General features: G+C 51.0%; 1 protein-coding gene and 1 pseudogene across 2 annotated transcripts; both read right to left on the bottom strand.

Annotated features, from left to right (window-relative positions):
• Positions 1-13,277: 13,277 nt before the first annotated feature.
• LOC144674812 (cathepsin L-like) lies at positions 13,278-51,076 on the bottom strand. 2 transcript variants are annotated; one of them, XM_078536009.1, is made up of 12 exons: positions 51,052-51,076; positions 47,347-47,496; positions 43,793-43,853; positions 43,143-43,253; positions 40,146-40,312; positions 38,019-38,118; positions 37,803-37,883; positions 36,759-36,878; positions 35,707-35,771; positions 24,923-25,013; positions 18,705-18,763; positions 13,278-13,979 (listed from the first exon to the last, which is right to left on the bottom strand). In XM_078536009.1, the coding sequence occupies exons 2-12, from the start codon at positions 47,446-47,448 to the stop codon at positions 13,908-13,910; spliced, it is 1,029 nt and encodes a 342-aa protein (XP_078392135.1). In that variant the 5' UTR covers positions 47,449-47,496; positions 51,052-51,076; the 3' UTR covers positions 13,278-13,907. The 2 variants fall into 2 exon arrangements, with proteins under 2 accessions (XP_078392135.1, XP_078392136.1); XM_078536010.1 differs by lacking the exons at positions 37,803-37,883; positions 51,052-51,076 and having other exon boundaries at positions 47,347-47,491.
• A 14,765-nt stretch (positions 51,077-65,841) lies between these two features.
• Positions 65,842-70,794, bottom strand: LOC144674811 (maestro heat-like repeat-containing protein family member 1 pseudogene; annotated as a pseudogene).
• Positions 70,795-71,729: the final 935 nt, after the last annotated feature.

The following is a 71,729-nucleotide window of genomic DNA, read 5'->3' as shown; positions in this document are numbered from 1 at the left end:
CCAGTATCTACCTTCTCCCCATTCTTACCCTGTAACCCCATTCTTACCCAGTAACCCCATTCTCCCCATTCTAACCCAGTAACCCCATTCTCCCCAATCTTACCGAGTATCCCCATACTCTGCATTCTTACCCAGTAACCCCATTCTCCCCATTCGTGCCCAGTAACCCCATTCTCCCCATTCCTACTCAGTAACCCATTATCCCCCTTTCTACCCAATTACCCCATACTCCGCATTCTTACCCAGTAACCCCATACTCCAAATTCGTAGCCAGTAACCACATTCTCCCCATTCTGACCTAGTAATCCCATTCTGCCCATTCTTACCCAGTAACCCCTTACTCTCCATTCTTACCATGTATCCCCATACTCCCCATTCTTACCCAATAACCCCATTCTCCCCATTCTTACCCAGTAACCCCATTCTCCCTATTCTTACCCAGTAAACCTATTCTCCCCATTCTTACCATGTAACCCCATACTCCCCCTTCTTACTCAGTAAACCCATACTCCCCTTTCTTACCCAGTAACCGCATGCTCCCCATTCTTACCCATTAACCCCATTCTCCACATTCTTATCCAGTAAACCCTTACTCCCCATTCTTACCCAGTAACCCCATTCTCCCCAATCTTTACCAGTAATCCCATTGTCCTCATTCTTACATCATAACCCCAGTCTCCCCATTCTTACCCAGTAACCCCATTCTCCCCATTCTTACCCTGTAACACCGTTCTTACCAAGTAACCCCATTCTCCCCATTCTTACCCAGTAACACCATTTTCCCCATTCTTACCCCGTTTCTCTATTCTCCCCATTCTTACCAAGTAACCCCATTCTCCCATTTCGTATCCAGTAACCCCATTCTCCCCTTTCTTACCCAGTTACCACATACTCTCCATTCTTACCCAGTAACCCCATTCTCCCTATTCGTACCCAGTGTCCCCATTCTCCCCATTCTAACCAATTAACCTCATTCTCCCCATTCTTACCAAGTAACCCCATTCTCCCCATTCTTACCCAGTAACCCCATTCTCTCCATTCTTACCAAGTAAACCCATTCTCCCCATTCTTACTCAGTAACCCCATACACCCCATTCTATTCCAGTAAACCCATTCTCCCCATTCTTACCCAGTAATCCCATTCTCCCCATTCTTACCCAGTAATCCCATTCTCCCCATTCTTACCCAGTTACCCCATTCTCCCCATTCTTAACCAGTAACCCCATTGACAAATTCTTACCTAGTAACCCCATTCTTCCCATTCTTACCCAGTATCTCCCTTCTCCCCATTCTTACCCTGTAACCCCATTTTTACCCAGTAACCCCATTCTCCCAATTCTAACCCAGTAACCTCATTCTCCCCATTCTTACCCAGTAACCCCATACTCCCCATTCTTACCCAGTATCCCCATTCTCCCCATTCTTACCCAGTAACCCCATTCTCCTCATTCTTCGCCAGAAACCCCATTCTCCCCATTATTCACCAGTAACCCCATTCTCCCCATTCTTACCCAGTAACCCCATTCTGCCCATTCTTACCCAGTAAAACCTTACTCCCCATTCTATCCCAGTAACCCCATTCTCCCCATTCTAACCCAGTAACCCCATTCTCCCCATTGTTATCCAATAACCCCATTCTCCCCATTCTTACCCAGTAACCCCATTTTCCCACTTCATACCCATTAACCCCATTCTTACCCAGTAATCATATTCTCCCCATTCTTACCCAGTAACCCCATAATTCCCATTCTTACCCATTAAACCCATACTCCCGATTCGTACCCAGTAAACCCATTCTCCCCATACTTACCCAGTAACCCCTTTCTCCCCATTCTTACCCAGTAACCCCATTCTCCCCATTCTTACCCAGTAACCCCATTCTCCCCATTCGTGCCCAGTAACCCCATTCTCCCCATTCCTACTCAGTAACCCATTATCCCCCTTTCTACCCAATTACCCCATACTCCGCATTCTTACCCAGTAACCCCATACTCCAAATTCGTAGCCAGTAACCACATTCTCCCCATTCTGACCTAGTAACCCCATTCTGCCCATTCTTACCCAGTAACCCCTTACTCTCCATTCTTACCATGTATCCCCATACTCCCCATTCTTACCCAATAACCCCATTCTCCCCATTCTTACCCAGTAACCCCATTCTCCCTATTCTTACCCAGTAAACCTATTCTCCCAATTCTTACCATGTAACCCCATACTCCCCCTTCTTACTCAGTAAACCCATACTCCCCTTTCTTACCCAGTAACCGCATGCTCCCCATTCTTACCCATTAACCCCATTCTCCCCATTCTTACCCAGTAAACCCTTACTCCCCATTCTTACCCAGTAACCCCATTCTCCCCAATCTTTACCAGTAATCCCATTGTCCTCATTCTTACATCGTAACCCCAGTCTCCCCATTCTTACCCAGTAACCCCATTCTCCCCATTCTTACCCTGTAACACCATTCTTACCAAGTAACCCCATTCTCCCCATTCTTACCCAGTAACACCATTTTCCCCATTCTTACCCCGTTTCTCTATTCTCCCCATTCTTACCAAGTAACCCCATTCTCCCATTTCGTATCCAGTAACCCCATTCTCCCCTTTCTTACCCAGTTACCACATACTCTCCATTCTTACCCAGTAACCCCATTCTCCCTATTCGTACCCAGTGTCCCCATTCTCCCCATTCTAACCAATTAACCTCATTCTCCCCATTCTTACCAAGTAACCCCATTCTCCCCATTCTTACCCAGTAACCCCATTCTCTCCATTCTTACCAAGTAAACCCATTCTCCCCATTCTTACCCAGTAATCCCATTCTCCCCATTCTTACCCAGTAATCCCATTCTCCCCATTCTTACCCAGTTACCCCATTCTCCCCATTCTTAACCAGTAACCCCATTGACAAATTCTTACCTAGTAACCCCATTCTTCCCATTCTTACCCAGTATCTCCCTTCTCCCCATTCTTACCCTGTAACCCCATTTTTACCCAGTAACCCCATTCTCCCAATTCTAACCCAGTAACCTCATTCTCCCCATTCTTACCCAGTAACCCCATTCTCCCCATTCTTACCCAGTAACCCCATTCTCCTCATTCTTCGCCAGAAACCCCATTCTCCCCATTATTCGCCAGTAACCCCATTCTCCGCATTCTTACCCAGTAACCCCATTCTGCCCATTCTTACCCAGTAAAACCTTACTCCCCATTCTATCCCAGTAACCCCATTCTCCCCATTCTAACCCAGTAACCCCATTCTCCCCATTGTTATCCAATAACCCCATTCTCCCCATTCTTACCCAGTAACCCCATTTTCCCACTTCATACCCATTAACCCCATTCTTACCCAGTAATCATATTCTCCCCATTCTTACCCAGTAACCCCATAATTCCCATTCTTACCCATTAAACCCATACTCCCGATTCGTACCCAGTAAACCCATTCTCCCCATACTTACCCAGTAACCCCATTCTCCCCATTCTTACCCAGTAACCCCATTCTCCCCATTCTTACCCAGTAACCACATTCTCCCCATTCTTGCCCAGTAATCCCATTCTCCCCATTCGTACCCAGTAACCCCATTCTCCCCATTCTTACCCATTAACCCCATTCTCCCCATTCTTACCAAGTAATCCAATTCTCTCCATTCTTACCCAGTAACCCCATAGTCCCCATTCTTACCCAGTAACCCCATTCAGTCCATTCTTACCCAGTAACCCCGTTCTCCCCAAAAGTACCCAGTTACCCCATTCTCCCCATTCTTACCCATTAACCCCACACTCCCCATTCTTACCCAGTACCCCCATTCAGTCCATTCTTACCCAGTAACCCCGTTCTCCCCAAAAGTACCCAGTTACCCCATTCTCCCCATTCTTACCCATTAACCCGATACTCCCCATTCTTACCCAGTAAACCCATTCTCCCCATTCTTACACAGTAACCCCATTCTCCCCATTCTTACCCAATAACCACATTCTCCCCATTCTTGCCCAGTAACCCCATTCTCCCCATTCGTACCCAGTAACCCCATTCTCCCCATTCTTACCCATTAACCCCATTCTCCCCATTCTAACCGAGTAACGCGATTCTCCCCATTCTTACCCAGTACCACATTCTGCCCATTCTTACCTTGTAACCCCATTCTCCCCATTCTTACCCAGTAACCCCATTCTCCACATTCTTACCCAGTAACCCCATTCTCCCCATTCTTACCCAGTATCCCCATTCTCCCCATTCTTACCCCATAACCCCATTCTCCCCATTGTTACACAGTAACCCTATGCTCCCCATTCTTACGCAGTATCCCCATTCTCCCCATTCTTACCCAGTAACCCAATTCTCACCATTCATACCCAGTAACCCCATTCTCCCCATTCTTACCCAGTGTCCCCATTCTTACCCAGTAACACCATTCTCCCTATTCCTACCCAGTAACCCTATTCTCCTCATTACTACCCAGTAACCCCATTCTCCACATTCTTACCCATTAACCCCATTCTCCCCATTCTTACCAAATATCCCTGTTCTCCTCATTCGTATCAAGTAACCCCATTTTATCCATTCTTACCCATTAACCCCATTCTCCCCATTCTAACCAAGTAACCCAATTCTCTCCATTCTTATCAAGTAACCGCATTCTCCCCATTCATACCCAGTTACCTCATTCTCCCCATTCTGACCCAGTAACCCCATTCTCCCCATTTGTGCCCAGTTGCCCCATTCTCCCCATTCTTACCCATTAACCCTATTCTCCCCATTCTTACCAAGTAACCCCAGTCTCCCCTTTTGTATCCAGTAACCCCATTCTCCCCATTCTTACCAAGTAACCCCATTCTCCCCTTTCTTACCCAGTTACCACATACTCACCATTCTTACCCAGTAACCCCATTCTCCCGATTCGTACCCAGTGACCCCATTCTCCCCATTCTAACCAATTACCATCATTCTCCCCATTCTTACCCTGTAACCCCATTCCCCCCATTCTTTCCCAGTAACCCCATTCTCTCCATTCTTAACCAGTAACCCCATTGTCCTCATTCTTACATAGTAACCCCATTCTCCCCATTCTTACCCAGTAACCCCATTCTCCCCATTCTTACCCTGTAACCCCATTCTTACCCAGTAACCCCATTCTCCCCATTCTTAACCAGTAACCCCATTCTCCCCATTCATACCCAGTACCCCCATTCTCCCCATTGCTACCCAGTAACCCCATTCTCCCCTTTCTTACCCAGTAACCCCATTCGCCCCATTCATCACCAGTAACCCCATACTCCCCATCCTTAGCCAGTAACCTCATTCTCCCCATTCTTACCCACTAACCCCATACTCCCCATTCTTACCCAGTAATACCATTCTCCCCATTCTTACCCAGTAACCCCATTCTCCCCATTCTAACCCAGTAACCCCATTCTCCCCATTCTTACCCAGTAGCCCCATTCTCCCCATTCTTACCCAATAACCCCATTCTCCCCATTTTTATCCAGTAACCCCATTCTACCTGTTCTTACCCAGTAACCCTACTCTACCCATTCTTACACAGTTTCCCCATTCTCCCCATTCTTACCCAGTAACCCCATTCTCCCGAATCATACCCATTAACCCCATTCTTACCCAGTAAACCCATTCTCCCCATTCTTACCCAGTAACCCCATTCTCCCCATTCTTTCGCAGTAAACCCATTCCCCCCATTCTTACCCAGTAACCCCATTCTCCCCATTCTTACCCAGTAACCCCATTCTCCCCATTCTTACCCAGTAACCCCTTTCTCCCCATTCGTACGCAGTAACCCCATACTCCCCATTCTTACCCAGTAAGCACATTCTCCCCATTCTTACCCATTAACCCTATTCTCCCCATTCTTACCCAGTAACCCCACTCTCCCCATTCTTACCCAGTAACCCCATACTCCCCATTTTTACCCAGTTACCCCATTCTCCCCATTCTTACCCAGTAACCCCAAACTCCCCATTCTTACCCAGTTACCCCATTCTCCCCATTCTTACCCAATAACCCCATTTTCCCCATTCTTACCCAGTAACCCCAAACTCCCCATTCTTACCCAGTAACCACATACTCCCCATTCATACCCAGTAACCCCATACTCCCCATTCTTACCCAGTAACCACATACTCCCCATTCTTACCCAGTAACCCCATTCTCCCCATTCTTACCCTTTTAACCCTATTCTCCCCATTCTTACCCAGTAACCCCACTCTCCCCATTCTTACCCAGTAACCCCATACTCCCCATTTTTACCCAGTTACCCCATTCTCCCCATTCTTACCCAGTAACCCCAAACTCCCCATTCTTACCCAGTTACCCCATTCTCCCCATTCTTACCCAATAACCCCATTTTCCCCATTCTTACCCAGTAACCCCAAACTCCCCATTCTTACCCAGTAACCACATACTCCCCATTCATACCCAGTAACCCCATACTCCCCATTCTTACCCAGTAACCACATACTCCCCATTCTTACCCAGTAACCCCATTCTCCCCATTCTTACCCTGTAACCCCATTCTTCCCATTTGTACCCAGTAACCCTATTCCCCCCATTCATAGCCAATAACCCCATTCTGCCCATTCTTATCCAGTAACCCCATACTCCCAATTCTTGCCCAGTAACCCCATACTTCCCATTCTTACCCAGTATCCCCATTATCCCCATTCTTACCCAGTAACCCCATACTCCCCATTCTTACCCAGTAACCCCATTCTCCCTATTCTTACCCAGTAACCCCATTCTCCCCATTCTTACCCAGTAACCCCTTTCTCCCCATTCTTACCCAGCTACCCCATAATCCCCAATCTTACCCAGTAACCCCATTCTCCCCATTCTTACCCAGTAACCCCATTCTCCCCATTCTTACCCAGTAACCCCATTCTTATCCAGTAATCCCATTCTCCCCATTCTTACCCAGTAACCCCATACTCCCCATTCTTACCCAGTAACCAATACTCCCCATTCTTACCCAGTTACCCCAATCTCCCCATTCTTACCCAGTAACCCCATTCTCCCCATTCTTACCCAGTAACCCCATTCTCCCCATTCATACCCAGTAACCCCATTCTGCCCATTCTTACCCAGTAACCCCATTCTCCCCATTCTTACCCAGTAACCCCATTCTGCCCATTCTTACCCAGTTACCCCATTCTCCCCATTCTTACCCAGTAACCCCATTCTCCCCATTCTTACCCAGTAACCCCATTCTCCCCATTCTTACCCCGTAACCCCATTCTCCCCATTGTTACCCAGTAACCCTATACTCCCCATTCTTACCCAGTATCCCCATTCTCCCCATTCTTACCCAGTAACCCCATTCTCCCCATTCTTACCCAGTAACCCCATTCTCCCCATTCTTACCCTGTAACCCATATTCTCCTCATTATTACCCAGTAACCCCATTGTCCCCATTCTTTCCCCATAACCCCATTGTTACCCAGTAACCCCATACTCCCCATGCTCTTATGACCTGTGATTCAGGGTGTTTAGGCATAGAATAACAGATACCCGGGATTGAGTTACAGACTGGAATCTAATCAAGGGTTTCGGGTGGTTTAAATATAGAATAACAGGTACCTGGTAGTGAGTTATAGACTGGAATCTAATCGAGGAGTTCAGGGTTTTTATATATAGTGTAACAGATACCCGGGAGTGAGTTACATGCTGGAATCTAATCGAGGGGTTCAGGGGGGTTTAATTATAGAATAACAGATACCCAGGAGTGAGTTACAGACTGGAATTTAATCGAGGGGTTCGGGGTGGTTTATATACAGAATAACAGATACCCCGGAGTGAGTTACAGACTGGAATCTAATCGAGGGATTCGGGGTAATTTATATATAGAACAACAGATACGTGGGAGTGAGTTACAGACTGGAATCCAATCGAGGCGTTTGGGGTGGTTGATATATAGAATAACAGATACCCTGCAATGAGTTACAGGCTGGAATCTAATCGAGGGGTTCGGGGTGGTTTGTATATAGAATAACAGATACCCAGGAGTGAGTTACAGACTGGAATCTAATCGAGGGGTTCGGGGTGTTTTATTTTTAGAAAAGCAGATACCCGGGAGTGATTTCCATACTGGAATCTAATCGAGGGGTTCGGGTTGGTTTATATATAGAATAACAAATACCCGGGAATGAATTACAGACTGGAACCTGATCGAGGTGTTTGGGTGGTTTATATATAGAATAACAGATACCCAGGAGCGAGTTACAGACTGGAATCTAATCGAGGGGTTCGGGGTCATTTATATATAGAATAACAGATACCCGGGAGTGAGTTACAGACTGGAATCTAATCGAGGTATTCGAGGGGTTTATATATAGAATAACAGATACCCGGGAGTCAATTACAGACTGGAATCTAATCAAGCTGTTCGAGGGGTTTATATATAGAGTAACAGATACCCGGGAGTGAATTACAGACTGGAGCCTGATCGAGGGGTTTGGGTGGTTTATATATAGTCTAACAGATACCCGGGAGTGAGTTACAGACTGGAATCAAATCGAGGGGCTCGGGTGGTTTATATATAGAATAACAGATACACGGGTGTGAGTTACAGTCTGGAATCTGATCACAGAATCACAGAATCACACAGCGCAGAAGAGGCCCTTTGGCCCATCAAGTCTGCATCGATGCATGAGGAACACCTGACCTACCTACCTAATCCCATTTACCAGCACTTGGCCCATAGCCTTGAATGTTTTGACCTGCCAAGTGCTCATCCAGGTACTTTTTAAAGGATGTGAGGCAACCCGCCTCCACCACCCTCCCAGTCAGCGCATTCCAGACCGTCACCACCCTCTGGGTAAAAAGGTTTTTCCTCACATCCCCCCTAAACCTCCTGCCCCTCACTTTGAACTTATGTCCCCTCGTGACTGACCCTTCAACTAAGGGGAACAGCTGCTTCCTATCCACACTGTCCATGCCCCTCATAATCTTGTACACCTCGATCAGGTCGCCCCTCAGCCTTCTCTGCTCCAACGAAAGCAACCCAAGTCTATCCAACCTCTCTTCATAACTCATCCCATGCAACATCCTGGTGAATCTCCTCTGCACCCCCTCCAGTGCAATCACATCCTTCCTATAATGTGGCGACCAGAACTGCACACAGTACTCCAGCTGTGGCCTCACAAAGGTTCTATACAACTCCAACATGACCTCCTTACTTTTGTAATCTATGCCTCGATTGATAAAGGCAAGTGTCCCATATGCCTTTTTCATCAGCCCACTAACATGCACCTCTGCCTTCAGAGATCTATGGACACACACGCCAAGGTCCCTTTGTTCCTCAGAACTTCCTAGTGTTATGCCGTTCATTGAATACTTTCTTGTCAAATTACTCCTTCCAAAGTGTATCACCTCACACTTTTCAGGGTTAAATTCCATCTGCCACTTATCTGCCCATTTGTCCATCCCGTCTATATCTTCCTGTAGCCCAAGACACTCAACCTCACTATTAACCACCCGGCTAATCTTCGTGTCATCCGCAAACTTACTAATCCTACCCCCCACATAGTCATCTATGTCGTTTATATAAATGACAAATAATAGGGGACCCAGCACAGATCCCTGTGGTACGCCACTGGACACTGGCTTCCAGTCACTGAAGCAGCCTTCTGCCATCACCCTCTGTCTTCGACAACTAAGCCAATTTTGAATCCACCTTATCAAATTACCCTGTATCCCATGTGCATTTGCCTTCTTTATAAGTCTCCCATGTGGGACCTTGCCAAAGGCTTTGCTGAAATCCATATAGACTACATCAACTACACTACCCTCATCTACACACCTGGTCACCTCCTCAAAAAATTCAATCAAATTTGTTAGGCATGACCTCGCTCTGACAAAGCCATGCTGACTATCCCTGATCAAACCTTGCCTCTCCAAGTGGAGATAGATACTCTCCTTCAGAATTTTCTCCAATAGTTTCTCTACCATTGACGTGAGACTCACTGGTCTGTAGTTCCCTGGCTTATCTCTACAAACCTTCTTAAATAGCGGAACCACATTAGCTGTTCTCCAGTCCTCTGGCACCTCCCCCATGGCCAGAGAGGAATTAAAAATTTGGGTCAGAGCCCCTGCGATCTCCTCCCTTGCCTCCCTCAGCAGCCTGGGACACAAATCATCCGAACCTGGAGATTTGTCCACTTTTAAACCTGCCAACACCTCCAATACCTTGTCACTCCCTATATCAATTTGCTTAAGAACCTCGCAGTCTCTCACCCCGAGTTCAATACCTTCATCCTCATTCTCTTGGGTGAAGACGGACGTGAAGTATTCATTCAACACTCTAGCAATGTCCTCTGGCTCCACCCATAGATTGCCCCCTTGGTCCCTAATGGGCCCTACTCTTTCCCTGGTTATCCTCTTCCCATCGATATACTTATAGAATATCTTGGGATTTTCCCTACTTTTACCAGCCAGAGCTTTCTCATATCCCCTCTTTGCACTCCTAATTGCTTTCTTAAGCTCCACCCTACACTGTCTGATCTCCACTAATGCCTCTGCTGATTTGCTTCCCTTGTACTTGCTAAAAGCCTCTTTTTTCCTTCTCATCGTATCCTGAATATCTCTGGTCATCCATGGTTCTCTGGGATTGTTACTCCTTCCTATCACTCTAGAGGGAACATGTTGAGACTGTACCCTCCCCATTTCCTTTTTGAATGCCCCCCACTGCTCCTCTGTAGATTTCCCCACAAGCAGCTGTTCCCAGTCTACCTTGGCCAGATCCTGCCTTACTTTACTAAAATCCACTCTCCCCCAATCCAAAACACTTTTTTGCAACTTGTCTACTTCTTTGTCCATAACAAACTTAAACTGTACCATGTTGTGGTCGCTATCGCTATAATGCTCGTCCACCACCACCTCAGCCACTACTTGTCCGGCTTCATTCCCCAGAATTAGGTCCAGCACTGCGCCGTCCCTTGTTGGACCCTCTACATATTGACCTAAAAAGCTCTCCTGTACACATTTCAAGAAATCCACTCCATCCAAGCCCTTAACACTATGTCTATCCCAATTAATGTTGGGAAAGTTGAAATCACCTAATATAATTACCCTGTTGTTATTGTTTTTACACACCTCCACTAATTGTGCACATATTTGCTCCTCAATTTACCTGGGGGTCTATAATAAACACCTAACAATGTGGCTGCCCCTTTTTTATTCCTAAACTCTACCCACAAAGCTTCATTCGATGTCCCCTCCAAGATATCATCTCTCCTTACTGCAGTAACTGACTCTTTAACTAACAATGCAATGCCTCCTCCTCTTTTATCCCCTCCCCTGTCTCGTCTGAAGATTGTATATCCCGGAATGTTGAGCTGTTAATCCTGCCCATCCCTCAACCATGTCTCAGTGATGGCTACTATATCACAATTCCACATGTCAATCCTCACCCTTAACTCATCCGTTTTACCTGTAATACTCCTGGCATTAAAGTAGAGGCCATTCCAGCCTTGCCTTGCTCCATTGAAGCTTATTGCAGCTGTACTCCCTCTGACTTGATTGTTTTACTGGATTATGACATGTCCCTATTCTGCTAACATTCTGTGTCCCCTCCCCCTGCCGAATTAGTTTAAACTGCTCTCAACAGTACTAGCAAACCCGCCCACAAGGATATTAGACCCGCTCTGGTTCAGATGTAGACTGTCCTGCTTGTACAGGTCTCACCTTCCCCAGAAACGGTCCCAGTGATCCAGGAATCTAAAACCCTCCCTCCTGCACCAACTCTTAAACCACGTATTCATCTGCGCTATTCTCCTATTTCTGAGCTCACTAGCACGGGTCACTGGGAGTAATCCAGAGATTACAACCCGAGAGGTCTTGCTCTTCAGTCTACTGCCTAACTCCCTGAATTCTTGATGCAAGACCTCATCCCTCTTTCCACCTATGTCATTGGTACCAACATGTACCATGACCTCTGCCTGATCACCCTCCCCCTTCAGGGTGCCCTGCAGCCGTTCAGTGACATCCCGGACCCTGGCACCAGGGAGGCAACACACCATCCTGGAGTCACGTTGATGGCCACAGTAGCGCCTGACTATAGAATCCCCTATTACTATTGCTCTTCCTCCCTTCCTCCCCTCCTGTACAGACAGGCTGCTTGTGGTGCCTGTAGCTTGGCTCTGTCGGCACTCCCTGGAGGAACCAGAGCCCTCATCAGCCTCCAAAAACGGAATGCCGATTTGCGAGCGAGACCCCCGGGGGACTCCTGAACTACCTGCCTGTTTCTCTTGGACTGCCTGGTGGTCGCCCATTCCCTTCCTTCCTCAAGTCCCTTCAGCTGCGGTGTGACCCCCCTCTCTAAACGCGCTATCCACCCATTTAGAGTGAATGGGAAACGATCCAATGGCAACAGGAGGGAAAACTTCTACACGCAGTAAGTGGAGAACAAAATAACCCAGCACTGAAACTTGGGCCAAACGTGCCAAACGTGCTCGGAGAAGCCACGAATAACGGGCGATGCGGAGAAAGGGGAGACGGAGCGTCCTTCTGAGCTCAGGGTTCAGGGACATTGTCTGAACGGACCAGAAGCAGCTTACACCCCAGTCGCCGCTACTCTGCCAGATGTTGGAACCTGGTGCTGACACAGGCAGAAATCATTCATGCCTGTCCCTCACAACAACGTTATACAGCGCCTTGAAAATAGTAAAACATCCCAAGGTGCTTCACAGGAGATTTGTCAGACAAAATTTGACCCCGAGTCACATAAGGAGTGTCATGAAGTTATTAATGTATATAGTATTTTGGAAAATACTTTTCTGTTACAATAGAGGTTTAGTCTGCGGGTATGTCTTAAGTGGATTAAAGCCAGCTGGTCTGGGTGCGTCGATATGTACTAGTTATGATCAAGGGATTCGGGTGGTTTATATATAGAATAACAGATACCAGGGAGTGAGTTACAGACTGGAATCTAATCGAGGGGTTCGGGTGGTTTATATATAGAATAACAGATACCTGGGAGTGAGTTACAGACTGGAATCTAATCGAGGGGTTCGGGTGGTTTATATATAGAATAACAGATACCCGAGAATGAGTTACAGACTGGAATCTAAGCGATGAGTTTGACACAGAAACAGGCCATTCGGCCCACCTGCTCCGTGCTGGTGTTAATGCTCCACTCGAGCCTCCTCTCACCCTCTCTTCATCTCACCCCATCATTCCCCCTTTCTAAGACTTAGCAGGGCAATAGGCTGGGCCAGAGGCTGATTGGGTTCCCCAGAGATAGTGATAACAAAATAACTCAAGTCACTGGGATGTTCATGTTGCTTTATTAAAGTATCGCAAAAGCTGAAAACCACATCTGTTTGAGATACAGTCGAGTTAAATTGGACAACAGCAATACAATGGACCAATCCCTTCCAATCAGGTAGAATTCCAATCAAACAATCACTTCCCATTGGCCAGAATTCCAATCAACCAATCCCTTCCTATTGGCCAGAATTCCAATTGACTACTCTCTTCCCATTGGCCAGAATTACAAGTGACCCCTGATTGGTTGGTTATCATTAAAAGTCAACTCCCAAAATCACACGATCGTTTCTCCTCAACATTTCTGCTTTGTTTTTACCCGGAACCAGTTGCCGATTGGATCCGAAATGGGGCCTTGCGACTTGTACATGAATCGGGCGTTTAGAGAGTGCCTGATACCGGTGTAACATCTGGTACTGAGCGGGTCAGGGAATGGCACTGGAATTGGGAAGTGCGATTGGCATCGCCAAGGGGCGGGGGGTGTTGGGGGTTGGGGGGTGGGGGTGGGGGTCTAGGACGATCCCCTTTTGAGCACCGAAGCTGCGTTAAGCTGCGAATCTGAGCTCCCTCCTCCTGAAGGGCTGCGTGCGGTGGAACTGCCCGTGTCTCTCCGTGCGATTTGCCAGCTCTTCTATTAGATGACAACGGTGATGGGTAACTTGTTGATTCCACAAGCTCCTTCTCCGCGGTAGATACGGAAGTATCCCTGTGAGATAAAGGAGGGTGGGAGAAAGTGACTTCCTCATGAACATGCTTTACATACAAGAGAGTGGAGTTTTCCCCTATTGTGAATGGACAATGATGTATTCATATACATTGTATATATCAAGAGAGAGAGAGAGAGAGAGAGAAACAGAGCGGTTGGGAAAGAAAGACACACAGGGAGAAAGAGAGAAAGAGGGGATGTGGAGAGAGAGTGAGAACACTAATCTTACTCTCATTGGTCAGGATTTCAATGATGTGTTCATATATATTGTATATATACTGAGAAAGAGAGATGTGGGGGGAGAGAGAAGGAAAGAGAGAGAGAGAGAGAACACTGTAATCTTACTCTCATTGGCCAGGATTTCAATGGACCCGTCCATCCCATTGGCCAGAATTCCAACGATCCAATTCCTTCCCAACTACTCTTATTGGATAGATTCTAATGGAACAATCCCTTTTCCCTTTTTCCCCCTGTGTTTTGGGATCCAGTCAGCGGGATTCCCAAAGATCTATGGGGTTGTTCATAGTGGCACCGTGACCAACTGTGCTCCCATCATCGGAGCCACACACAAATCAACGGGAACGATCCCAATCTCTCACTCGGAACCACATCGCCATCCAAGTCAGTGCTGGTGGCCCTGCGAGTAGTCACTGCTTTGCCCCCCCACTCCACCCCACCACAGCGTGGGCTGTCTCCTTGGAAACCAGAACGCTCCTCGATAACCCGGCAAAATTTCCCCAGATTGCAGGGAAGTAAATTTGCAGGGGGAAAGCGGATAAATCAGTGGGGCCAATTGGATAGCTCCCTCAGAGCTGACACAGGTACAATGGGCTGAATGGCCTCCTGCTGTTTGAAAGCAAGCTCTTTCTTCCTGTCATGTAACCACTGTCAAGCTGAGGTACAGACTGAGGCCTCAGATTCAGCTTCTTATCTGTGGGCTGGGTTAGCCACAATTGTCCTCTACGTGCCCACCCCCAGCATTAGGAGAAAGTCTGCTGTGGGGGTAATTCTCACTCTCAAACACTATCCAGTGATGCTCCCTCTCTCACCTCCCCCACCACATCATGCACTACATTCATTGATTTATTCGCATTCTCGGAGGATCTAACAAAGAGGGTGGATAAAGGAGAACCAGTAGATGTGCGGTATTTGGATTTCCAAAAGGCATTTGATGAGATGCCACATAAAAGGTTACTACACAAGGTAAGAGCTCATGGCATTGATGGTGATATATATTTTTGTAGACAGAGGTTTGGCTAACTAACAGGAAGCAGATAGTCAGGATAAATGGGGCATTTTCAGGTTGGCAAACTGTAACTAATGGAGTGCCACAGGGGTCAGTGCTCAGGCCTCAACTATTTACAATCTATATTGATGATTTGCATGACAGGACTGAATGTATTGCAGCCAAATTTGCTGATGATACAAAGATAGGTGGGAAAGTAAGTTGCGGGGAGGATACAAAGGGTCTTCAAAGGGAAATGTATATAAGTGAGCAGGAAAAAAATTGGTAGATGGAGTATAATGTGGGAAAATGTGAGGTTGTTCACTTTGGCAGGAAGAATAATAAAAGCAGAATATCAGTTAAACGAGGACAGAATACAGAATGCTGCAGTGCAGAGCGATCTGGGTGTCCTCGTACATGAATCACAAAAAGTCAGCATTCACGTACAGCAAGTGATGAGGAAGGCAAAGTGGAACTTAAAAAAGCAATTAGGAGAACAAAGAGGGGATATGAGAAAGCTCTGGCTGGTAAAAGTAGGGAAAATCCCAAGATATTCTATAAGTATATCAATGGGAAGAGGATAACCAGGGAAAGAGAAGGGCCCATAAGGGACCAAGGGGGCAATCTATGGGTGGAGCCAGAGGACATCGCCAGAGTGTTGAATGAATACTTCACGTCCGTCTTCACCCAAGAGAATGAGGATGAAGGTATGGAACTTGGGGAGAGAGACTGCGAGGTTCTTAAGCAAATTGATATAGGGAGTGATAAGGTATTGGAGGAGTTGGCAGGCTTAAAAGTGGACAAATCTCCAGGTCCGGATGAGTTGCATCCCAGACTGCTGAGGGAGGCAAGGGAGGAGATCGCAGGGGCTCTGACCCAAATTTTTAATACCTCTCTGGCCACGGGGGAGGTGGCAGAGGACTGGAGAACAGCTAATGTGGTTCTGCTGTTTAAGAAGGGTTGTAGAGATAAGCCAGGGAACTACAGACCAGTGAGTCTCACGTCAGTGGTAGAGAAACTATTGGAGAAAATTCTGAAGGAGAGAATCTATCTCCACTTGGAGAGGCAAGGTTTGATCAGGGATAGTCACCATGGCTTTGTCAGAGGGAGGTCATGCCTAACAAATTTGATTGAATTTTTTGAGGAGGTGACCAGGTGTGTAGATGAGGGTAGTGCAGTTGTTGTAGTTTATATGGATTTCAGCAAAGCCTTTGACAAGGTCCCACATGGGAGACTTATAAAGAAGGCAAATGCACATGGGATACAGGGTAATTTGATCAGGTGGATTCAAAATTGGCTTCGTTGTAGGGGACAGAGGGTGATGACAGAAGGATGCTTCAGTGACTGGAAGCCAGTGTCCAGTGGCGTACCACAGGGATCTGTGCTCGGTCCCCTATTATTTGTCATTTATATAAACGACATAGATGACAACATGGGGGGTAGGATTAGTAAGTTTGCAGATGACACAAAAATGTGGTTAACAGTGAGGTTGAGTGTCTTGGGCTACAGGAAGATATAGACGGGATGGTCAAATGGGCAGATAAGTGGCAGATGGAATTTAACCCTGAAAAGTGTGAGGTGATACACTTTGGAAGGAGTAATTTGACAAGAAAGTATTCAATGAACGGCATAACACTAGGAAGTTCTGAGGAACAAAGGGACCTTGGCGTGTGTGTCCATAGATCTCTGAAGGCAGAGGGGCATGTTAGTGGGGTGGTGATAAAGGACACTTGCCTTTATCAATCGAGGCATAGATTACAAAAGTAGGGAGGTCATGTTGGAGTTGTATAGAACCTTGGTGAGGCCACAGCTGGAGTACTGTGTGCAGTTCTGGTCGCCACATTATAGGAAGGATGTGATTGCACTGGAGGGGGTGCAGAGGAGATTCACCAGGATGTTGCCTGGGATGAAACATTTAAGTTATGAAGAGAGGTTGGATAGACTAGGGTTGCTTTCGTTGGAGCAGAGAAGGCTGAGGGGCGACCTGATCGAGGTGTACAAGATTATGAGGGGCATGGACAGGGTGGATAGGGAGCAGCTGTTCCCCTTAGTTGAAGGGTCAGTCACAAGGGGGCACAGTTCAAGGTGAGGGGCAGGAAGTTTAGGGGAGATGTGAGGAAAAGCTTTTTTACCCAGAGGGTGGTGAGGGTCTGGAACGCGCTGCCTGGGAGGGTGGTGGAGGCGGGTTAGCCTCACATCCTTTAAAAAGTACCTGGATGAGCACTTGGCACGTCATAACATTCAAGGCTATGGGCCAAGCGCTGGTAAATGGGATTAGGTAGGTAGGTCAGGTGTTTCTCACGTGTCGGTGCAGACTCGATGGGCTGAAGGGCCTCTTCTTCACCGTGTGATTCTGTGATTCTGAGAGGCGACCTTATTGAAACATATAAGATTCTGAGGGGGTTTGACAGGGTGGAGGCTGAGAGGATATTTCCCCCTTGTGGGGGAGTCTAGAACGAGGGGGCCACAGTTTCAAAATAAAGGGTCTCCCATGTGAGATGGAGATGAGGAGAAATTTCCTCTCTCAGAGGGTCGCTAGTCTGTGGAAATCTCTTCCCCAGAGAGCAGTGGAGGCTGGGTCATTGAATACATTCAAGGCTGAGGTAGACAGATCTTTGATCGATAGGGGAGTCAAGGGTTGAGGGGGACAGGCAGGAAAGTGAAGCTAAGGCCATAAATCAGATCAGCCATGATCTTATTGAATGGTAGAGCAGGCTCGAGGGGCCGAATGGCCTACTCCTGTTTCTTATGATCCTATAATCTTATCGCAGAGAAGGTTAAGGGGTTGATTTAATCGGGGCGTTCAAAATCATGAGGGGGTTTGGATAGAGTAAATAAGGGGAAAGTGTTTCCCAGTGGCAGGAGGGTCGGTAACCAGAGGGGACACAGATTGAAGAGAATCGGCAAAAGAACCAGAGAGAGGGGGAGATAAGGAGAATTTTTTTTTACACAGCGAGTTGTTGTGATCTGGAAGGCGCTGCCTGAAAGGGCGGCGGGAGCAGATTCAATAGGGACTTTCCAGAAGGGAAATGGATAAATACTTGAGGGGAAAGATTCTGTCCAATTGAGGTTTTTAAGATGATTAAAGGATTTGACGGGATAAAAATGATTTCCTTTGGGGGAGGGGCGTCCAGAACAAGGACTGGGGGCTGGGTTGGGGTGGGGGCTGGGTGGGGTTAACCTTAAAATGAGAGTCAGGCCGTTCAGGGGCGATGTCAGGAGGCACTTCCTCACACAGAGGGGAGTGGGAATCTGGGAACTCTCTCCCCCCCCACCCACCCCAGCAAAAATGTCGAGTCTTTGGAGGAGGGGGTGGGTGGGGGGAGTCAATTAGAAATTTGTAAACTGAGACAGATCCATTTTTGCTGGGGAAGGGGGATTAAGGCTTACGGAACCAAGGCTGGGTTACAGATCAGCCGAGGGGAAAGTGGATACTGGAACAGGTTCGAGGGGCAGAATGGCCTCCTCCTCGGTCTTATGCACGAATGGGAAGTACTTACCTTCTCGCCCCAGTCTGCACCCCAGCTGTTCTTGATGATCCAGTAAGGATAACCTCGGGCTGTCAGAACGAAAGGGCCACACACAGAATGAGTGAAGGTGACCTCGCTCCTGTTAATGAAGATATTTCTCCTCATCTCAGTCTGAAAACCCGTATCCTCAGACTGTGACCCCTGGTTCTGGACTCCCCCCACCATCGGGAACATCCTTCCTGCATCTACCCTGTCTAGTCCTGTTAGAATTTTATAGGTTTCTATGAGATCCCCCCTCATTCTTCTGAACTCCAGCGAATATAATCCTAACCGACTCAATCTCTCCTCATATGTCAGTCCCGCCATCCCAGGAATCAGTCAGGTAAACCTTCGCTGCACTCCCTCTATAGCAAGAACATCCTTCCTCAGATAAGGAGACCAAAACTGCACACAATATTCCAGGTGTGGTCTCACCAAGGCCCTGTACAATTGCAGCAAGACATCCCTGTTCCTGTACTCGAATCCTCTGGCTATGAAGGCCAACATACCATTTGCCTTCTTTACCGCCTGCTGCACCTGCATGCTTACCTTCAGTAATACTCCCTGGACAGCCTCCTGTCCATTGTCCATGTTTCAACCCCATGCAGTAAGGTAGGGATCACAGGAACAAGATAGACCATGAGTTGGGTTTCGGTCTCAATGTCTCAATCTTCAGACACTCGCTTCCTCAGGTTACCAAAGATAGCTGCAGTAGATCTCAGACAACGCTGGATTTCTCCCTCAATGTCAGCTCTCTGGGGAAGATGGCTTCTGAGGTACCGGGAGTGTTCCACATTTTCCAGGCGCTCCTCTCGCATCCTATTCAATGCGGCTGGGACTTGTGGGTCAAAATCCTGGAACTCCCTCCCTAACAGCGCTGTGGGTGTACCTACACCACAGGGACTGCAGCGGTTCAAGAAGGCAGCTCACCCCCCACCTTTTCAAGGGGGCAATGAGGGATGGGGAATAAAATGGTTTACCGTCCACTCGATAGAGAAGCCGCAATACCTAAAGAGGTTGATGTCATTCCCGGCATTTTCCTTGTGGTTGGCAAGCTGGGAACGTCATGTTGGCCTTGCCTCTTGGCGGCCTAAACCCACATTGAGCTGATTCGGCGAGTAGCTCTTCAGCAAGTGGGGTAAGTCCATTCAGAAGGGTCCTGGTGATGGTCTTCCCAGCAGTGGAAAGCAGGGAGAGGCCTCTGTTATTTCTACAGTGGGAATCCCCCCCCCCCAACCTTTCTTGAAGGTTGCCACAATCACGGCATCCTCAAGATCACCATAAGACCATAAGACATAGGAGCAGAAATTAGGCCATTCGGCCCATCGAGTCTGCTCCACCATTCAATCATGGCTGATAAGTTTCTCAATCCCATTCTCCCGCCTTCTCCCCATAACCTTTGATCCCCTTACCAATCACGACCCTAAATACACTCAATGACCTGGCCTCCACAGCCTTCTGTGGCAATGAATTCCATAGATTCACCAATCTCTGGCTAAAGAAGTTTCTCCTCATCTCTGTTCTAAAAGGTCTTCCCTTTACTCTGAGGCTGTGCCCTCGGGTCCTAGTCTCTCCTACTAATGGAAACATCTTCCCCACGTCCACTCTATCCAGGCCTTTCAGTATTCTGTAAGTTTCAATCAGATCCCCCCTCATCCTTCTAAACTCCATCGAGTATAGACCCAGAGTCCTCAAACGTTCCTCATATGTTAAGCCTTTCATTCCTGTGATCGTTCTCATGAACCTCCTCTGGACCCTCTCCAGGGCCAGAACATCCTTCCTGAGATACGGAGCCCAAAATTGCTCACAACATTCTAAATGTGGTCTGACCAGAGCCTTATAAAGCCTCAGCAGCACATCCCTGTTTTTATATTCTAATCCTCTTGAAATAAATGCCAACATTGCATTTGCCTTCCTAACTACCGACTCAACCTGCAAGTTAACCTTAAGAGAATCCTGGACTAGGACTCCTAAGTCCCTTTGCACTCCAGATTTCTGAATTCTCTCCCCATATAGAAAATAGTCTATGCCTCTATTCTTCCTACCAAAGTGCATGACCTCACACTTCCCCATGTTGTATTCCATCTGCCACTTCTTTGCCCATTCTCCTAACCTGTCCAGATCCTTCTGCAGCCTCCCCGCCTCCTCAATACTACATGTCCCTCCACCTGTCTTTGTATCATCTGCAAACTTAGCCAGGATGCCCTCAGTTCCTTCATCTAGATCATTAATGCATAAAGTGAAAAGTTGTGGTCCCAACACTGACCCCTGCGGAACTCCACTAGTCACCGGCTGCCATCCTGAGAAGGACCCCCTTATCCCCACTCTCTGCCTCCTGCCAGACAGCCAATCTTCTATCCATGCTAGTACCTTGCCTCTAACACCATGAGCTCTTATCTTACTGAGCAGCCTCCTGTGCGGCACCTTGTCAAAGGCCTTCTGGAAGTCCAAGTAGATAACATCCATTGGCTCTCCTTTGCCTAACCTACTCGTTACCTCCTCAAAGAATTCTAACAGATTTGTCAGGCATGACCTCCATCACTCAGAGCTTCCCCTTCACTCCGGATCGGCGGGGGGGGGTGTGGGGACGAGGGCATGGGGCTGGAGCGTTAGCTCCTCTCCTCCGTGCTTAAAGTTTTCATTGGGTGGGGGTTTCCACCACCTCCTGCCGCTTTGTTGCTCTTCATTTGCCTGATGGCTTTCGTCACCTCCATGGGCATCGGCGGCATTCCCAGTTGTGGGGCGGAGTTGAAGATGTGCGCGTCAACAATTGATTCTTGACTGAAGAGGCCTTCAAAATGCTCCTTGCAATGCGGCATTGACAGCTTCCCTTTCCCTCATCAGATCGCACACCTACCCCAACCCGTCTCCCCTGCCAACCACCGCTGCCTGTCCTTAGGCCCCAGAGGAGCTGGTCCTTGAGTACTTGGTCCTTGTGACAGCGAAGAAGCCAGGGGTGTCGTTCGTGTCGGCGAGACGGCGAATTCCCTTTAGCCCTGTCCGTCCGCCAGCCACACATTCTTCATCGAGTGGGTGTACCCTTGCACCTCGACTTCAGCTTGTCGGTAAGCCGGTTCCTCGCGCTCTGGGTTCGAGTCGTCCCACCAGGCACAGAGAGCCTTGCGCTTGTGGTCAATCAGCCCGTTGCTACCGCCATCATTTTCACCAAACCAATCCTGATCTTTCCTGACAAGAGGGTCCAAGTGTTTCTTTGCAGGCATTGGTGATATTGGCCTTAAGGACATCCCAAGCTCTGTGGGATAAGACCATAAGACGGAGGAGCAGAAGTAGGCCATTCGGCCCATCGAATCTGCTCCGCCATTCAATGAGATCATGGCCGATCTGATAATCCTCAACTCCACTTTCCTGCCTTTTCCCCATAACCCTTGATTCTCTTACTGATTAAAAATCTGTCTATCTCAGCTTTGAATATACTTAAGGACCCAGCCTCTACAGCCCTCTGCGGTAAAGAATTCCACAGATTCACTACCCACTGAGAGAAGAAATTCCTCCTCATCTCTGTTTTAAATGGGCGACCCCTTACTCTGAGATTATACTCTCTGGTCCTTGACTCTCCCACAAGGGGAAACAACCTCTCAGCATCTACCCTGTCAAGCCCCCTAAGAATCTTATATGTTTCAATAAGGTCACCTCTCATTCTCCTAAACTCCAATGAGTACAGGCCAACCTACTCAACCTTTCCTCATAAGAAAATCCCTCCATCCCCGGGATCAACCTAGTGAACCTTCTTGTCAATATCTTATTAATTACATTGTTAAGGTTTAACGCCAATTACATTATTGACCAGGTGAGGCCAGTAGATTTAGAGTTTCTACAATCATGACATTATTGTATCCCCTTAACAAGACCGAGCATTTTGAATCATTATGTGGAGGTGTCAGCTGTGGCTCAGTTCATAGCACCCTCGCCTTTGCATCAGAGGGTTGTGGGTTCATGTCCCACTCCTGGAAGCCAAGAACTGTGATTGTACTCAAAAGAGTTGCAATCTGTGACTGTTGATAACTCGAAAGAGTTGAATCATTATGTTGAAGAATTGTGGATGACATTAAGGGGTAGGAGTTTGAAGGAAAAAAGGCAAATTGTATTTGTACACCTATCAATGGGGATAGCTGGGACACTGGTTGGGGTGGGGTTGGAATCGTGTTGACTGTGAACTAAGTCAATAAGTTCCCTCCAGCAAAGAAAGCGGCTGTGTCTTAATTTTAACCTCACCTACCAGCGTGGATCCATTTAATGATGATCGCAGAAGACGTTTAGCCTATAGCTGAAGATTGGAAACTAAGATACCTTTTCAGCCAGAAGATTGCTATTGGAGTTACTTTTGAGAAGAACGGCTGAAACTAAGTGTAAAGCGTCAGGGTATGATTTTTCCACCATTGTGCTGTGAAGCCAAACCCTATGACCAATGCAAGAATGAAGTGGACAGGGATCACAAGCTTACCAAAGGAAAAGTGAGATACGGACTTGGCACTTTCACCTCCCACCAGAAGCAGGAGCAGAGGCGCAAAGTATTTTCAGAGCTCGTGGTTCATCATTCGGGCACTGAGGAAGGTTGGGATAAACTCCTAACATCGATTGATGAGAAAGGTGATCTGTCGAATGCCTACGAGGCTTGGTCGGGCTTTAATAAGTTTGGAAGGGTGGAGAGTTATTCCACAGAAGAATGTGTCATGGAATTGAACAGGTGAAATGCAATATGGCAGAAATTCTGTGCGGAGGTCCATATTTGAGTGCTTGCCTTCCAATGGTTGGATTGTACTAAAGTATTAAACATGGGCAGGCTCCTGGTCTCGACTGGAGTTGGATTCTGAGAAAGGCACTCTCTGTCCGAATAGATGCTTGAAGCTAGGGGAGGGGTTGGAGTAGTGTTGACAGTGAACTGAGTCAATAAACTCTCTCCAGCAACGAAAGTCTTCGTTTAACTTCACCGACTGGGCATGGATCCAGTTAACAGTGGACACTTTTCCCTACGGCATTGGCAGGAATTGCTCTCTTCTGATTGGATCCTTCAGACCTTTGGTGCTGGTCTTTTGAGGGCCTCGATTTTGCCGTGCCCATTCTTTAGGAGGCAGTTTGATGGACATAACTGAATGAGTAAGTCAGCGATCGGTCCGGTTATCGGCCCCTGTCACTGGTGGTGCAGACATCTTTGCGACTCAGGGCGCGATTGGTGATGTCATTGATCAGGCGCCAATGCTTGGACTGTAGGTGTTGCTGTAACGTTTTGTACAGTTCTCGTGGTGGAACGGGGTTTGGTTGGTGGGGGTGGGGGGTGCGGGCGTCGGCAGGTGGTGGCTGGCGATGGTAACCCCATGTTCTGTGCAATTGGTGAGGAGAGGAATGGGGGCTTGGAATTGACATTCCAATTCCTCTCCGGCCAATAGTTCCATTCCGGAGATTGGAACGTCTGCCGACCTCTGGCGCTCGAAGCCTCTGAGAAGAGTTAAGCCGGCATCCCACAGGGAGCCTGGTCACGCTTGGCATAGGAACCTCCCTTGGCTCCACTATCTGGCACTGACCACGGTGGCGAACCGGCACCTTGCCAGTTTGAGATGAGGCATCATGAGGCGCTCATTTCTTCCAAGAGGGGAACTCATGAAGCCAGTCGACGGCAAGTCCAACTCTGTGAACTCCGAGTTCCCCTCATTCCTTTCTGTGGAAAAAATGATAGCTACCTCGGAGTTAGAGTTGGTCAGTGAAGTCACCTTTAACACAAACTCCAGTTGAGATGTGTAGACTTAGACAATCTTTTCAGCTGTCCATTCTCGTGTTAAATAAAATAGCTTCTAATAGCACATCCCGAATAATTCGTCATCTCGGCTATATTAATGTTGGCGGCAATAAGCCCGATCCTCATACCAAACCCACTATCTCACACCACGGTGTAGCTAGGCCGCCCCCGAACGGGTTTATTTAAGCGCGGTGAGGGTTTTCCTTTAAGATCATAGTTTGAAAACTTGTAAAGGATTCGCCATTTATCCCTGGAACAAAAATACGGCTCTCAATCCTCTTGCCCTCTCGCTTGAGACTTTTCTCCCAGTAATACGATCCAACTGGGAAAGGCCAGGAGCCGCTAAAAGCCATCTGTCTGTAAAAAGAGCGGCGGGTTGTAGCTCCTCCCCCACCCCACTCCACCCCTCCCCCCGCCCACCCACCGCCGGTTAAGGAGGTTACTAGTCATCACTTACATGTGCCGTAGCCCACAACCAGCATCACGTGGTTCAATCTGAAATTGTCACATGCGTAAGCTCCAGGCCGGATTATCCCTCTTCGGTATCCCTGAAGAAAAACAATCGGATGAACTTCTGCTGGGTTCATCAAGATTACTGATTCCTTTTTAAAATCCTCTCAGGGGATGCGGGCAATGCCAGAAACATCCAGCATCTGAGGCCCATCCCCAATTACCCCTGGGACACGTTGGCCTTCTTCTTCCACTGAAGCCTGCCTGGGTTCAACTTTTCCGTAGCAGTTTTGGCACAACCGAGTGGCCTTCAGCTTGGCCATTTCTAGAGGGGCAGGTAAGAGTCGACCACATCGCTGTGGGGTCTGGAGTCACATGTAGGCCCAGACCAAGTAAGGACAGCAGATTTCCCTTCCCCTAAAGGGGGCATTAATGAACCAGATGGGGTTTTTACACCCATCGATGATGGTCGCCATGGTCACCATCATTGAGACTAGCTCTATAATTCCTGATTTATTCATCGAATTTAAATTCCGTGGTGGGATTCAATCCCATGTCCCTCAGAGCATTAGCCTGTGCCCCAGGATTACTAGTCCCGTGACGTTACCACTACACCAACATCACCCTGTCATGTGTTCGTCCCCCTGGTGTGGGGGTGTGGTAGGACATTGTTATTTATCCTTCATCTCTGTCCTAATTCCAGGGACCGGAAAGGCTGAAACCACTGCTTATTGACCGCTGTTCGAACACCACCCCCTGCCACTCCCTGCCACCCCCTGCCAACTCCCTCCACCTGCCCCCTCCCCCACCCCCCTGCCATGCAGTTCACCTGCATTCGGTTCACTTGCATGGGACTCATCGTACGGAGGTTGCCAACGTGCCACCCTGACTGCCTACCTGGGTCTCACCACGGTGAGGTCGAAATCCCCGTGGAGGGCATTTTATAGGGTCAATTGGCGCCATGCCGACATGCCAACCCCCCAACCCCCTCCCAACCCCCCACCCCACCCTTCAACTATTCCGCGTGTTGCCGCCGTGCCCCTTCATCTCACCAATGGACAACCTGCGGCCCTCGGTTCTGGACCACCACCCTCCAGGGAGGATAAATGCAAAATAGTGCAGGCGCCGGAAACCTGAAGTCGAAAAGGAAAAGCGGCGGGAAAATTCGGCAGATCAGGCAGCATCAGCGGAGAGAGAGAGAGAGAGAGAGAGAGAGAGAGGGACAGAGTTAACGTTTCACCAGAACTGAAGAAAGCTAGGAATGGAAGAGTTTTTAAGTCAGTTGGAAAGGGCGGGTTGGAGGGGGTGAGGGGTGGTTGCGGCGAGAGCAGTAAGAACAAAGGAGATGAAAGGGTGGAGGGTAGACAAGGTTAAATAACAAAAGAGTTCATGGCACCACAGCCAGAGAGAGTGGTAATGGGCATAGTAAAGAAACAAAGGCTGTGTCCAAGTGAGGCATGAATGGCTGCATGAAAACCATCTGGATGCGAGAGGAAGGGGCAAAAAAAGAAACCAGACAAAGACCAACCCAGCAAAACAAAAAATAAAGGAAATAAAAAACACAGAACAAGATGGAGGCTGAGGTTCTGAGCTAAAGTTGTTGAACTCAGTGTTGAGACCAGAAGGCTGTAGGCTGCCAGTTGAAAGATAAGGGGCTGTTCCTCAGGCTTGTGTTGAGCTTCACTGTAGCAGACCAAGGACAGAGAGATCAGAGTGGGTGCAATGTGGGGAATTAAACTGACCAAGGACAGAGAGATCAGATTGGGAGCAAGATGGAGAGTTAAACTGACCAAGGCAGAATGGTCAGAGTGGGAGCACAATAGAGGATTAAATTGACCAAGGACAGAGAGGTCAGAGTGGGGGAAAGGTAGAGAATTAAAAAGACCAAGGGCAGAGAGGTCAGAGTGGGAGAAGGTGGGCTATTGAATTCACAAACAACCCAAAGATCAGGGTCATTCTTGAGAAGTAAATGGAGATGTCTCGCAAAGCCATCGCCCAGTCTGTGTTTGATCTCCCCAGTGTAGAGGAACAAATGCAGTGGACTAAACTGAAAGAAATGCAAGTAAATTGCTCCTTCACTTAAAAGCAGTTTTTGGTTCCTTGGATGGTAAGGAGGGGGGTAGTGAAAGGGCATCTCTTGTACTTGGACAGAAAGGTGGCATAGGGATGGGAGGGGGTGTTAGGGGTGACTGAGGAGTGCACTAGGGTGTTGCTTAGGGAACAGTCTCTATGGAATGCTGAAAGGGCAGGGAGGGGATGGTAGATCATGGCATCACACTAGAGGTGGCAGAAATGGCAGAGGATGATCTATTGAACACAGAAGGGGTGGAAGGTGAGGATAAGGGGAGACCTATCATGGTTCTGGGAGGGAGGGGAAGAGATGAGTGCAGAATGGTGGAAAATAGACTGGGCACAGTGGTGAATACTTAGGAAGGATACACTGATTTTGGAGGGAGTGCAGCATGGATTTACCAGAATTATACCTGGACTCCAAGGGTTAAATTACGAGGAGAGATTACACAAACTGGGGTCGTATTCCCTGGAATTTGGAAAGTTAAGGGGGGAGATTTGTTTTCAAGATGTGAAGGGGGAACAGATAGGACAAATAGAGAGAAACCAATCCCGCTGGTCGGGGGAGTCTCGGACTAGGGGGCAGAGTCTAAAAATGAGAGCCAGACCTTTCGGGAGTGAGATTAGGAAACTCTTTCACACACACAGGGCGGGAGAAGTTTGGAAACTCTCTCCCACAAACGGCAATTGATGGTGGATCGATTAATTTTAAACCTGAGGTTGATAGATTTTGCTAACCAAAGGGCTATGGGTCAGGACTTGTCTGAAGGCCAAAGGTGTAGTTTTTGAAAATTCATTCTTTCATGGGATGTGGGCATCGCTGGCTAGACCAGCATTTATTGCCCATCCCTAATTGTCCCTTGAGAAGGTGGTAGTGAGCTGCCTCAACCCCCCCTCCCCTCCCCTCCCCTCCCCCCCACCATTACTGTGGGTCTGGAGCCACCTGTAGGCCCAGACTGGGGTAAGAACAGCGGATTTCCCTTCCCTAAAGGGGCATCAATGAACCAGATGGGGTTTTTTTTGACAACAATCAACACTGGGTTTATTTTTAATGGTCGTCATTAGATTTTTAATTCCAGATTTCTTTTAATTGAATTCAAATTCAAACTTCCCCATCTGCTGTGTGGAGGGACTTGAACCCAGGTACCCCCAGAATGTTAACTGGGTGTTTCCTGGATTACCAGGCCAATGCATGAAATATGAGATGGACATCTTCCTTCTGTTTAAACTTTATTTAGGTGGCTATTGGGTTTTTATTGGGCATTTTCTACAGTTGGCTTCTATTTTCTTTATTTTCAAGACTGGGTTTTTATCCCCTGGAGTTTAGAATGATCTCATTCAAACATACAAAATGATTACAGCCCTCGACAGGGGAGATGTGGATAGGATGTTTCCTCTTGGCTGGGGGTGGGGGTCTACAACCAAGGGGACACAGTCTCAGAATTAAGGGGCCAGGCCGTTTAGGGACTGAGATGAGGAGGAATTTCTTCACTCAGAGGGTTGGTGAATCTTTGGAATTCTCTACCCCCAGAGGGCTCAGCCACTGAATGTGTTCGAGACTGAGATCGATAGATTTCTGCAGATTAAAAACATCAAGGGATAAGGGGGATGGTGCAGGGAAACGGGTGTTGAAGGAGAAGATCGTCCGTGATCTCGTTGAATGACGGAACGAGCCCGAAGGGCCGAATGGCCTCCTCCCGCTCCTATTTCTTATGTTCTTCCGCGCACGCTCATGCCATGTCTCAAAGCAGCAGATAGAGAGAAAGGGAGGAGGAGGGTGAGCATTGCGCAAATCAAATAAGAAACTGTTATCGACGCCATAGAGTGCAGAATTTACCTGAACTCTAACCAAGTGAATTGGTCTGGATTAGTGACCAGAACCGCAAAGGCCAAATTTTGAAAAAAACAAACAAACACTGGAGTAGTAGGATCTGGCACATACAGGGTTAATGCGGGACTGGGTACAGTACCACCCACGCAGTGATATAAGAAGGCACTATGACCCAGACGCAGGGTCAGTTCAGAGGTGGACGGAGTTGGGTTATGTCAGGAAGATATAATAATTTCCATAATGTTAAATTAATTTATTGTAAAATAGAGTAATAGTGGAATATGTGTGTGTGTGTGTGTGTGTGTGTGTGTCTTAATTGAATTAGAGGCAGCTGGTCTGGGCGCTTTGATGTAAGAAGAGGAGTTAGGTTTGAAATGTTAATTCGGTACACATGGGGAAGTTTAGAAACATTGGCGTCAAGGTGTCATTTTTAAATAAACCAGACTAGATTGTTTTCAAAAGAGGGAGTGAAATGTGTCACCTAGCCAGGTGAAGTTTAGAAAGAATTTATTTTTCCCAGAGATTACTGGTAAAGCCTAGTGCTATGAGAGATTTTTATTATCAGAAAGATGAAGTCCAAAGACAGAGTGAAATAATGGGAATTTGCATTCAAAGGGGAAAATATGTATAAAGGAGTGAAGGCTGTGTGTAAAGGTAGGAATTTTAAGGTCTTACAAGTGTGAAAAGCCTTCCGCATCTATGCCTCAAGCTGCTGTCTACAAAGGGCTGGAGTTACGAAGGCTCACTTTGAACTCGACATGTTCAGGGTATCATGTTTCTTTGCCTGGGTCTTTTAAAATCTATGTGTCTTACTGTTGCCTAAACAAAGGTATAACTGGGGCTCAGATCAAGTAGGGATTTAGAAGTTATCATAGTAGAAATTTGTATATCTATGAATGTATTTAAAATCATTTCTCTTATTAAAAAATGTTTCATCTAGTTTTGTAAAAAACCTTGGGATCTTATTACTACTGAACTTAAGGCACGCATCTCGAAGTTTATACAAATTGCAAATAAGTTGTGGCAGTTGTTTGAAGTTTCCCTCTGGGATTTGAACAACTCAGCATTTACCATCTGCTGGGTCATAACAGGCTAAGACCTAGACAGGAGTCAGCTCCATACCTGTGCCCTCTACTATATATATATATATATATATATATATGTACATGGTTATGAGTTGGTTATAAAGTTAATATGCTTCAGACCACGAAGCCTATTTAATGGTGTCCGAAGCAGGATTCTACCTGGTGGCAGCATCCAGATAGAAAATAAAACCTTTATCCTTGCAAGGATGCAGAGAAACTGGGGAAAAGGACACCTTCAATGGACTCAGAACGGAAGCGACCTCCCAACTGAAGCTACAGATGTGAAGGGAAACTCAGCTCCAGCAAGCAGAGCTCGCACCAAAGCCTGCAAAAGGTGAGGTACATTTTTTTTCCCCCAGCCAGCCCTAGGGAAGCCCCTCCTCAAATCGTCCAGCCAGGAGAGCCTTCGCTCACCCCCCATCCCCCACCCCGGTCGCCGACTCTGAGTCTCAACCCGTGGCTCTCGAGTTTGGCAAAGAAAAGAGGAAAGAAAACGAACTTTGTCTCCCTTGGGTGCCTTGAGACCGTCCGATTTCCTAAACAGTGAGCCTGTGGTTCTTATCTACGCGTCCGACTCGTAACGCCATACCGCTGTTTAAGTTAAGCTGGCCGACGCTTGCAGCCATTGCGGACCCTCCTTCCTCAGCCAAGTGCGCGCCGCTGCCGTTTTGGAAAGGCCGTGAGAAACCGGCAAGCGTGGGAGGAGCTTAGCGGCTTCTTAGTGAACGGTGACGCCATCTTGGAAGCCTCTAATCTCTTAAAACTCTTTAAAGATCTTCAAAACGGATCAGAATTCCACACTTCCAAGCTCCACACTAGGATTCACCAGTGGCCCGGGCCAGTGACGAAACTGGAATCGTTGGAGGAAATGATTTTTAAGATATAACATGGCCTAAATTTAAAAAAAAAAAATCAGGTGCAGAACAAGTCAGCACGCTTCTTTACTCAATTGGGCCAACTGCAGATGACATCTTGGCACAACAAGCGATCGATAAGGCATCGGCCAAATTTGATGGCGTTTTGAAATCCTTCAATGCTTGTTTCAACCTGAGATCCAATAGAATATTGGAGCAAGCCAAATTTAATAAGAGTCCAACGACCCGGGATCCCTGCTGATTCCTTCACAGATCGATCTATCTCTACAGGATGGCAGAAGGGGCGTGATTATGGCAATTTAAAACCTGAGCGCATCTGAGATGGATTCGGCGTGGGGTGTTGCAGACGATTCACTCTCTGGCCTCCTGCAGGCTAAAGATGATCTTACCTTAGACAAGGCTGTGCAGTGAGCTGGACTGCCTGAGCTACGTGAGGAACACAGGGCCGTCCTAAGGGGAGAGAGCACTGCACAGGACCAGGAAACAACCCTCCCTCCACCATATCAGGTCACAGGAACGCAGGGGCCTTCCAAGCCAGGGAAAGCAGCCCCTGACCCGCCCCGCCGAGCAACCTTGCCACCAGCGCTGCGGTGCAAAGCGTCCTCATGGGATGGGGGGAGATCAGGGTCTTGTGAGCACTGCCCCGATACTTCCATTGCAACCGACAGGGGCACTTTGGTAAACCGTGTGAGTCAAAACCCCAGCGCACCCAGCACCCAGGTCAAGACCGAAAATCCTGACACACAGCCATGCCACCCACCCACTCACCCACTCACCCACTCACTCACCCACTCACTCACCCACTCACTCACCCACTCACTCACCCACTCACTCACCCACTCACACCCACTCACTCACCCACTCACTCACCCACTCACTCACTCACCCACTCACTCATTCATTCACGGGACGTGGGCGTCGCTGGCTAGGCCAGCATTTATTCCCTATCCCTAAGTTGCCCCCTTGCTCAGGGGGGCATTTAAGAGTCAACCACATTTGCCGTGGGGTCTGGAGTCACGTGTAGGCCCAGACCGGGTAAGGACGGCAGATTTCCTTCCCCTAAAGGGGACATTAGGGAACCCGGGCGGGGTTTTTACAACAATCGGTGATGGTCGTCATGGTCACCATCAAGACTTTTAAAAAAAATAAATTCCAGGTTTTTATTTTATTGAATTCAGATTCCACCACCTGCCGGGGTGGGTGGGGGTCAAAGCCCAGAGGCGTTACCCTGGATCACTAGCCCAGCGACAATAAAACCACCATCAGCGCCTCCCCATGGGCAACCTCAGGGAATGCGGCTCCTCCTGTTGGAACGCCGACACCCCTGGTAACTGGGCGGCTAACCAATTTTAGATTAAACTCAGGGGCCAGCGTGACGGACAGCCCTGCCAGATGAGGAGCCGTGGCTGGAGGCCTTTGGGTTTCAACGATGGACACTCCGATTTATGGGGTGGTGGAGGGCGGGGGGAGTCTCACACGTGGCCCTTGTCACGATCCTTGAGCCGCTGATGTATTGCGGCAAACAGATCTTCGAGCTGCCCGGGGGGGTCAGCCTTTCTCCTCCTCTGAGCAGGGTTGCCCGCGTTGCCCTTGATGGCCTCCAGGTGGCAGGAGACGTCAAGCCAGCCGAAACAGCACAGCCCTGAGTCCTCAAACACTAAAAGGGGTACATTCGAGGCCTGATTTCACCTGCTCTTTTTTTGCGGAGCAAGTTTGCCTGTCAGCATTCCCTAGGTCCTGGACAGCCCCCCTACCCCGTAACGGTCAGATTCAGCCCCGCCGCGCAAGAGATGACCAGAGCACCTCCTGGTGGAAGAAGGGTCAACAGCCTGGACAGCCTCTACCGCCAACTACTGCGCTGGTGCAGTCGGTAGACACCCCAACCCACTGAGCACGCATGGCGGCTCCCAGTCAGCGTGGCAGAGCCGCAAAGGGGGTGCTGGAACCTCGTAGGAGCCTCGCACCATCGACAACGGCAAAACGGAGGTGAGGGCGCTAACTCCAAACTCCTTGCCGCGGGAATGCCCTTCCTCAGCCCCAGAGAGCTTCCCAACAGCCTAAACAGGAGAAGGGGAAAAGACCCCACCAAGCAGACGGATACCATTTTCGTCCGCCCAGCAAGAAACGGTCAAGAGCGTTATGGCCAGTGCAGGTGGTAAAGCGGAGCTATTTTTAAAAAAATCCCAGAGGGAAACTGTAAAACAACTGTCACAACCTATAATTTTTAAGTGCTACGTTTGAGATGCGACTCTAAATTCAGGAATCAGACCACCAGTCCTCGAGGTTTTACATTAAACTAAATGAAACATTTTATTAATTTACACAGGTTAAATATATATATATATATAAATTACTACTATCATAACTTATAACAAATTCCCAAACTAATCTCCATTAAGGCAACAGCAACCCATAGACCTAACCAGACACCAGGCAAAGCATTTTCACCTTGGCGGATTCAAAATGAGGCTCTTTTCACTTTGGTTCCTGTGGAGCCAGTTGGAGGCGCGCAATTGCCTTTTGACCTCACATTGCCTCTGCCCTGCACACCCGAAAACTGCTAAAGTTATACCTACCGCCACTGATGGAATGTAAATTATCAATGTGTCACTAGCCTCTCTGAACTTCACCTTTTAACCAATGAAACCCCTTTCATAGCATCAATTTTATTAGTAATATAAACACATTGCTTGGTCTCTGCTAGATAGGCTTCAGATTTCACCCCACTTCTTGAATACTCTATTCAAAAAATTCAAATACGCTCTACCTCTCTGTTTACTTTTCAAAACAAGTATATATCGAGGCACCCAGACCAGCTGGCTTTAATCCAATTCAGACACACCCACAGACTAAACCTCTATTTTAAAAGAAAAATATTTTCCAATAATATTATATACATTAATAGCTTCATGACAAAGAGTGACACCAACCATGCACCGCCCGACCAACCAGGAGCGGCTTAACATCAAGCAATTGAATGAAACCATACCCAAATGTTGGTCCAACCTCTAAACCGATAACAAGAACAGGAAACACCGGAGCCTACCACTCCCCTGACCGAACGGCAAACAAGATGTGGGGAGGGTTATAAGGGCCTCCCGGCCGCCTGAACCTCTAACTTCAAGGGCTTGAAGTGGGGGGAGATAGGGTATGGAGAATGTTGTCAGTGTTTATCCCGTAATAAGAATAATGTTGGAATAGCATTAATGTTGTAACAATAAGGTTAATGCGCAATTTAAGACTTGAAGTAAAACTAAAGTGACTCCATATCCATAGGATAAAGACTTGGGGGGAGGTGTAGTATTAGGGTCTGATACATACAGGGTTAATGTGGGACTGGGTATAGTACCGCCCAAACAGCAATGGATGAAGGCACATGGCCCAGAGCCACGGTCAGTCTAGAGATGGGCAGAGATGTGTAAAGACCCTGGATGGAGTCAGCTCTGTTACCTGTACCCTCTGCTTTGCCCAGCTATGAGTTGTGAATAAAGGCTTGCTGTTAATATACTCAAGATTACGAAGCCTACTTCATGGGCGTCCGAAACAGGGTTCCTCAAACTCTACGTTCCCAGTCTTATCTTGTAAAGGTTGGAAGTGGAATAGTGAGAAGAAACGGAAGTGCACTCATATCTACAAGAAGGAGTGGAATCAATGGAATGGATTAACCGCCCAGATGTTCAGGAGGACAACCTGAACAGAGGACTGGGAGTCTCTGATGATGCACATACTACTCCACCGAGTTCGAGAACATGGAGAACTTGGATCTTATATATAACCTCTGAGAGCACTAAGAACAAGGTCGGGGAGATTGGTGAAACCACCTCAGTGGTTATATCTGTGAACCAGGGATGAATGCGGAGACTTCGGGGTGTGGTGGGGGGGGGGGGAGAGGGAGGGGAGGGGTAGGTGGTGTGATGTAGGATAACATAAATAATAAATTTATAGAGTCAGAGACTTGGGGGAGATGTAGGGTAATGTAAACAATATATTTAATAGAATCAGAGACTTGGGAGGGAGATGTAGTATAATGTAAATAATATATTTAATAGAGTCAGAGACTTGGGGGGAGATGTAGAATAATGTAAGTAATATATTTAATAGAGTCAGAAACTTGGGGGAGATGTAGTCTGATGTAAATAATGTATTCAATAGAGTCAGAAACTTGGGGGAGATGTAGTCTGATGTAAGTAATGTATTCAATAGAGTCAGAGACTTGGGGGAGATGTAGTATAATGTAAATAACGTATTTAATAGAGTCAGAGACTTGGGGGGAGATGTAATATAATGTAAGTAGTATATTTAACAGAGTCAGAGGCTGGGGGAGATGTAGTCTGATGTAAGTAATGTATTCAATAGAGTCAGAGACTTGGAGTGAGATGTAGGATAAAGGGTTAATGTTAAATATGTAAATAAATAATCTACATCATCAGTGAAGCAAGATCACATGACAACAGAGTATGCCGAGAGACAGTTCTATGTAGAGCCTCGTGCTAAGCCTTATCCAGTGCATTATTAGTAGAATGTTCGATAAAAGGTAAAGTTTACCAACAGCCTTGCCTCCAGCAGTATCTATCAATTCAGACCATGGACAACCTCAGCTAAGACCCACAACAATGACAACAGAAACGGCAGTGAGTCAGTTCAAAATGGAACTCCCCCCCTTGTCCAGCCAGCTACCCGGGGAAGCCCAGCAGGAGTCTGCAGCTCATCAGCCTAATGGTAATAAAGCCTGAGGCCCAGTTGTGAGCCTCGGGCCTACCGATGAGGGATCGCTCCCAGCTGGAGGGCAGCAGGCCAGAGAGAGGGAACCAGCCCACCGGCTGGCATGCTTAACCGCCGTTGTGCCCAGTTAGTGGTGACATGGCACTGGTGGAGCCAGGGAAATACGCCCATAAAGGGAGGATGGGCAGGAGTGGACAGAGAGACTTACCTGCAATCCGGTTGCATTCATGGAAATTACGATTGGGCCTGAATGAGCCACCCAAATTTTCATTTCTGAAACAGAATTTGAGAATGTGAGGGGAAAAGCTGAGATGAGACCATTCAGCCCATCTCCCACCCCTAATCCCATCAGTTAGGGGCATTCAGACCAAGATTCCTTTTTTGGTCAGGTGGACATATTAAGATCCCTGGGCAATAATTGAAGAGGGTCGGCGGGGGGGGCGGGGAGGATGGGGGGGTGGGGGGTGAAGTTCTCAATGTTTCCCTGTCTGGCCCCCTCGACAACCAACACCTAAAAATCAGATGACCTGGCCATGACCTCATTGAGCGTTGTGGGATCCTGCTGTGCGCAAACTGGCTGCCGCGTTTCCTACGTTGCAACAGTGACCACGCTCCGAATGCCCCCCCTTGACTGTAAAGCGCGTTGTCGTCGGGGTTGGGGGGTGGGGGTGAGGCGACTTGAGGCTGTGAAAGGTGCTATAGAAATGCGGGCCTTCAGTCTCGGCTTCTCCTCACGGGTCAGTTGCCTCTTACCGGGCTGCAAATGGTGGGGGTTTGGGGGGGGGCGGGGTGGGGGGCGGGGGTGGTGGGGGTGAAGGAGCGTGGTGTAGGGGGTCAGGGGTCAGGGGCGTGGTGTAGGGAGTCAGGAGTCAGGGGCGTGGTGTAGGGGGTCAGGGGTCAGGGGCGTGGTGTAGGGAGTCAGGGGTCAGGGGCGTGGTGAGGGGGGTCACGGGTCAGGGGCGTGGTGTAGGGGGTCAGGGGACAGGGGCGTGGTGTAGGGGGTCAGGGGTCAGGGGCGTGGTGTAGGGGGTCAGGGGACAGGGACGTGGTGTAGGGAGTCAGGGGTCAGGGGCGTGGTGTAGGGGGTCACGGGTCAGGGGCGTGGTGTAGGGGGTCACGGGTCAGGGGCGTGGTGTAGGGGGTCAGGGGACAGGGGCGTGGTGTAGGGGGTCAGGGGTCAGGGGCATGGCGATGAAGAGTCTATTCACTTGCACCTCCCCTTCCTGCCAAAACCTTGACCTGTCTTGACCGGCAACTCACCCTCTTCATCTGGTCGGATGTTTCGATAGGTCTGAATTTTCGCAATGGCTTTGGACTGTTTGAAAGCGCAGTGACCATTCCTGCCTCTGTACGGGTACTCCCTCTCAGACATTATTCCCCCTGTTGGTAGAAGGGGCAGAGTTTTTCTTTAAAGGGAGGAGAGGCTTCAGCCCAATGACCTACATCTTGGTTAGTGCTTAAATCCCATCACGGTCTCCCCCTCTCCCTCCCTATCTCCCTAATCTCCTCCAGCCCCCACAACCCTCCAAGATCTCTGCGCTCCACCAATCCCAGCCTCTTCAGAACCCCCCCGATTTTAATCGCCCCACCCTTGGCGGCCGTGCCTTCAGCTGCCTGGGACCCTCAGCTCTGGAATTCCCTCCCTAAACTTCTCCGCCTCTCTCTTTCTCTCTCCTTTAAGACGCTCCTTAAAACCGCCTTCCTTGACCAGGCTTTTGGCCACCTGGCCGCTAAACACCTCCTCCCGTGGCTCGGGGTCGAGATTCGTCTTACGCCGCTCCTGCGAAGCACCTTGGGGCATTTTACTATTTTAAAAGCGCTGTATAAATGCAAGCTGTTGTTTGTTGACCGCCGCCTTCTCGAGAGCGACTTTAGAGGTGGGGGGGAGGGGGGGGGGCAACAAATGCTCCCCTTGCCCATCGACACCTCCTCAGAATGAACGCAAGGAAGGAACAAGAGCCCGGAGTATGCTGGGACGATTAGGCCGGGGATCGGGGCACCTTAAACGCATCGCAGCAAGTTAGGGCTGGTGCTTGGCGGTGTAAGGAACATTTTTTTGAGGAGGAGCATTATGTTCCTGCTCTGACACCCAACCTCCCTGGCCCAGAAAGGGAGCAATTTAAAATGGCGACTCTCGTTCCTTCAAGTTGGGAATTCTGCTCGGGGGGGGCGCTTTTACTCTCTCAGAGTGAAAAATCAACATTTCCTTCCCTTACTCCTTCTATCTGCGCCTTTCTGTCGCTCCCTCATGATCTAATCTTCTTTCCCTCTCTTTATTTCTCTTTCTGTGCCTGATTTCCTTACCTAGCTGGATAACAGCCCTGAAAGCGTTGTCAGGGTGGCCTCCATGGCAGCCAGTGCTCCGAAAATCACAGTCAAGAATCTCTGAATGAGGGTGGATGAATGGAGAACAGGATTAGACACCCGATCACGGTAAAGTACCTCGAAGCAAAAGGGCCACCGAATTCAGGAATGATGATGCGGTGGGGGGGGGTGGAGGGAAATGCCCCTCCCAATTACCTTGCTCCGACAGTGCCCTCAGCTTCTTTGTCTTGATGTACCACATCGACTCAATATTGGCCACCGAACCGAAGGCCCAACAGGATCCACATCTGAGCCCCTGATGAATGAGACACCATTAATGGGAGGGTTTCCAGGGCACTTATACCCCTCCCCCTAAACGCCAACCTCGGTGACGCCATCCGGCACGACGGCACCCCTGAGATCTCACTCCACCCCCCCCCCACCCCAGCTCCTCGCCCTCCAACCTCCCCCCAGATCTCGGCGTTCCTCCAAGGCCCAGGCCCTTGGACAGATTAATCGCTCCGCCATTGGCGGCCAGGCCTTCAGCTGCCTGGGGCCCTAAGCTCTGAAAATGCTGGACCAGCGTTTATTGCCCATCCCTAATTGCCCCTTGAGAAGGTGGGGGTGAGCCGCCTTCTTGAGCCGCTGCAGTCCCATGTGGTGTAGGTACACCCACAGCGCTGTTAGGGAGGGAGTTCCAGGATTTTGACCCAGCGACAGTGAAGGAACGGCCGATATATTTCCAAGTCGGGATGGTGAGTGGCTTGGAGGGGAACTTGCAGGTGGTGGTGTTCCCCATGTGTCTGCTGCCCTTGTCCTTCTAGATGGTAGTGGTCGTGGGTTTGGGCGGTGCTGTCGAAGGAGCCTTGGTGAATTCCTGCAGTGCATCTTGTAGATGGTACACACACTGCTGCCCCTGTGCGTCGGTGGTGGAGGGAGTGAATGTTTGTGGATGGGGTGCCAATCAAGCGGGGCTGCTTTGTCCCGGACGGTGTTGAGCTTCTTGAGTGTTGTGGGAGCTGCACTCATCCAGGCAAGTGGAGAATATTCTATCACACTCCTGACTTGTGCCTTGTAGACGGTGGACAGGCTTTGGGGAGTCAGGAGGTGAGTTACTCTCCACAGGATCCCCAGCCTCTGACCTGCTCTTGTAGCCACAGTATTTATATGGCTGGTCCAGTTCAGTTTCTGGTCAATGGTAACCCCCAGGATGTTGATTCAGTGATGGTAACGCCATTGAACGTCAAGGGGCAATGGTTAGACTCTCTCTTGTTGGAGATGGTCATTGCCTGGCACTTGTGTGGCACAAATGTTACTTGCCACTTGTCAGCCCAAGTCTGGATATTGTCCAGGTCTTGCTGCATTTGGACATGGACTGCTTCAGTATCTGAGGAGTCGCAAATGGTGCTGAACATTGTGCAATCATCAGCGAACATCCCCACTTCTGACCTTATGATGGAAGGAAGGTCATTGATGAAGCTGAAGATGGTTGGGCCGAGGACACTACCCTGAGGAACTCCTGCAGTGATGTCCTGGAGCTGAGATGACTGACCTCCAACAACCACAACCATCTTCCTTTGTGCTGGGTATGACTCCAACCAGCGGAGAGTTTTCCCCCTGATTCCCATTGACTCCAGATTTACTAAGGCTCTTTGATGCCACACTCGGCAGGAGCAGTTACTCTCACCTCTGCTAAATGTCTGCGCTTCCATCTCCTCTTTCAAGATGTTACTTAAAACCAACCCATTCGAGCAAACATTTGGGCACTAGACCCTAATATCTCCTTATGTGGCTCAGGGACAAATCTCCTGTCACGTCGCTCAGGTGAAACACATTGAGAGATTTTAATACGTAAAAGGCGCTACATAATTGCAGCTATCATGATTGGCGATTGAGGCAGGGATAATAAGTAGATGGCAGTCATGAATCTGGCAGAAATTCTCAACAGGGCAACCAGAGAGAAAAATCAAATGATACAGAAGGGAGTGTTTGATGTAGAGGGGGCTTCACTCTGTATCTAACCCCGTGCTGTACCTGTCCTGGGAGTGTTTGATGGGGACAGTGTGGAGGGAGCTTTACTCTGTATCTAACCCCGTGCTGTACCTGTCCTGGGAGTGTTTGATGGGGACAGTGTAGAGGGAGCTTTACTCTGTATCTAACCCCGTGCTGTACCTGTCCTGGGAGTGTTTGATGGGGACGGTGTAGAGGGAGCTTTACTCTGTATCTAACCCCGTGCTGTACCTGCCCTGGGTGTTTGATGGGGACAGTGTAGAGGGAGCTTTACTCTGTATCTAACCCCGTGCTGTACCTGTCCTGGTAGTTTTGGATGGGGTCCGATTATACCTGATCTTTCACTCTGGTCACTGCTCCCAGCTTCCTCCAGTCAACGAAACTGGGCAGAGACACGTTTGTCAGCTGTTCAGCTACATCTGCTGAAAGCATCTCCTCTGGCCTAGGGTCGTTGTTATTACTGATCACTGGGTTGAGGTAAAAAGCACCAAATTCTTCATCTGTGAAAAGAAAAGCAATTGAAGCAACTGTGCAACCAGTCTCCAGACAGCTCATTGTGCCAGGCAGGAGTGAAGCTCATGTCTCCAGGGCTGGGGAGAAGCTGAACGATACATGGCGAGCAGTTCAGTTAATGCGGAGAGACTGGAGAAGCCGGAAATGTTCTCCTGAGAGCAGGGAAGGTTAAGGGGGGGATTTAATCGAGGTGTGCATAATCATGAGGGGTTTGGATCGAGTAAATACGGAGAAACTGTTCCCAGTGGCAGGGAGGGTCGGTAACCAGAGGGGACACAGATTGAAGAGAATCGGTTAAAGAACCAGAGGGGAGGAGATGAGGAGAATATTTTATTTACACAGCGAGTTGTTTTGACCTGGAAGGCGCTGCCTGAAAGGGCAGCGGAAGCAGATTCAATAGGAACTTTCCAATGGGGAATTGGACAAATACTTGAAGGAGAAAAATTTACAGGAATATTGGGAAAGAGCGGGATGTGGTTTGGGGGGGGACAGGACTAATTGAATACTCTTTTGAAGGGCCAGTACAGAGGTGATGGGCTGAATAGCCTCCTGTGCTATTTGAATGCCCCAATCTCCAAGCTCGGGTCTTTCACGTTAGTGCTATGTTAGGACCGGGGCTGCAGTTTTGGAGGAGCTGTATTTTACCCAGGGTGGTGGATGATGTACCTCTCTGAGATCTCCCCATCTCCCCCTCTTCCCCACCTCAGCAGCATCTGCTCTGGGTTTGGGAGATGGGCTGCTCACTGCAGACACAGACCGACTCCGAAGATCCCTTCCCCCATCCCTTTCAGCTGCTTCGTCGTCACCTGCAGCCCCTGCTGGAGCTGGTCAGCAGGGGAACGGTGGGGTTAGGGGGTCATGTCACTGGGCCTGTAACCCAGACCGGACTAATGGTCTTAGAGGCACAGGTTCAAATCCCCACATGGCTGCTGGTGGAGTTTAAATTGGAGGAATTCATCAAATCTGGAATCTCAGTAATAATAACGTTCATCGATTGTTGTAAAAACTCATCTGCCTCAGTGATGCCCCTTTAGGGAAGGAAATCTGCTGTCCTTGCCCGGTCTGGGCCTACACATGACTCCAGACCCACAGCGATGTGGTTGTCTCTTACCTGCCCCCTGGAATGGCCGAGTGAGACACTCAGTTATTCCAAACGGCGACAGGAGTTGAACAAGAAGAAAACTAAATGGACCATCCAGCAATAACCTGCACCACCCAAAAATCAGGGGTCCAAGATGGCTGCTCACGCCTCCTCCTCTGGGGCAATTAGGGACGGGCAATGGACTACCCAGTGATGCCCACATCCCATGATGGAATCAAAGGGAATCTATGAACCCTTGCCCATTCTGTGGGGACTGGCAAGTGTGACTGAGAGTTCATTCACAGCCGACCTGAAATGGGCCCCATTTCTCCTTGGCTGAGTGGGGAGCGCATTTGGCTCCATGTCAGAAGATGGTGGGTTCGAGTCCCACTCGCCCCAAACATTCATGCCAGCATTACCAGGGCTGAGGGAGCACTCGCTGTCGGAGGGTCAGTACTGAGGGAGCACTCGCTGTCGGAGGGTCAGTGCTGAGGGAGCGCTGCACTGTCACAAGGTCAGTACTGAGGGAGTGCTGCACTGTCGGAGGGTCAGTACTGAGGGAGTGCTGCACTGTCGGAGGGTCAGTACTGAGGGAGCGCTGCACTGTCGGAGGGTCAGTACTGAGGGAGCGCTGCACTGTCGGAGGGTCAGTACTGAGGGAGTGCTGCACTGTCGGAGGGTCAGTACTGAGGGAGTGCTGCACTGTCGGAGGGTCAGTACTGAGGGAGTGCTGCACTGTCGGAGGGTCAGTACTGAGGGAGTTCTGCACTGTCAGAGGGTCAGTACTGAGGGAGTGCTGCACTGTCTCATGAGCCGTTTTTCTGATGAAACATTAAGCTGAAGTCTTGTCTGCCCTCTTGGGTGTAAAAGCTCCCACAGCCACTGTTGGAAGATCCAGCAGGGAGTTCTCCCCAGAGGGCACAATATTTATCCCTCAACCAACATGGCTAAAAACAGATGATGTGGTCATTAACACATTGCTGGTTGTGGGATCTTGTTGTACGCAAATTAGCTGCTAGATTTCTGACATTAAAACCCTGGGCCTTCCAGAGGTTGTGAAAGGCGATATATAAATGTAAGTCTTTCTCGTGTTGAAACCGGTGTGAGATTTTATCATGTGGTTACGCTGCAGTCGGTGCCTCTCACACTGTGAGATTGTTACTGTCCTCTCCCGGCAGGGGAGGGATCGGACTGAGGGACATTCCCACAGATATGGGACAATCCTAATGACCCCCCGTTCAAGGGGAGAGAATTCCTGCTTTTGCACATCAAGTGTGAACGGCTGAGATGGAAATTATGGAAATATTCAGGATTAAATTGGACGGTGGGGGGGTTGAAGGGACAAGGGGATGTCGGGTTAGTGTAACAGGGGGGCTCAGTGTGATTAGAACGATTTGCTTGGCTGGGCAGTAAATGCCAACACAGAGTGGATGGGCCGAATGGCCTAGTTTCCATATTGTAACTTTGATGTGTATCTCTATTTATAACCTTTTCTCTTCAGGGAATGTCCCTCCGCTCCATACGGAAGACCGGACTGTTGTGCGTTAGTTGGCTTCTCAGCCAATATAGTCCATCGCCAGTCTCGGCTGGGCCTCTGAACACAGGCTGGTAACCCCATCCCAGTCGGCGTGCCCCAGTATCACACACGGCGCTGGCCTCGCCCAGCATGGCACCTGGGGCAGAGAACCCTCCACAAAAGCCCCCCCGCCGTCCTCCCCTGCCAGTCGCTCGCTTACCTGACATGTCGCTGAACTTGGTGATTCCGTAGATGGCAGTGCCTATGTCCTGCTCCTGCATCCGTTTGGAAGCCTTGAGATTTTCCACGAAGATCTGGAACCTTTTCTCCTCTTTAACCAAGCAAAATTCAAGAGGAAACGTGTCAGCGTTGGACAGGGCCGGATTCACTTGACGGTTTGGCCGGAACCGTGAGGGGCACCATCGGGATCTGGTTGTGCACCTCACCCTCTACCCTCCACTTTGATTTTATGATCCTCCCCCCCCACTGTTGCCCTGCTCCCTCCCCTGAGGGAATGTCGGGAGTGGGGTATTCTTAGAGACTCACAACCGCCCTCCAACTCCCCACTCCGACGCTCCGCGATGTGGGAGCCCTGGCTGTCAGGGACCAAGGGGGTAACGTCAAGCTGAGCGAGGCCCAGTGGCCTTTCCCAGTGTACATTCCGACTCTCCTCGGCAGGGATCCCGAATTGTGGGGGGGAAACGCTGGGTGATTTTCGAAGCTCCCTATCCCAGGCTCAGTCAGGCCTGCAATGGCTGCCACTGTCTCTGATTGTCTGGGATCAGTTCATTCAGCGGAGGAGAGGGATCAGACTACGGCCTTCCTGGGCAATGGGGACAGACGACCGAATAGTGTGGACACGTCTCTTACCTTCCGCCTGGTCATACTTCTTCTTGTACTGCACTTTAAACTTCTCGAACTTGGACCGCAGCTGCGATTGGGGGAATGGAATAAAATACAATCACATTTCACGCTGCCCCTATGTAGTAGCGACGCGAGTGGTAGTTTCCATTGACATGACGTTGATCTAGATCCAAAGCTGGGTGTGCAGGGGACAATTTCAAAGTTTGGGGATGACATAGAACTTGGGAGGATTGTAAACTGTGAGGAGGACAATGTAGAACTTCAAAAGGACATTGACACATTGGTGGAGTGGGCAGATAGGTGGCAGATGAAGTTCAGTGCGGAGAAGTGTGAGGTGATGCACTTTAGTACAAAGAACATGGAGAGACGGTATAAAATAAAGGATACTATTCTAAAGGGTGTGTAGGGGCAGAGAAACCTGGGTGTGTATGTACATAAGTCATTAAAGGTGGCAGGACAGGTAGAGAGAGCTGTTTCTAAAACATACAGTATTCTAGGCTTCATTAATAGGGGCATAGAGTACAAGAGCAGGGCGGGTATGATGAATTTACATAAGACACTGGTTGGGCCTCAGCTGGAGTATTGTGTACAGTTCTGGGCGCCACGCTATAGGAAGGATGTGAACACATTGGGGAGGGTGCAGAAGAGGTTCACGAGGATGGTTCCAGGGATGAGACACTTCAGTTATGAGGAAAGATTGGAGAAGTTGGGACTGTTCTCCTTGGAGAGGAGGAGGCTGAGAGGGGGACTTGATGGAAGTTTTCAAAACCATGAGGGGGCCTGGACAGAGCAGACAGGGAGAAACTGTTCCCACTCGTAAACGGATCGAGAACCAGAGGGCACGGATTTATAAAGTGTTTTGCAAAAGAAGCAAACGCGAGGTGAGAAAAAACAGCGAGTGGTTGGGGTTTGGAACACGCTGCCTGGGAGCGTGGTGGGGGCAGGTTCGATTGAGACACTCAGGAGGGAATTAGATGATTATTTAAATAGAAACAATGTGCAAGGGTTACGGGGAAAAGGCAGGAGATTGGCTCCTAGTTAAAATGCACAGAGAGAGATGGTGCAGACATGATGGGCCGAATGGCCTCCTTCTGCACCGGAACAGTTCGGTGATTCTGAGGATGTTGCAGTCAGTCCAAAAAGACGTCCTGCCTGTCGTGTTGTTATAAGGCCCTGATTAATTGCAACAAAACATCCCTGTTCCTGTACTCGAATCCTCTGGCTGTGAAGACCAACATACCATTTGCCTTCTTTACCGCCTGCTGCACCTGCATGCTTACCTTCAGCGACTGGTGTACGAGGACACCCAGGTCTCGTTGCACATCCCCCGCTCTCAATTTATAGCCAGATAATAATCTGCCTTCCTGTTTTTGCTACCAAAGCGGATAACCTCACATTTATCCACATTATATTGCATCTGCCATGCATTTGCCCACTCACTCAGCTTGTCCAAATCACACTGAAGCATCTTTGCATCCTCCTCACAGCTCACCCTCCCACCCAGCTTTGTGTCATCTGCAAATCTGGAGATATTATATTTAGCTCCTTCATCTAAATCATTAATATATATTGTGAATAGCTGGGGTCCCAGCACCGATCCCTGCGGTACCCCACTAGTCACTGCCTGCCATTCGGAAAAAGACCCGTTTATTCCTACTCTTTGTTTCCTGTCTGCCAACCAGTTTTCTATCCATCTCAATACACTACCCCCAATCCCACACGCTTTAATTTTACACTAATCTCTGATGTGGGACTTTGTTGAAAGCCTTCTGAAAGTCCAAATAAACCACATCCACTGGCTCCCCCTCAACAACCCTACTAGTTACATTCTCGAAAAATTCCAGTAGATTTCCAAAACATCTCATAAGAGGAACGATAGTCTGACAATGCAGCACTCCCTCAGTACTGCCCCTCTGACAGTGCAGCACTCCCTCAGTACTGTCCCTCTGACAGTGCAGCACTCCCTCACTAACGACCCTCTGACAGTGCAGCGCTCCCTCAGTACTGACCCTCCGACAGTGCAGCACTCCCTCAGTACTGACCCTCCGACAGTGCAGCACTCCCTCAGTACTGACCCTCCGACAGTGCAGCACTCCCTCAGTACTGACCCTCTGACAGTGCAGCGCTCCCTCAGTACTGACCCTCTGACAGTGCAGCGCTCCCTCAGTACTGACCCTCTGACAGTGCAGCGCTCCCTCAGTACTGACCCTCTGACAGTGCAGCGCTCCCTCAGTACTGACCCTCTGACAGTGCAGCGCTCCCTCAGTACCGACCCTCCAACTGTGCAGCCCTCAGTACTGACCCTCTGACACTGCAGCACTCCCTCAGTACAGACCCTCCCCCCGACACTGCAGCACTCCCTCAGTACTGACCCTCTGACACTGCAGCACTCCCTCAGTACTGACCCTCTGACACTGCAGCGCTCCCTCAGCACTGACCCTCCGACACTGCAGCACTCCCTCAGCACTGACCCTCTGACACTGCAGCACTCCCTCAGCACTGACCCTCCGACACTGCAGCACTCCCTCAGCACTGACCCTCTGACACTGCAGCGCTCCCTCAGTACTGACCCTCCGACAGTGCAGCACTCCCTCAGTCATTAAGAGGGGTGTCAGCCTAGATTAAAGCGTTCAAATGTGACCCGAGTCCACAATGTATTGACTCAGTGCTGAGAGAGTGCTACCCGCTGAACAAGTGCAATTAAACACACTGCACCGCTCAACAGACATCACGTTCCCCCTGCGCCGTATTTTCCCAGTCCCCTTCGGGACATCGACACGAGGAAAAGAAGGACGAGCGGCATTTCCACGGCGCCTTTCGCAACCTCCGGACGTCACTTTACCGTCAGTGACGTGCTCGTTGAAGTGTGGGTGCTGTTGGGTGGCAGGAGGTTTGGCAGACTGGTGACGCACAGCAAGATCCCACAAGCAGCAACGTGATAAATGAGAAGCTTTTTCGGCCAACGCAGGTCGGCGGGGTAAATAGGGCGTTCGCTTTTGGCCAAAGGGGCAGGGGCGGGGGAATTAGTAGGGGCGAGGCAGGGAGACAGGCGTGGGGTTTGGGGTCAACGACAGCGGGGGCAGGCCTTACAGGAAAACAGTGGCACCAATGGCAAACAGAAGGTTCCTTCCAGAGTCCACAGCCTCCTTCTGTGCTGTAACCCATTCTGAGATCTCTTACACCCACCCGAGAGGGCTGACGAGGCGAACGGATTGGCCCCTGCTGCAGTCCCTTTAAGGGGTGCCTGGCTAGGCCAAAGCCTGGCTTTCCTGGCTTGGCAACCGGGCCTCAAACAGGCACTAGGCCTCTAAATTAGGCCCCTAAATTTCATATGCTAAGGGCATGAGGCCTGTTGAAGGTGTGGGCGCCACAAATCGATTTCTTGGCCTTTACCAAAATTGCCAGCATACCCTTCATGCCCATAACTAATCGTAGAGTCATTACAGGGCCCAGGGAGGCTCTCTGGCCTGTCGGGTCCTTATCACCTTTTCCACCCCCTCCCCTCCGGGCTGTTTAGCGCCCTTTCTCGAATTTCCCGTTGGGTCAGTGCGAACACTTACTTCAGATTCATCTTCGATATCAATGTCATTCTCCTCAACATCAGTCTCCGCGTGCAGGAGGCTGAAGGAGAGGGCGAGGCAGATTACAGCCACTCGGAACATCGTATGAGGGGATGTGAGGTTCACACCCAGGCAACGTAAGAGGAAAACCTGGCAGGGGAAGAGAAAACAGAAGTTATCTTAGTAAACGCAGAGACCCGGCCTCCTGCAGCGAGATCAGCCCCAGTCTGAGATGCTTCAGCCATTACTGAGTGGATCTGACCTTCTCCCTCTGAATCAGAAAGTTGTGCGTCCAAATCACACACCGGAGACTGAATTGAGCCCATAATCCAGACTGAGGCTCCCAGTGCAGTACTGAGGGAGTGCTGCACTGTCAGAGAGTCAGTACTGAGGGAGTGCTGCACTGTCAGAGAGTCAGTATTGAGGGAGTGCTGCACTGTCGGAGGGTCAGTACTGAGGGAGCGCTGCACTGTCGGAGAGTCAGTACTGAGGGAGTGCTGCACTGTCGGAGGGTCAGTACTGAGGGAGTGCTGCACTGTCGGAGAGTCAGTATTGAGGGAGTGCTGCACTGTCAGGGGGCAGTGCTGCGGGAGTGCTGCACTGTCAGAGGTGCCGTCTTTCAGATGTCACGGCTCACCGGGGATAGCGCGCTGTAATATCAGCCCCACTGCTCCCAGAGCCGTAACAAATATGAAAAGTTTGACCAAACCAGCAGATTGCCCCAATTCCACCCAATGGTTTAATTTAGGTTAACAGAATACGAGCACCAGGTTTGCAAACTTAATAAGTAAGTAACTGTTTATTGAACAAATTGTCTTTAACCAGTGGCAAAAGAAAGAAATATGAACTGCTAATTTCTAACTCTATAACCTAAACTCTACCCCTTCTTAAATCCCTACACACACACACACATACAAGACACATAAGATGTACTAAAGACATGGATATTAGGGGTGGGATAAAACAGTTCACTAACACCAATTCCGGAGAACAGGATTCGATGGGTTGATTTTGACCGATGTCTTCCAAATTTCTTTCAGTTCTTTGCTGATGAGGTGAGGTGGTCTTCCCAACACTTTCAGTCTTTAGTTCACTGGTTGAGCACTTGCTTTTCAATGTCTCTAACGGTGATTTTCCTCTTGACGGGGGTTTTTATGAGGGAGAGCAGGTTGTAGAGATATGAGGAACAACAACAGCTAGCTATTATTGTAGAATTACTGGAATCTTACACACACAAGAGGAAGAGGTTTTAGGTCTTTTCCCTTTTCAGGGTTAGGAGCTTTTCTTCTCTCACGCAAACCTGGTCAGGAGCCAATTAAAATGTTGTTGCCAGGCAGTTCCCCTTTCATGGCACAACCTGTTCCAGGACAGCAACGTTGCATATATCCCTCAAACTGTTCCAGTAGACATGTCCTTCAAACTGTATCCATTGTCATTTTAATCAACAGTCCAACAGAAATAAGCAGATATGTTCCTTATACAGATGAGACATTAAAAAGGGACCTTGCCTGACCTCTCAGGTGAATGTAAAATATCCCATGACCACTTTTGAAAGAAGAGCAGGTGAGAGTTCTCCCCAGTGTCCTCAGGCCAATATTTATCCCCCAACCACATGACTAAAAGATCATCTCTTCCTCATTACAAAGACAGATCCACTGAGAGTGCAGCACCTTCAGTACTGACCCTCTGACAGTGCAGCACCCCCTCAGTACTGACCCTCTGACAGTGCAGCACTCCCTCAGTACTGACCCTCCGACAGTGCAGCACTCCCTCAGTACTGACCCTCTGACAGTGCAGCGCCCCCTCAGTACTGAACCTCTGACAGTGCAGCATTCCCTCAGTACTGACCCTCCGACAGTGCAGCACTCCCTCAGTACTGAACATCTGACAGTGCAGCGCTCCCTCAGTACTGAACCTCTGACAGTGCAGCACTCCCTCAGTACTGACCCTCCAACAGTGCAGCACTCCCTCAGTACTGACCCTCTGACAGTGCAGCGCCCCCTCAGTACTGACCCTCCAACAGTGCAGCGCTCCCTCAGTACTGAACCTCTGACAGTGCAGCACTCCCTCAGTACTGACCCTCCGACAGTGCAGCACTCCCCCAGTACTGACCCTCCGACAGTGCAGCGCTCCCTCAGTACTGACCCTCTGACAGTGCAGCGCCCCCTCAGTACTGACCCTCTGACAATGCGGAGCTCCCTCAGGACTGACCCTCCGACAGTGCAGAACTCTCTCAGTACTGGCCCTCCAACACTGCAGCACTCCCTCAGTACTGACCCTCGGACAGTGTGAAGGGTTCTCAAAATTCCCGCATTTCTCATATCATCAACAAAGATATGACTTTTGGACTTTTAAACTGCTGAGTTAAGCGTAGAACCCTGCAGACAGGAGGCTGGGCCCATGAAGTCCTGGGATTGGACATTCCCGGGCTTGTTGAGTGCAGTGTGGATTGTTTTGCCTGAAACCAGACAACGAGAGGAGACAGGATTCTTCCCTTTAAAACAATCAACCCAGAGAAAGACTTCACCTCACACGAAACTGAAGCCCATCAAAATCTTGCATAAATAATAGCTACTAACTACTAAGGCAGGAAGGCACAATCAATGCAATTATGCAAACCTATCAATACTCCACACATACAATGGCTTTCAGTTCAAAACTAGTTATGGGGGGAGGAAGACAACGATAAATATCATGCGAGCCCATTAAAAACAACGAGACAACAACCACCTAAGGAAGCCCACCAAAGTCAAACAAAGAACTAAGCTTGATTTGTATTCCGATAAGAACTTCAAAAGACAGTATAACTGACCAGTCAGTTACGAAGGAGAGAGAAACCAGCTAACAGAAGGGTTGCCGTTTTGAAAGCTGACACAGGGCAGTGAGCAGTTGGGGAGCGGTTGAACCAGAGTTTAAGCAAGAAGATCTGGAGGTTTTCAGGCCCGCAGGCAACATCACGGCGAGGGGCACGGGGTGGCAGGCTCAACCGAAGACAACAAGGCCGCAACTGCAGCCCTCCATGAAGATCCACCGCCCACAACCATTCCCTCCATGAAGATCGACCACCCACAACCGCGCCCTCCACAAAGATCGACCACCCACAACCACGCCCTCCACCCAACTGAAGACCCTTCACAGATTCCACAGACCAGGACCAGGTGGGGACCTCAGGCCCCAGAGGACACAAAGAGCGTACCCCAAAACTGCAACCGGCTTACCTGGCTGGATTTCGAACTGTCAAGGAACCCTGGGTTGGTGAGCATGACCCCTGACCTCTCCGAGTTCAATTTAGTTAGGTTTTGGGGGTGGGACAAGGGTAAGGGAATTAGTAGCGTGATTTTCCCTCACTTGGCCGTGTGTTCCCCATTCTTAACTAAGTGTACTGTGTGAGTCTGTATCATCTCAGTGTCATCCTAATGTTATAAATTCATTTGTGACTTCAATAAACTCAGGTTATATTTTCTTGCACCAACACCAGTTGTCTGCTGCACTTTGTCACAACCCCCAAATAAGTCCAAGGTCCAGAACCCAGGGGGTGGGAGAGATTCGGACCACTCAGAAGTCAGAGGTGCAGCTGACACACACACAACACCAACCCCTACAAGTGCCACAGGGCATCAAGTCAGTCCCCACCCGAGGGCCACATGAACTGATGCCCACTCGGCTCCCTCACCCTCTCCCGCCTGCCCCGTGTTGGTCACTTACCCACTCGGTCCGTCAGTCAGATCCCGGCAGCTGGAACTGACTGGGTCCTTTATACTTTAATGAGGACACTCCTCCTCCATCCCTCAACCATCCCCTTCAGCCCCGTGACCAATAGGGAACTGAAGACACAGACGGTGATCAAATCATCGAACACCCAATAAAAAACATGCATTGTCTTTCCAAATTGGCTTCATCATTTCAACAAAAAAAAGGTGCAAACTCCTTCCTCATTTTTTAATCTATCATCTCTCCGTGCTCCTGTGGTTGTGACACTCTTTCCCCTCAGAAATCCCCCAATGGAAGCCAGTGGAAGTTAAATTTTAATCCTTTACCAGCAACTTTACCTCCGATAAGCCCAGGATCGCCAAAGACAAACTAACAATTCACTCTATAAAAGAGGGAACCTGCATTTCTATAGCGCCTTTCACTCCTCAGCACGTCCCAAAGAGCTTCACAGCCAATGAGGTACTTTTTTGAAATGTAGTCACTGATGTCACAAAGGAAACGTGGCAGCCATTTTTCACAGAGCAAGATCCCACAGTCCGCAATGTGTTAATGAGCAGGAGGTTGGTCGATGGATAAATAATGTTTGGGACACCATCGATAATTCCTCGGCCCTTCTCCGAATTAGTGACTGTGGATAATGTACAATCATTTGAGAGGGTAGAAGGGGACACGGTTTAACATTTCATCTGAATGATGGTGTACGTTCAACAGCGCGACGCTCCCTCAGTACTGACCCTCTGACAGTGCAGCACTCCCTCAGTACTGACCCTCTGACAGTGCAGCACTCCCTCAGTACTGACCCTCTGACAGTGCAGCACTCCCTCAGTACTGACCCTCTGACAGTGCAGCACTCCCTCAGTACTGACCCTCTGACAGTGCAGCACTCCCTCAGTACTGACCCTCTGACAGTGCAGCACTCCCTCAGTACTGACCCTCCGACAGTGCAGCGCTCCCTCAGAACTGACCCTCTGACAGTGCAGCACTCCCTCAGTATTGACCCTCTGTCAGTGCAGCACTCCCTCAGTATTGACCCTCTGTCCGTGCAGCACTCCCTCAGTACTGACCCTCTGTCCGTGCAGCACTCCCTCAGTACTGACCCTCTGACAGTGCAACACTCCCTCAGTACTGACCCTCTGACAGTGCAGCGTTCCCTCAGTCCTGACCCTCTGACAGTGCAGCACTCCCTCAGTACTGACCCTCTGACAGTGCAGCAGCCCCTCAGCACCAACTCGCCGACAGTGCTGCTCTCTCTCAGTAGACACTTTGACAGTGCAGCACTCCCTCAGTTAACACTTTAACAGTATGCCACACCCTCAGTACTAACTCTCCGACAGTGCAGCACTGCCTGAGTTGACACTTTCATAATGCGGCACTCCCTCAGTAGACACTGACAGTGTGGTACTCCCTCGGTTCTTCCCCTCTGATTGTGCAGCACTCCCTCAATGTAGACTCTACAACAGTGCAGCACTCCCTCGGTAGAAAATTTGACATTGAAGCACTGTCTCACTTCTGACTCTTCAGCACTGCAGTACTCCCTTAGTACTGCCCCTCGGTCAGTGCAGCACTCCCTCAGTACTGATCCTCTGTCAGTGCAGCACTCCCTCAGTACTGATCCTCTGTCAGTGCAGCACTCCCTTGGTACTGACCCTCCGACAGTGCAGCATTCCCTCAGTACTGCACCTCCGACAGTGCAGCACTCCCTCAGTACTGACCCTCCGACAGTGCAGCACTCCCTCAGTACTGACCCTCCGACAGTGCAGCACTCCCTCAGTACTGACAGTGCAGCACTCCCTCAGTACTGACCCTCCGACAGTGCAGCACTCCCTCAGTACTGACCCTCCGACAGTGCAGCACCCCCTCAGTACTGAACCTCTGACAATGCATCACTCCTTCAGTACTGACCCTCTGACAATGCGGAGCTCCCTCAGAACTGACCCTCCGACAATGCAGCACTCCCTCAGTACTGGCCCTCCAACACTGCAGCATTCCCTCAGTACTGACCCTCGGACAGTGTGAAGGGTTCTCAAAATTCCCACATTTCTCATATCATCAACAAAGATATGACTTTTGGACTTTTAAACTGCTGAGTTAAGCGTAGAACCCTGCAGACAGGAGGCTGGGCCCATGAAGGCCGGGACTGGACATGCCCGGGCTTGTTGAGTACAGTGCGGATTGTTGCCTGAAACCAGACAACCAGGGGAGACAGAATACGCATTCTTCCCTTTAATACAATCAACCCAGAGAAAGACTTCACCTCACACAAAACTAAAGCCCATCAAAATCTTGCATTAATAATTGCTACTAACTACTAAGGCAGGAAGGCACAATCAATGCAATTATGCAAACCTATCAATACTCCACATCTCCAATGGCTTTCAGTTCAAAACTAGTTACGGGGGAAGGAAGACAACGATAAACATCATGCGAGCCCATTAAAAACAACGAGACAACAACCACCTAAGGAAGCCCACCAAAGTCAAACAAAGAACTAACCTTGATTTGTATTCCGATAAGAACTTCGAAAGACAGTATAACTGACCAGTCAGTTACGAAGGAGAGAGAAACCAACTAACAGAAGGGTTGCAGTTTTGAAAGCTGACACAGGGCAGTGAGCAGTTGGGGAGCGGTTGAACCAGAGTTTAAGCAAGAAGATCTGGAGGTTTTCAGGCCCGCAGGCAACATCACGGTGAGGGGCACAGGGTGGCAGGCTCAACCGAAGACAACAAGGCCGCAACTGCAGCCCTCCACGAAGATCCACCGCCCACAACCATTCCCTCCACAAAGATCGGCCACCCACAACCGCGCCCTCCACGAAGATCCACCGCCCACAACCCCGCCCTCCACGAAGATCGACCACCCACAACCGCGCCCTCCACGAAGATCCACCGCCCACAACCCCGCCCTCCACGAAGATCGGCCACCCACAACCGCGCCCTCCACGAAGATTGACCACCCACAACCATTCCCTCCACAAAGATCGGCCACCCACACCCGCACCACCCACGAAGATCGACCACCCACAACCACCCCTCCCACGAAGATCGACCACCGACACCTGCAACCCCCACAAAGATCGACCACCCACAACCGCCCCCTCCACGAAGATCGACCACCCACACCCACCCCCCCCACGAAGATCGACCACCCACACCCGCTCCCCCCACGAAGATCGACCACCCACACCCGCAGCCCCTCCACGAAGATCGACCACCCACACCCGCACCACCCACGAAGATCGACCACCCACAACCACCCCTCCCACGAAGATCGACCACCCACACCTGCAACCCCCACAAAGATCGACCACCCACAACCGCCCCCTCCACGAAGATCGACCACCCACACCCGCCCCCCCCACGAAGATCGACCACCCACACCCGCTCCCCCCACGAAGATCGACCACCCACACCCACCCCCCCCACGAAGATCGACCACCCACACCCGCGCCCCCCACGAAGATCGACCACCCACAACCGCGCCCTCCACGAAGTTCGACCACCCACACCCGCGCCCCCCCCCACGAAGATCGACCACCCACAACCGCGCCCTCCACCCAACTGAAGACCCTTCGCAGATTCCACAGACCAGGACCACGTGGGGACGACAGGCCCCAGAGGACACAAAGAGCGTACCCCAAAACTGCAACCGGCTTACCTGGCTGGATTTCGAACTGTCAAGGAGCCCTGGGTTGGTGAGCATGACCCCTGACCTCTCCGAGTTCAATTTAGTTAGGATTTGGGGTGGGACAAGGGTATGGGGATTAGTAGCGTGATTTTTCCCTCATTATGCCGTGCGTTCCCCATTCTTCACTAAGTGTACTGTGTGAGTCTGTATCATCTCAGTGTCATCCTAATGTTATAAATTCATTTGTGACTTCAATAAACCCAGTTTTTCTTGCACCAACACCAGTTGTCTGCTGCACTTTGTCACAAACCCTAAATAAGTCCAAGGTCCAGAACCCAGGGGGTGGGAGAGATTCGGACCGCTCAGAAGTCAGAGGTGCAGCTGACACACACACAACACCAACCCCTACAAGTGCCACAGGGCATCAAGTCAGTCCCCACACGAGAGCCACATGAACTGATGCCCATTCGGCTCCCTCACCCTCTCCCACCTGCCCCGTGTTGGTCACTTACCCACTCGGTCCGTCAGTCAGATCCCGGCAGCTGGAACTGACTGGGTCCTTTATACTTTAATGAGGACACTCCTCCTCCATCCCTCAACCATCCCCTTCAGCCCCGTGACCAATAGGGAACTGAAGACACAGACAGTGATCAAATCATCGAACACCCAATAAAAAACATGCATTGTCTTTCCAAATTGGCTTCATCATTTCAACAAAAAAAAGGTGCAAACTCCTTCCTCATTTTTTAATCTATCATCTCTCGGTGCTCCTGTGGTTGTGACACTCTTTCCCCTCAGAAACCCCACAATGGAGGCCAGTGGAAGTTAAATTTTAATCCTTTACCAGCAACTTTACCTCCGATAAGCCCAGGATCGCCAAAGACAAACTAACAATTCACTCTATAAAAGAGAGAACCTGCATTTCTATAGCGCCTTTCACTCCTCAGCACGTCCCAAAGAGCTTCACAGCCAATGAGGTACTTTTTTGAAGTGTAGTCACTGATGTCACAAAGGAAACGTGGCAGCCATTTTTCACAGAGCAAGATCCCACAGTCCGCAATGTGTTAATGAGCTGGACGTTGGTCGATGGATAAATAATGTTTGGGACACCATCGATAATTCCTCGGCCCTTCTCCGAATTAGTGACTGTGGATAATTTACAATCATCCGAGAGGATAAAAGGGGACATGGTTCAACATTTCATCTGAATGATGGTGTACATTCAACAGCGTGACGCTCCCTCAGTACTGACCCTCCGACAGTGCAGCACTCCCTCAGTACTGACCCTCCGACAGTGCAGCACTCCCTCAGTACTGACCCTCTGACAGTGCAGCACTCCCTCAGTACTGACCCTCCGACAGTGCAGCACTCCCTCAGTACTGACCCTCTGACAGTGCAGCACTCCCTCAGTACTGACCCTCCGACAGTGCAGCACTCCCTCAGTATTGACCCTCTGACAGTGCAGCGCTCCCTCAGTACTGACCCTCCGACAGTGCAGCACTCCCTCAGTACTGACCCTCCGACAGTGCAGCACTCCCTCAGTACTGACCCTCTGTCCGTGCAGCACTCCCTCAGTATTGACCCTCTGTCAGTGCAGCACTCCCTCAGTATTGACCCTCTGTCAGTGCAGCACTCACTCAGTATTGACCCTCTGTCAGTGCAGCACTCCCTTAGTACTGACCCTCTGACAGTGCAGCACTCCCTCAGTACTGACCCTCTGACAGTGCAGCACTCCCTCAGTACTGACCCTCTGACAGTGCAGCACTCCCTCAGTACTGACCCTCTGACAGTGCAGCACTCCCTCAGTACTGACCCTCTGACAGTGCAGCACTCCCTTAGTATTGACCCTCTGACAGTGCAACACTCCCTCTGTACTGACCCTCTGACAGTGCAGCGCTCCCTCAGTACTGACCCTCTGACAGTGCAACACTCCCTCAGTACTGACCCTCTGACAGTGCAGCTCTCCCTCAGTACTGACCCTCTGACAGTGCAGCACTCCCTCAGTACTGACCCTCTGACAGTGCAGCAGCCCCTCAGCACCAACTCGCCGACAGTGCTGCTCTCTCTCAGTAGACACTTTGACAGTGCAGCACTCCCTCAGTTAATACTTTAACAGTATGCCACACCCTCAGTACTAACTCTCCAACAGTGCAGCACTGCCTGAGTTGACACTTTCATAATGCGGCACTCCCTCAGTAGACACTGACAGTGTGGTACTCCCTCGGTTCTTCCCCTCTGATTGTGCAGCACTCCCTCAATGTAGACTCTACAACAGTGCAGCACTCCCTCGGTAGAAAATTTGACATTGAAGCACTGTCTCACTTCTGACTTTTCAGCACTGCAGTACTCCCTTAGTACTGCCCCTCGGTCAGTGCAGCACTCCCTCAGTACTGATCCTCTGTCAGTGCAGCACTCCCTCAGTACTGATCCTCTGTCAGTGCAGCACTCCCTCGGTACTGATCCTCTGTCAGTGCAGCACTCCCTTGGTACTGACCCTCTGACAGTGCAGCACTCCCTCAGTACTGACCCTCTGACAGTGCAGCACTCCCTCAGTACTGACCCTCCGACAGTGCAACACTCCCTCAGTACTGACCCTCCGACAGTGCAGCACTCCCTCAGTACTGACCCTCCGACAGTGCAGCACTCCCTCAGCACTGACCCTCCGACAGTGCAGCACTCCCTCAGTACTGACCCTCCGACAATGCAGCACTCCCTCAGCACTGACCCTCTGACAGTGCAGCACTCCCTCAGTACTGACCCTCTGACAGTGCAGCACTCCCTCAGTACTGACCCTCCGACAGTGCAGCACTCCCTCAGTACTGACCCTCCGACAGTGCAGCACTCCCTCAGTACTGACCCTCCGACAGTGCAGCACTCCCTCAGCAATGACCCTCTGACAGTGCAGCACTCCCTCAGTACTGACCCTCCGACAGTGCAGCACTCCCTCAGTACTGACCCATGACTGAGACTGGCTTTATATTTTTATTAACTGAATTTAAATTCTACCAGCTGCCGTGATGGATTTGAACTCTTGTTCCCCAGGGCACTGGCCTGGGCCTCTGGGTTACCAGTCCAGTGACATCACCACTATGCCATCATCTTCCAAAATGGAGGCCTATTGGTGAAGGCCGAAGTCATGGTCGGGGTAGTAATACTGCACTGCACATCGGTGTTAAGCGAGAGAAGTGATGTTATCATGTTATCAACACTACAGTGAACTAAGGCAGTGGGTGAGGTCAAGGGGCGATACTGGAAAGGCTGGTTGGACTTAACATGGAGGAGTCAACAAGTCCGGATGGGATGCACCCGAGGGTGCTGAGAGACGTCAGGGTGGGAATCGTGGAGGTTCTGGTTACAGTCTTCCAACCCTCCCGAGATACAGCAGTGCTGTCAGAGGACTGGAGAATTGCCAATGTCACACCCTCGCTCAGGAAAGGATGGAAGGGGTTGGCCCAGCAACTGGAGGCCGGTCAGTTTAAGCCCAGCCCTGGGGGGCGGGGGGGTGGGGAAGCGTCAGAAATGATGATCGAGGAAAAGATCAGGAACCACTCAGACACCCGCGAACAATGGAGAGTGAGCCCCGGTTTGTTAAAAGCAAATTGTGTTTCACTCAGTTGGCTGGATTTTTTGGTGAGGTAACAGGGAGGGTTGATGAGGGCAAACGTTGTTTATGTCGACTTTGAAATACGTTCGATAAAGTATCACCTAATAGGCTGGTTAGCAAATTGATTGGATCAAAGAGGCAGCAGCAACATGAATTCTAGTTTCTAAAATCTCATTTCCCCCCTCATGCCCTTTCCAAGCTCGTCTTGACCGTGCGACCCACCTCCTGCTCCCTTGACCACATGCCCACTGGACTGCTGACCACCCAGCCTCCCTCCCTGCCCACCCCACCACCACCCCCCACACACCCCCACCCCCTCTCGCTGTCCTGTTTGCTGATATTGGTAACTGTTCTCTCTCTTCAGGTTCTGATCCTTTCTCCTTCAATCTGCCATCATCTCCCCTCATCCTAAGAAATCAACCTTGACCCCACAGGCGCTGTGCGCTGGCGCCCCATCTCCAACCTCGCTTTCCTCTCCAAAGGCCGTGAATGTCTCACACTCCGCACTCTCTCACTCTACCCTCTGTAAACCTGACATCATCCAAAACTCTGCTGCCCCATCTCCCAATTCTCAAGTCAGTCCCATTCACCCATCGCCCCCTTTGCTTGCTGACTTAAGGGTTAAGGTTTGAAGTTCTCACCCTTGTTTCCAAATCCCTCCAGGGCCTCGCCTCCCCCTCCCTATCTCTACAACCTCCTCCAGCCCCACAACCTTCCGAGGTCTCTGCGCTCTCTAATTCCAGCCTCTTGAGTATCCCCGATTCCTATCGCTCCACCATTGGGCGGCCGTGCCTTCAGCTGCCTGGGTGGGAGAGGGGGGGGGCCCTAAGCTCTGGAATCTCCTCCCTAAACCTCCCCGCTTCTCTCCCCTCTTTGAAGATGCTCCTTATAACCAACCTCTTTGACCGAGCTTTTGGTCGCCTGTCCCAATAAACTGCTTATGTGACTCAGGGTCAAAACTTTGTGTTCCAATGCTCCTGTGAAGCACCTTGGGACATTTTATTACATTCCAGGCGCTATATGAATGCAAGGCGTTGAATGCTTTTGCAGCTTATCAGGTGTTGCCCAGTTCTTGCCTCTTGAGCATGAAGGCTGTAGGTTTAAGACATTTTTAGACATAGTTAAAGCGTTGGACTGTAGATGCTGTCGTAATTTCATCCTGGGCCAGCAAATTGGTTGCTCACAACTCATAAGGTCATAAGAAATAGGGGCAGGAGAAGGCCATTCGGCCCAGCAATCTGCTTCCCCATTCGATAAGGTCATGGCTGATCTGAGTGTGGCCTCAACTCCACTTTCCTGTCTGCACCCCCATAACCCTCGACTCTCTTGTCGATCAAAAACCCGTCTACCTCAGCCTTGACTATATTCAATCACCCAGCTCCCACTGCTCTCTGGGGGAGAGAATCCCACAGACTCACGACCCTCTGAGAGGATAAATTCCTCCTCATCTCCACCTCACATGGGAGACCCCTTACTTTGAAACAGTGCCCCCTCGTTCTAGATTTCCCCATGAGGGGAAACATCCTCTCAGCATCCACCCTGTCAGAGCCCCCTCAGAGTCTTATCTGTTTCAATAAGATCACCTCTCATTCTTCTAAACTCCAATGCAAACAGGCCCAACCTGCCCAACCTTTCCTCATAAGACAAACCTCCCTTCATCCCAGGAATCAGCTGAATGAACCTTCTCTGAACTGCTTCCAATGCGAGTATATCCCTCGTTAAGTAAGGAGACCAAAACTGTGCACGGTATTTTGAGTGTTGTCTCACCAAAGTCCTGTGTGGTTGTAGCAAGACGACCACTACCAACTTGCTCTGCGGTATGCTCTGTGTGACTCAGTGTATCAGATCAGATTAAAGAATGATTTTGCTTTTTATAGCGACTTTCATCACCTCAGGACTGAAGGGTTTTACAGCGAACAATGTATTTTTGCAATGCAGCCAATCGGTACATAGCAAGCTCCCACAAACAGCAATGTGACAATGACTGGATAACCTGTCTTTTTTTCAGTGGTGTTGGTTGAGGGATAAATATTAGCCCCAGGACACTGGAGAGAACTCACCCCCTAATCCCCCGGGGATCTTTTACACTTCTCAGGGGCGAGGGTACCACTGAACAGGATGTGTTGATGGGGGATTCGTGTTCCAGCGCTAGTGGTCCGAGTATTTGAGGAGTTTAGTTGCTTAGCAGTCTAAGGGTTAAGAAGAGTAACTCGCGATGCAGAAATGAAGTATATCGCAGAATGTGGTTTTAACAGAATCCTGTTTGTGTTGTAAAGTGGGACACACAATCTGATTTGTTGGGTTCCTTATTTTATCATTAATCAGCGAGAGTGTAGTATCTCATCGTGGGCACTGCAAGTTCACCCCTGTCCTGTTTCTCTTGCAATTCATTAAAGATACAGCCCTGTGGATTTTTTTAAAATCTGGGCAGCTATTCCTCTCCATCAGTACCTCAACATCCCTCGTTTCTTTCTATCATGTCATCGTATCGTTGGTCATTGGAGGCATCAGTGGATAAAAAATTAGCTTCAGGACAGAAAATGGTGAGCCGTGGTAATTGGTTGTTTTTCAGGCTGGAGGATGGTAGACGGTGGTGTTCCCCAATGGTCAGTGCTTCATATAAATGACTTGGATATCGGAATAGAGTAGGGTTTCAAAATTTTGGCAATGATCCCAAACTCAGAGGCAAACAGTGAGGATGAAACCCATCAACCACAACTGGGCAAAGGCAGGTTGGCAGAGCGGGCAGACAAGTGGCAAATAAAATTTAATACGGGGAAGTGTGAGGTGATGCATTTCGGCAGAAGGGGTAAGGAGAGGCAATATAGGCTAAATGGCACAGTTCTAAAGAGTGCGCAGGGTCAGAAGGGCCTGGGAGTGCATGGGCATTGAAGGTGGCGAGACATATTGAGAGAGTGGTTAGCAAAGAATATCAGGCCTTGGGCTTCATAAATAGAGGTACAGAGTATTAAAACAGGGAAGTTATGCTGAGCCTTTATAAAGCTCTGGTTAGGCCACAACTCGAGTATTGTGTCCAGTTCTGGTCACTGCACTTTGGGAAGGATGTGAGGGTCTTTGAGAGGGTTGCGGAGGAGATTGGCCAGAACGGTCCCAGGGATGAGGGGATTTTAGCAACAGGGGTTAGGGGGTTGGAGAAGCTGGGGTTGTTCTCCTTGGGGCAAAGAAGATTGAGGGGGAGGATTTGATAGAGGTGGACAAGATGGTGACAGTGGATGATGAAAAAGAAAAGCTGTTTCTATTGGCTGATTGTAGAAGTACTATGGGGAGACATATTTAAGGTTTGAGGCAAGAGATGCAAAGGGGGTAAGAACATAAGAAGTAGGAGCAGTAGTAGACCGTTCAGCCCATCGAGCCTGCTCCGCCATGCAACATGATCATAGTTGATCTTGAGCTTCAACTCCATCTTCCCACCCGCTCCCCATATCCCTTCATTCCCTGAGAGACCAAAAATCTGTCTGTCCCACAGCCTTAACTATACTCAACGATGGAGCATCCACAATCGCCTGGGGTAGAGAATTCCAACGATTCACAAACCTCTGAGTGAAGAAATTTCTCCTCATCTCAGTCCTAAATGATCGGCCCCTTACCCTGAGACTGGGCCCCCGTGTTTTAGATTCCCCGACCAGCGGGAACAATCTCTCAGCGCCCACCCTGTCACAACCCCTTCAGGAATTTGGAGGTTTCAATGAGATCTCCTCTCATTCTTCTAAACTCCAGAGTATATAAGCCCAATTTACTCAGCCCCTCATCATAGGGCAACCCCCTCATCCCAGGGACCAATCTTGGCTGCACTGTCTCCAAGGCAAGTAAATCCTTCCTTAAATGTGGGGGGCCAAAATTGCACCCAGTATTCCAGGTAAAGTCTTAGCAAAGGTCTGTACAACTGTAGCGAGGCTTCTTTAGTCTTGTACTCCAATCCCCTTGCAATAAACAATGGGAGGAGGAACTTTTTTTTATGCAGTGAGTGGTAATGACCTGGAACTCGCCGCCCACGAGGAGGGTGGAAGCGGAAACAACAAATGGTTTCAAAAGGAAATTGGATAGGCGCTCGAGGGAAATAAACTTGCAGCGATACGGGGATAGAGCGGGGGTGGGGAATGGGACTGATTGGATTGGTATTGGATTGGTATTTAGAATATAAAAGCAGGGATGTGCTGCTGAGGCTTTATAAGGCTCTGGTCAGACCACATTTAGAATATTGTGAGCAATTTTGGGCCCCGTATCTCAGGAAGGATGTGCTGGCCCTGGAGAGGGTCCAGAGGAGGTTCACGAGAACGATCCCAGGAATGAAAGGCTTAACATATGAGGAACATTTGAGGACTCTGGGTCTATACTCCATGGAGTTTAGAAGGATGAGGGGAGATCTGATTGAAACTTACAGAATACTGAAAGGCCTGGATATAGCGGACGTGGGGAAGATGTTTCCATTAGTAGGAGAGACTAGGACCCGAGGGCACAGCCTCAGAGTAAAGGGAAGACCTTTTAGAAGAGAGATGAGGAGAAACTTCTTTAGCCAGAGAGTGGTGAATCTATGGAATTCATTGCCACAGAAGGCTGTGGAGGCCAGGCCATTGAGTGTATTTAAGAGCGAGATAGATAGGTTCTTGATTGGTAAGGGGATCAAAGGTTACGGGGAGAGGGCGGGAGAATGGGGTTGAGAAACTTATCAGCCATGATTGAATGGCGGAGCAGACTCGATGGGCCGAATGGCCTAATTTCTGCTCCTATGACTTATGGTCTTATGGTTTGCAGAGAGCCGACATGGACTCAGTGGGCCCAATGGCCTCCTGCTTTGCCCTAACGACTCTCTGATTTCCGGTTGCTGATTGGAAAGAAATGTCGCGAGGATGGCTTGAGAGCCAAGAATGATCCAATTGGGGGGTGGCTGACCAGAGATGACCTGTCTCCTGATTGGCCGCAAGGAGGTATGTGTTGGGGCGACCAATGGTTGGAGAGCAGTTAGTGCCAATGAGGTCACTTTTTAAAAAAATTCATTGACGGGAAGTGGGCTTCGTTGGCTGGGCCCAGCATTTATGGCTCATCCCTAGTTGCCCCTTGAGAAGGTGGCGGTGAGCCGCCTTCCTGAGCCGCTGCAGCCCCTGTAGTGTCCACACGATGAAACCACCAGCAATCTATCCGGTCAGAGTTGGCAAACTCCGATAACCAATATATTTCTTTCACTTTGGAACAGAGGGAATGTTGGTGCTGTGCCATTGTCAACATCTGTCACCTTGACCCAGTTTTATCACATTATCCTGTCTACCTACTCGCACAATCCCCATATCCACCGACACCCTTCGAACACACATCTCCGAGCTTCGCCAACCCCTGGCGTAAAACCTTTGTGCGTTTTGGTCGCTCCCGGCAAGTTTGTCGTTGAGATCCAAGTCCTGAATTTTTCCCCCTCAGTAAGAGATTTTGCATTTCTCCGGTGCCTTTTAACACCACAGGATGTCCCAAAGCCCCTTTTACGGCCAATGAAGGGCTTTTTTGTTGAAGGGCGCTGTCATAGGTGTAGGAAGCGCAGGAGCCAATTTGCACACAGCAAACTCCCCCACACACAGCAATGCGATAATGGCCCAGATCATCATGTTTAACTAGTGACGTTGGTTGAGGGATAAATATTTGGCCTCAGGTTACCAGGGAGAACTCTCCCCAGACGCCCTACCCAGCCCCGGGCTCTTCTTCCAATGGTGGGTCGTGGGATCTTTCTCATTGCTCTGGTGTGTGCCTGCCTGATTTCTGATTGGGTTAAGGTGCAGGCCCCTGTGCCAACACCCTCCGTTCTTATTTGGCTGCCAGTTGCTTGTGAAGGGGGCCCCTTGTTGTTTTAGACCCCAGGTTACCACCCTCACCATTATCAACAGAGCCCCTCTCCTCCCTCCAAGAAAGCAACCTGGCATTGCACTCCCCCTGGCTTTGAATTCTGAGCGCGCTCCTTCCGGCCTGAGCTGTTGACCCCTCTCTGGGGCAGTCCCATTGGCTCCAAGCCTCGCCTCAGCACTTGGCTCGACACTGCCCCCCCACCCCCCCGACCGGCTGCCGCCCCATTCGCGCCGCCGCCGAGGCCATTCGGCCCATCGAGTCCGCGCCAGCTCCCTGTACACCCATCCAGTCCGTCCCACTCCCCTTCCCCCGCCGCTCTATCCCCGCAAGTTTATTTCCCCCCGAGCGTCCATCTAATTTCCTTTCAAAGTCATTCGTCGCCTCCCCCTCATGGGCAACGAGGTCCGGGTCATTACCACTCGCTGTGTAAAAAATGTTCCTCCTCACGCTTCACCCCCCCACCCCTCTTGCCCACTTCCCCCCACCCCTCTTGCCCAAAACCTAAAACTCCCTCATCCCTGGTCGCGTCTACGTCTTCGCCATTTCACGTGGAAACAGGGACCTGGGCGTTCAGCCCCTTGAGCTGGTTCCCGCGCCATTCAATCTGCCCACCTACCTGCGTGAGGCTCCGGGGTCCCCCCCACCCCGGCTCCCCTCGCTATCCAGCCATCGGCCTCTGTGCCCGGTGACCCCCAGCAACGGTGAGCAAACTGGGCCTCCACAGCCAAAGGTGCCAGTGAGGCGCTTTGGAAATGTGGGTGGGGGAGAGTGGGCGGGTAGAGCGATGAGCGCCGAGGGGCGTCTGAGTTGTCGTCATCTTCAGGGCACAGGGCAAATTGGGTGTCTGGGCTATGAGTTGGCCCTGCTTAATAAGCTGAGCCTAAGGACCCCTACAGATGTCTACTGGGTGCCAGCGGAGATGAGGTACAGGTCAGCCACACTCTCGTGGAATGGTGGAACAGGTTCAAGGGGCTGAATGGCTTCCTCTTCCTCCTGAGGAAGGCCTATTGCGACTCATCTCTTTAGAAAAGGATGATTTGCCTGATCCCTCATGCACCCCCTGTCCCCTACGCAGGAGCTGATAGCTCTCAAAGTGAGGCTTCAAGTGGGCCTTTCACCAGCCTGGTCCTCCCTCGCCTCCGGTCGGGCTAACTCCCTTTGAAGCTTACTCTACACTGGGGTCATGTCCCCCCAGCAAACCCCTTGGACCACCTTCCCAGTCAGTCCCCTTTAGCGGTCAGAAAGTATGAGGACCTTCATCCTGTGCCGGCGGGGAGGGCGTTCCAACCCACTTTCTCCTCACCAGTCGCTCGCTGGAGGTCATCGCTGCGACCTCTGACCCCGCCCACCCCCTTGGTCAAGCGACCGCTGGCCTGGGCCGAAGGAGGGCGGCCGGGTTTAGCGACTGGGCAACGCGCCGCGGTGGTAGGAGGGGGGAGGTAAATGAACGAGCTTCACCCGAGGGTCTCTGTCTACCCTTGCCTTTATTAAATTCTACAATGCGTTTGGGTGCTGGGTTGACGTGCCTGGGCAGGCCTCCTGTGGTGGGCCCCCTCGGGAGGGTATCGCGCGTCGGGCTGCAGCATCCTGAGAAAAACGGTCGGCCTTCTTGGGAGTCGGTAGAGGGTGGCTCTTGACGTAAATCGCGTGGGCCCTCCGACTCTGGCCTAGTTGCTTCGGGAGGAATCGAGGGCGGTGGGGGGGGCTTCTTAGGGGCCACGGCAGAGGCCCAAGACCTTGGCGGCTTTGATTCGGACGCAGGGTGTGACGTCGTGGAGCATCATGATGATGGCCACGCACACGTTCTCATCGGTGCTGGCCTCCACGTACTCCTTGGGCAGGTTCTGCAGCAGGAAGCCGGCCAGGATGACAGCGTTCCCCCGGATCTCGGGCAGCATGCTCTTGAAGAAGGACATGCTGTTGGCGAGGTACAGGCTGATCCTGTCGGGGAAGTCGCTGACGATGAGTTTGGTCAGCTCGCCGATGAATTCCCAGTAGCGCAGGTTGGCTTGCTCCAGCAGCTCGGACTGGAAGATGGCGCCGAGGTTGTCCGAGCACAGGTGAGGCCCCACCAGCTGCAGGACGGCCTTGCAGGCCCGGCTGACCTCGGGGCTGCTGTCGTTCAGGTGGAGGAGCAGGCTGACCAGGCTGGAGTGGACGTGCTCCAGGAAGGCGGCCTCAGCGCCGCCGGAGCGGGCCAGGTTGCCAAAGACGCCGAAGGCGGCGGCCCGCAGCTTCTCGTTCTCGCTCTCGAAGAAAGGCTGGATGGCCCCGGTGACGGTGGCCAGGATGGGCCACAGGCTGGCCTCCTCCAGCCGGGCCAGCACCTTGGACAGGCCCGCCATGGCCTCCAGGACGATCAGGTCGTTCAGCTCCGTCTTCTCGTCCATGCTGCCCACCATGGCCGCCAGCAGCTTGTCGGCGTAGCGCGGGATCTTCTCGGGGGCCCCCAGCGCCACGTTGCCCAGGCCCCGGAGGGAGAGCCAGTGGACAGTGGGCGAGACATCGTCCAGGCTGCGCAGCAGGCTGCCCACCAGGGTCTCCGTCACCTTCAGGTCCTGCGCCACGGGCGTGCTCAGCAGCTCACTGAAAAAGGCAGCCACCGCCACCCGCTGGTGCTCGTGCATGTTGCTGAGGATGGGCACCAGGAAGTGGACGGTGTCCACCAGGTACGCGGCGCTGTGCCGGCTGGCCGCCTTGGCCAGGAGGGCCACGCCCCGCTGGTGGTCCTCCGAGCTCTTCATCAGCTCCCAGCCGCCCTCGTCCTCCATGGCGCTGAGCACCTCCTCGGTCTTGCCCCGCATCAGCGCCAGCTTGAGCGTCTCCAGCGAGGAGTCCCAGATGTTGAGGTTGGGGGCGTTCTGCAGCTGGAGGGACAGCTTCTTCTTCTTGGAGGTGCCCTTGGCCTGGATTTCGGACATCTTCTCGCTGGCGATGAAGCTGAGGTAGAGGAGCAGCGTGCCAAAGAGCTTGGGGTAAAGGTCGACAACCGCATCGACTGACTCCGGGTTGGAGATCATCTCGTTCAGGGCGTAGATGACGGCCACCGTCTCCGAGGTGCCGGTGGTGGGGGGCTTCTTGGTCAGGCCCTCCTTGCGGTCCTCGTGGGACAGGTAGTCGTTGATCTTGCCCAGCAGGTAGTCCATGGTGGTGGCGGCCAGCTTGGCCTCCCGTGCCAACGATTGCCACACGGCGCTGGTGTACTTGTCGTAGGGCAGGGGCCGGAAGAGGAGGTAGGACAGGACGCCGGGCAGGCACTGGGAGGTCAGGATGGAGATGAAGTGGATGACGGAGAACCTCACCTGCTCCAGGGCGATGCTCTGCATGCGGGACTGGAGGTGGTTGAGGGTCTCGGGGATGTGGTCCTTCAGCACGTCGCCGTGCTTCCTGACCAGGGTGTTCAGCACCACAGAGGTGGCGCTGGCGCAGGTGGCGTGGTAGTCCGAGAGCCCCTCGAAGAGGGTGAAGAGGAGCGGGTGCAGCTGGCTCCTGGGCAGCTTGCCGGAGATGACCTTGGCAATGTCGTAGCAGATCTGGAAGAGGACGTGGCTGTCGGGGTTCTGGAGCTGCTCCTTGATGGTGCGCAGGTGATCCACCAGGTTGTCTGGCTGGTTCAGGAAGCAGCCCTCGTAGCGCACCTGGATGTAGAGGAGGGTGCAGAGGCTGTCCATGGCCATGTAGCGGATGGCCAGCACCGGGTCAGCGCAGCGGGGCACAAAGCGGCCCACCAGCACGCCCAGGTTGTGGAAGGTGCTCACGTTGACCGTCTTGAACTTCTCCCGGTAGAAGCTGAGCAGGGCCAGCACGGCCTCCACCGCCCGCTCCCGCTCGTGGTCCTTGCTGGAGGTCAGCCAGTCCTGCATCTGCTTGAAGAGGAACTCCAGGCCCTCGGAGGTCAGGTCCTGGCTGAGGAACTCCTTGAGGAGCTCGTGCAAGGCAGCAATGGTCTCGGCGTGGAGCACCTCACGCTCCTTTAGCTTCCTGTTATCCTTGCGCTTCTCACTGTCCAACGGCGGGAAGCTGAAGGTGGCCTCCAGACACGTCCGGATCAGGTCCGAAGACTCCATCTCGTTGAGCCGGGGCTCCAGCTTGATGAGGTGCATGCAGGCGTTGATGGCCGACTGCCTGACCCGGGTCTTCAGGTGGGCCTTGGACTCACCGGCGATGAGGTCCTGCATGCAGGAGAGGACCTCCTCGCGCCGGTTGAACTTGAAGAGGTGCTTGCCCTTGTTGGCGTAGACGGCCTTGGCGATGAGCGTCACGGCTTTGATCAGGGTCAGCTTGATCATCAGGTCCTTGGTCTCCACCTTGATGCCCAGCACCTTGGTGTTGGAGAGGCTGATGATGTGGTCGAGGATGTGGATCTCAATCCGCTGCAGGATGAGGCCCTCGGGGGCGTAGAGGGCCACGTAGCCGTAGCACAGGATCAGGGTGCTCTTCACCCGCTCCATGTCGCCGTCCAGCTTCTCCTTCAGGATGTTGAAGAAGCTGGCCGTCTTCTTCACGATGTCCATCTTGACAAAGTCGTCCAGCTTGGCCAGGGTGTCGTCCAGGTGGGTCATGGCGCAGAAGCCAATGCCCGTGGCTAGGCCCTCCCGCTCCAGGGCCTCGTTGTGCTGAATGCTGAGGAGCATCTCCTGCAGCTCGTTGTTGATGATGTCCTTGTTGTTGGTTTGGCCCAAGACGATGCCCACGCACTTGTAGAGGAAGGCCTTCTCCTTGGGGAAGCTGTGGTAGCTGTGGATGTGCCGGGTCATCTCCTCGCTGAGCTGCCAGGTCCACTTCTCGTCGGTGATGGTCTCCAGGGTGCGGGACAGGAAGAAGAAGAGTTTGTCCTCCCACAGCTTCTGGGGGAGGGTGTCCTCCTTGTTCTCGGCCAGGAACTGGGTGAGCTGGGGCAGCTCCCCGTCCCACAGCTTGACCACGTCCGGGTGGATGTTCGGGCTCAGCACCTGCAGCAGCGCCAAGGCCGCCAGGCCCCGGCCCTGGCCGGCGTAGGGCATGGCCGACACCGCCAGCAGGCGGGCCAGCAGGGTGTGGGGCTTGGGGAGGCCCAGCCGCTCGTTGTAGTTGAGCAGCACGTACTGCAGGCCCTGACGCCGCTTGCGGGCCCCGATGTGCTCCAGGCCCCGGCAGACCGTCGCCAGGGCGTTGGTGTGCTGGATGGGGGTGACGAACTCCATCAGAAAGGGCCACAGCACGTCCTCCATCTTCTCCAGGGTCACCAGGAAGCTCATGATGCCCTCGCACAGCTCCCTCAGGTCCTCGTCCCGCACCTCGTCGGGGTCCTGGCCTTGGGTCGGCCCGGGGCCTTCCTCGGGCGCCAGGGTGCACTGCTGGACCAGGAAGTCCACCAGGGTGGCGCCCCCTTCCAGCTGGAGGTACCCGTGCTCGCCCATGGTGCTGATGACCTGGGCGGTCATCTTCTTCACCTTGTTGTCGTTGTCCTGCAGGGACTGCTTCATGCCGCTGACTATCAGCCCCTTCTTGGGCTCCAGGGCCTTGAAGCCGCTGCCCACCACGTGGTTGAGCACGGTCAGGGTGCCAATGCGCGCCTTCTCGCTGTTGCTGGCCAGCTTCTGCAGCAGGAACTTGACCAGGCCGTCGATGGAGACGTGCGACAGGATGGTGAAGCACTGCAGCACCTCACGGTGGTTCCGGGCGCTCAGCTCGTCCCGGCCGTCCACCGGCGCGCAGATCTGGTGGTGCAGCTGGGGCAGCAGGCTGTCCATCTGCAGCTCGGGCACGTGGCTGGTGGCCTCCACCGCCGTCTCCAGGATGTGGCGTAGGCACGCGGTGACGTGGAAGGCCTCGCACCGCTTCTTGTAGAGGGCCAGGATGCCCGCCGTGAAGCGGGGCAGCTCCTCCTCCATGTGGTCAGCGGGCAGCAGGTGGACCATGTAGCTGAGGGCGACCACGATGGCCGTCCGCAGCTTGGCATCCTTGTTGCGGAGCCAGCTGCCGAACAGGATCTTGTAGGCCGCGTAGATCTCCGGCCCGAAGGCCTCCTTGGTCAGGCCTGGCTTGGAGGCCTTGTCGGCCGTCTCCAGGTACTCGAGGATGCTCTTGCTGAACAGACCCAGGGCCGAGGTGAACACCCAGCGCATGTTGTCCTGCTTGACCAGGGGCAGCATGGGCAGCATGGTCTGCAGGGTGGTGGTCAGGTAGGGCACGATGCCCTGCACGTTGGCCACGGAGAGGTTGGCCAGCGTCTGCACCACGAAAAACTGGGGCAGGATGCCGGGCTGCAGCTTCTGCAGGATCTCCTCCAGGATCTCGTCGGTGAACCGGGAGCCGAGGGCCACCAGCAGGTTGCTGGCCGCCTCCTTCCAGCCCAGGGCTGACTCGTTGGACTTGATCATCTCCTCGGAGGCCAGGTTGATGATCTTCTTGGCCAGCGGCTGGCCGAGCTGGCCGATGGTGTGGCGGACGATGCGCTCCATGCACTGCAGGATGACGGTGCGGTGGCCCTGCACCAGCTGGCTGTGCTTGAGCAGGAAGTCGAAGCAGGAGCCCAGCACCTGCTCCGGGTTGTGGCAGCCCAGCTCGTAGAGCGACTGGGAGATCTGTCGGCGCACCTCCTCGTCCTTGTCGAAGGCCGCGTCGGTCAGCGCCACCAAGGAGGCCTCGGCCTTGCACGACTCCAGCTTGCACAGCTCCATCGCGGTGGTCCGAGACGCCCAGAACCCCCTTAGCAACGGCGGTGGTTGGGGGGGGCGGTACAAAATGGCCGACTCTCGTCAGCCCAACTGCGATTCTTCCCTTAAAACCTACAGGGCCTGGTCAGGGTCTGGGTTCCCAATTCTGGCCCCGCCCCCCTCCTCCCCACACCCCCGGAATATTCTGGGCTCGATCCGCCAAAGGAATGAAAAATCTCCCCTTACCTCACTTGCAAACCCCCCTCCATTTCATTTCCTTTACTTCCGCCCGCCGCCCCCCCATTCCCCTCCCCCTCCCCCCCCCACCACCAACCCCGTTCAATTCACGCCTCTTGCCACACAGTTCGCAAGGCCCGGACGTCCAGGACCGCTGTCGCTCCCTTGGCCTTCTCAGGAAACTTCCGCTGGCCTTTCCCGGGCCCACCTTCCCCCACCCAACCACCACCACCACACCCCCCGCTGCCTTTGGTTGCCGTCTGTCGACTTGGACCTCGAAGAGCTAAACCGTCTAGGCCGAGCGCTCCCGCAGGCCTTGGCCTCCCCTTGCCGTCAAGCTTGGCGTCAGCTTTCGGGGGCAGCGCATGGCCCTTGTCTCCTCGAACTCCCGCCTTGGCCGGTCCCTTCACTTTCCCCGTAACGTCCACTGGCTCTCCCCTCTCCCCAGCAATTATTGTGCCCCGGGCTCTCTCTCGGTGATGAGCAGCTTCATTGTGAGATCACCTCCTTTGACTGTGAGCGTGTCGTGTGTGTGTGTGTGTGTGTGTGTATTTTGTTTCTTCCCCCTCAGGCTTCGGTCGAGGCCTACATTGTGATGTCACTGCTACCCACCCCCCCAAAACTGCCCCCACCCCCACCCCCAACCCCAACCCCCACCCAACCAAACACCTCAATCTCTCTCTCTCTGCCCCTCTCGGGCGTCCTGAACCCTTACAAGTTGA

The sequence above is a fragment of the Cetorhinus maximus genome, unplaced genomic scaffold (genome assembly GCF_964194155.1).
Source record: "Cetorhinus maximus unplaced genomic scaffold, sCetMax3.hap1.1 HAP1_SCAFFOLD_822, whole genome shotgun sequence".
Classification (NCBI taxonomy): Eukaryota; Metazoa; Chordata; class Chondrichthyes; order Lamniformes; family Cetorhinidae; genus Cetorhinus; species Cetorhinus maximus.
The sequence above is the reverse complement of the archived record's forward strand: the minus strand, read 5'-3'. Positions and strand labels throughout refer to the sequence as shown.

Excerpts from the sequence above, each read along its gene's own strand:
- LOC144674812 (XM_078536009.1), bottom strand. The coding sequence starts at position 47,448 with ATGTTCCGAGTGGCTGTAATCTGCCTCGCCCTCTCCTTCAGCCTCCTG. Across the intron at positions 36,879-37,802 it reads CAGGGCTGTTATCCAGCTAG|GGGGAATAATGTCTGAGAGG; the intron begins GTAAGGAAATCA and ends TTCTACCAACAG. Across the intron at positions 35,772-36,758 it reads CATCCGACCAGATGAAGAGG|AAATGAAAATTTGGGTGGCT; the intron begins GTGAGTTGCCGG and ends ATTCTGTTTCAG.